The sequence below is a fragment of the Brienomyrus brachyistius genome, chromosome 23, assembly GCF_023856365.1.
Source record: "Brienomyrus brachyistius isolate T26 chromosome 23, BBRACH_0.4, whole genome shotgun sequence".
In the NCBI taxonomy this organism is placed as follows: domain Eukaryota; kingdom Metazoa; phylum Chordata; class Actinopteri; order Osteoglossiformes; family Mormyridae; genus Brienomyrus; species Brienomyrus brachyistius.
Window position 1 is genome coordinate 4,552,743 of NC_064555.1, and position 72,089 is coordinate 4,624,831.

The following is a 72,089-nucleotide window of genomic DNA, read 5'->3' on the forward strand; positions in this document are numbered from 1 at the left end:
ACCCTTTATAAATTCAGTATAGGGCATCTCCCTTACTGTTCTTGGACCAGATCAGTGATCGCGACCTGAAAGCTAGTGAAAAACAAGACCCAATGGGCCTGCAAGGTCTTTAAGCACTTGGCCATCTCATGGTACTGGAGGTTCTTTTGGCATGTGACTATCAGCAAAGGAAGGTTGGCACCCTCCAGACAGTGCCTGCAATCCTCCAGGGCAAGACTTCGGTTGCCCATTTCATAAGGACCTTCTCTGGGGTTCATCCCAAGCGATATGAAGGAATCAGGGTGATGCGTCGCAGGCTGGCCGAACGCTGTCACCGAACAACCCCTACTCTGACCCCTGAGGCATACACCTCCAGAATGAAAGGTTGGTTAATTTACTGGTGAACCAGGATTGGGGGCAGAGGTGAATTTCTCCTTTAATGTACTAGAGAATTCTTGGGCTTTCTCAGACCAGACAGCGCAGTGTCAGACACCACAAAACGTTCAGTGAGTTGAGCAGCCACCGTGCTGAACCAGCACTAAAAGTTAGCAAAGTTGAGTAGGTGTGGCTGTTCTGTAATGGTTTGAACCTTCTTAGGCTCCATCTGCACCACTGAAGGGGATAAAACATACCAAAAGATTTATACATTTGTAACATGGAATTCACACTATATCACAAATAGTCCATTGTCAAATATATATGGAGGCTGGAAGTATATTAAGATGTTGCCTAGATAAACCGTGACAAAGTGGTGTAAAATTTCCATAAAAACACCCAAATGGCAGAACCAGGTATTCATAGTGCCCCATAGTGGTATGGAACTCTGTCTTCCACTCATGCTCCTTCAATATTCAAAACAAGTTGTAAAAAACTTGGAGGTTAAGCTCATAGGAGTTTTACTTACACAAAAATGAACTGAGGGCAGAAATAAAAATTATTAGTTCAGGGAGATAACCAATCAGATTTTAGAAGAGGTGGGTCAAAGCAACTAGAGGAGGCGGGACCAACCAATGAGATGTCGTTGTCCTGCCTTCTTTAGTCACTTGAAGCCACCTCCTCTACAATCTGATTGGTTATCTCTCAGAACCAATCATTGTTCCTTCGGCCCTCAGAACATTTTTGTGTAAGTAAAACTCCTACAGTATGAGCGGAGGTTAAGCTTGGTGTGGCACAAACCAAAATAAGAGGTAGGGTTTTTTTCAGCTCAATAGCAGTAAGGCCTTGGTAACCAACACAAGGCTGCAAGCTACCATAATTCGAACCATGAAGAAGAAGCCTACTTCTGGCAAAATGTCTCAGTCTCCAGTTTAGTATAAGGGTAGGGTTACTGTCCTTTATTCACTAAAAACTACTATAAGGCCGACTTTAAGGCCCAAATGGGGAATCAGGATCAAGTTCTTCCCCCACAACCATGACCCTCTTAGGGTAGTGCTTCTCAAGGTGATCCTACAGCAGGTGGTCAGGCAGGAGGTGCTCCAGGCCATCAACTGACCTATAGACCATAAAATATGGGGTTCATGTAATTGTGGCCAGAGCAGACCTAATATTACAGGATGCTGAAGAGTCTTCAATACCATGAACTATAGCTGCCCTAGATATATTACATTGACTTGTAACCATACAGGGTCAGTAATGTAAATGACCTATCCAGGACCAATGGGTCATGGAGAAAGGTGCCACCATTCAGCTGCCTGATTGTCTATGGAATTGCCTGCCAATGCTGGTATGAAATCATCTGATTGTCCCGAAAGACTGCGACTGGCAACAGAATTGGCACCCTGGGAAGGATAGAGAGTATAGTCAAGGCAATGTGGTCAGATTAAAGACAATAGATGCAGTATGTTCTCCCACTGATGGGCGACTTCCTAATTGGCTAGACTAGGCTATGATGTTCGTTAGGTTATGTATACTGTATTAAAATGCATTTTCGCCTTATAATATTTTCATCTTAGGATAGGTTATCGGGAACATAACCCCATCATGACCTGGGGAGTGTTTGTATATAGTGCCAGGGTTGGGGAAAAAAAGATAATCATTCATAACACTGGCCCACAGGTAAAATTCCTGAACTTCTCGATGTCCTGTCTGTGACTAGTGCCATACAAGCCAGAGGGTGGGGCAAGGGTGGGGTGAATGTGGAGCTAGGGTGGAGCAAGGGTGGTGCGGGGAAGGTTAGACAAATGGCTTCCGCTGGACAGGAGAGAGAAAGGAGCTCCGCCCATTTTTAATTTCTTTTTTTTTTTTTGTTTTTTTTGTCGCTAGCAGCAGATGCTAACGCCTTGTGAGAGGATCCAGCAGCACCTGTTGGATGGGCACCATCTGCCAGCCAGAGTGTTTTAAAGTCCCTCTTTGGGCCTTCCCTGGCGGACAGGACGCTCTGCTGTTTACCCCGAGGGTAGCAAACAGAGAGAGGCGTGACAAGGGGAGCATAATGGAGAGGCTGAGGACACAGAGAGACGTTCATCCCGGGGAGATGCGAGAGTGCTGATTGGCTGGTTCTACAGGAACAGTCACATCAGACCGTCAGAAGAAGCACTCAACATACAGCAGACAACAAAGCTGCTCTTCAGCAGAGAGCTTGTCAAGGGTCTCCATTAACACATCAATATACATCTTAACACGCAGTGTTGCTGGCTCTACAGCCAGACTTTATATATGCCTGTGTATTTTATGTTATGGCTAAATGCATTAGTCTAGATTAAGGATTCTTTACTGACTACGTGCAATAATTGCTTTACAAGGCGATACAGACGGCAAAAAATACAAGGCAGTGCATAAATAGATAGCATGCCGTCAGTAACAATGCTACAAAGCACATGTGTGATGGATAAGATTTACGAAAAATGAAGAAAAACGTTGGAAATACGAATGGGTTTGGGGAAAAGGCTTTGGTTCTGAATAGTAGGGATATGGCCCTGCCAATTTTGAAGGAGTATTGCATGGGTTTAGGAGGGTCGGGGGTACAGGGCTGATTTGGTCCCTCCCAGTGTTGAAACCAAACCTACACCTTTGTGTGAAACGTCCTACCACACTGCCGGGGTGGTGGAGAGTTTGCGGCTGAGGTGGCTGGGGTCCTGGATTATAGACTGAACCTTGTTGCATTTTGAGATGCCTGCACATTTGAAGAACAGAACTGAGTCAATCGAATGCACAGGTTATTACCACCGGGATCAATAAATTACAGTCGCCCCTCAGTATCTGAATGGACAAGTGCCAGGACCCCCCACGAATACCAGAATCCACGGATGCAGAATCCTCTATATTAAATGGTGTAGTATTTGCATATATCCTGCGCACACCCTCCCGTATATTGATACCTAATACAATGTAAACAATATGTAAATAGTTGTTAAACTGCATCGTTTAGGGAATAATAACAAGAAAACAAGAAGGTTTGTAAATGTTCAGTACAAACACAAGCATCGTAGAACAAGTAGAATATATCATTATAAACTGAGAAAATATGAATTCCTTCGCTCTCTCTCTTCATTCTCACTTCATTTGTGTGGATTCAGCATAGTGATCAACATGGCAGCAAATTCAAGTTTTGCTTTTTGTAACTTTCTGTATTTTTTTTTTCCAAACATTTTCAATCCGCAGTGGGCTGAACCCACGGATACGGAACCTGCGATAGAGAGGCTCAACTGTCTATTTATCTATTACAAGAACTTGCTATAATAAAACTATGAATTGCAATGAAATTTAATATAGTACATGTAACGTGAAACAGTGAAAATGCAAAAAGATGCATCTTGTTTGTGTTCTGCTTTATAACCGCAAGAAAAGCCTGTGATTTATATTCCCGCGTTGCGGCAAACTCAATAAACGGCATTAGGTCTCGGTGACCTTTACTGTAGGAATTCATTCTTCACCCAAAAGGTCACATATCTGTCCTTCTAAGGCGAGAAGCATGTTTGCATTTCAAAGTGATTCATTCCTGACACATTTTTGACAATCAATTTTTTGAGCCCCGAAGCTGAAAAACAAATCGATCGATAATATTTTAACTGATGTAGCTGAAGCTGGAACCAGGCCTAATATCAGGAAAACTCGACAGGTTCCATGTACACAGAAGAAACACGACTCATTAGCAGTGTTATGGTTGGTAGATGAGACCCGCCACGTCCTTGCAGAGGTTCAAACTCTACTCAACGATGCTGAATACAGACAGAGGATGGAAGTCGATAAAACAAGGTGCGGAAATGGCATTTCTGCTAGTAATGTGCTAGAAGCTGAGCTCCAAAAGCCATTATGGGAACAGACAAAGCACCAAGGTGTAACGGCACACTGCGCAGCGACATATGGCTGAAGAGCAGGACATTAACCATCCTGGAGATACACCTCCCCTGTGCCTTCATGGCAATGTGCCTCAGTAAATAACCCATTTAACCAAGGGGGGGGGGGACGAGCTACCCAGTCACGTTCTGAGCGGCTGTAAGTCTAGCACAGCACCAGGCACCGTTATCATGGAAAACACATGCAAAGACTCACACATGAATTTCTATGTATATCCAGAGCCGGCGAACAGAGACATGAATAAAACATGACGGGGTTCAGTGTTGTTGTCGAAATCGTGAAACAGATGATTTGTTTTCCGCTGCTTGTTCTCTCGTCGGCGCATGCCAGCTAAACAAGGTCACGGGGTTTTTCACGGCTCTCTGTTTTTTTTTTTCCCGCTCTTTCCTTCCCGTGTGGAAATGTCTCCACACCTCCGGCACTAATAATATCCCGCACGTGTAAATGTATCCATATTCATGAAGGCACTGATGCCAAATTAATGGTGGCCGGGAGGCAGCTCTCTATGCAGAGCCGACAGGCTTCTTCCTCCGGTTATGAGGAGGTGGTCCAGGTCCTTGAGACTGAGCATCGAGCTGCCAACCGGGCCGGAGAGGCGATGCAGTGCAGTCGAGCAGCACCAACAGATGGCTGCTCCAAACGTCGTATATGAAATTAATATCACGGCTGAAATGGAAGTCACAAAGCGGAATGCATTAGTCAGATTAAAAAGACTGATTAATGGTATCTAAAAGTGAAATAAAAACTCAGCACACAAAATTATGCTTCAAAATTTTTATTTACATAGCTAGATCAATATCTGAAGTGCTTCAATAATTTTTTAATGAAAATAAAAGTACCAGGAAGGGCACGTCGGCAGTGGCACTGAAGCATATCACTGACACCTCATGTCCGCCGGACTGAGTGTCTGATTCTTGCCTCTTAATTCTGTGAATGGAGTTTGTATGCAGTTGCCATGTTCTCCCTGTGATCGAATGAGTTTCTTCTGGGTGCTCTGCTTTCCTCATACAGTGCAAAAGCAAGCAGGTATATGGTTTGGTGACATGAAGTTATCTTTAACATGTGTGTGTGTCTTGCAACGAACTGCCATCGCATACTAGGGTGTCCCCAGTCTTGTGTTCTGTGTTATCTGAGACTGGCTTCATATTCACTATGACCCTGTACTTGATCAGTAGTTGTGAGTAAATGGAAAGATAGATGATGGATGATTACAGGGGTTGGACAATGAAACTGAAACACCTGGTTTTAGATGGCAGTAATTCATTTGAATGGTGTAGAACCTCCTTTTACGGCCAGTACAGCATCAGCTCATCTTGGGAATGACAGATACAACTCCTACACAGTGGTCAGAGGGATTTTGAGTGCTTCCTCTTGCTGAACAGTGGCTAGGTCACTATGTGATGCTGGTGGAGGAAAACGTTTCCTGACTCGCTCCTCCAGAACACCCCAAAGTGGCTCGATAATATTCAGATCTGGTGACTGTGCAGGCCATGGGAGATGTTCAACTTCACTTTCATGTTCATCAAACCACTCTGTCACCAGTCTTGCTGTGTGTATTGGTGCATCATCATCCTGATACACGGCACCACCTTCAGGGTGCAATGTTTGAACCATTGAGTGAACATGGTCCTCCAGATTGGTTCAGCAGTCATCCATCATAAACAAGCCTCTTAGGGGCTTCTCTGCACCGTAACTCTCCTGGATGTGGGAAAGAAAGTGAAGGTAGATTCTTCAGTGAACAATACATATCCACAGCTAACACCATTGAAACTGATGTTTGCCATTGACCAAAGGTTTGGCTATAGAAGCCTGACCATGAATATTGACCCTGTGGAGCTCCTTACAAACACTTTTATGTAGGATCACAATAGTCGAGGTGCGCAATTAATTCTGCAGTGAGTTGGGCAGCTGTGGTTTTATGTTTTTTGGATACAATCCGGGTTTGTACCCAGACTTCCCTGTCAGACAGCTTCCTCTTGGGTCCTCAGTTACTCGTGTCGGATGTGGTCCATCCTTTGTGGTGGTTTGCACACATTAGCCTGGATACTGTGGCTCTCGATGCACCACAAAGACTTGCTGTGCTGGTCACAGATGTGCCAGAGAGACACGCACCAACAATTTGTCCTCTTTTGAACTCAGATGTCTCCCATTATGTTGTGTGGATTGCAGTATTTTATATACAGCTGTGCTATTGCTCTGCTAATCCAACATTCACCCTCTTCTCTTACTGATGGAATGTGTGATCAGTGAAGGTTGGTCACCTGGCCGTGCATAAATAGGTGTGAATCCTCAAACACTATTGGCCAGTGTTTCAGTTTAATTGTCCAACCCCTGTATATCTTTCTGTGACCTATCCCAAACTTCCATAGGACTGATTTAATAGAGGAACTCTGGTGGGAGATTCCTACAATCCCAGCAGACACAGCACCAGTGGGGGACTCAGTATCTCAGTTAGTTTTGCTGTGAGTTGACAAGACAACTCAACTTACCACTGAAGCCAATCCTGAAATGCCCTTGAGATGGTGCTCAATGAAGCATCAGTTAACCCATGACTACACAGCCTCAAAGAGCACAGTAAGCTACTCTAACCAAAGGAAGCTTTTCCTGCAACTGGCAACACATCTCCCACCAACTTCTGTTCCGAGAATTGGAAAGCCTCACTTATGCTGTATTGCAGTGTTAAATAAAAATGTTGCATAAAGGCAGTGCTCTTCAAAGGCCCTTTGTGTCTCCTTGTCTGTAAAGGTTTGGCTGAAGGCTCCTTCTGCAGAGTCCAGATCCTTTCCTGGATCCCATCAGTGTCATCATTAGCCTGAGCTCCCATAAGGCCTACTGTGCAACCTCACCTAGTCAAGGGGCCAGGGGGGTGAAACAACAGAATACCGGCAATTTGGGGGGCATGATGCCAACCTTGTGGTATCTGACATTCCGAAATCCACGGGGGGGGGGCAATAGGACCAAAGAAACCCCAAGTCAGAAGGACTAACATAAACCAATGGCTACCACTTCAATCATCATTAGCCATGTATTTATCCAGGTTATTAAAAATTACTAATGCTACCAGTCTAATATTATATGTGCAGCACGTCTGATTTGTAATGCACTAAAAAGAGATGGGCATGTGTGCTTTAAAAAATAAATCAAATTAGTTTTTTTTTTTTTTTAATAGATGGATTTTTCGGTGATGAACTTGTTTTCCTCACATCGAGCCACTCAGATTGGCTCACTGCATTGGGTAAATATGAAATGAGGGGACGTTGTGTGTGACAGCGGGGGGGTGAGGGGGGGGGAGTGGAAGCAGGGAACGTGTTTATCAGTCTGGCTCGCCGATCCACCCTGCACAGACAGAACACAGCACGTCCCAAGCCATTTACTGTACAAGTAAAAACACAGACAATGTCAAAATGAGAGACTAATATCAGAGATGGGTCTTCCTGGGGTATTGAGGACCCCCTTTTGTGTCTGTTCGCCATTCGGTTTTGTTGTGTTGAATTTCTGATTTTTCATTCAGAGACTATAACACGTGCTGTTCATTCGTAACCCTTTGAAATGGCAGAGGAACCCAGATCCCCACGGAACCATGCCGCATTTCACTCGTTAGGGTTTTTTCAATTACATGTACTCCTGTTTGGTATCCATATGGCCGCGGTCGCTGTAGTGATTCCTCCGTGACTCTCTTCTTCTGGACTCCAGCTTCCTCCAGGCCGAGGTGTGCAGCCGGCGTGGCATGTCGCAGCGTGGCGTGTACTCAGAGTATTACTTACTGGTTATTGTGGTGCTCATACTGTGCTCCATATGCCAGTGTGTTCATGAACAGCACGCAAACACCTTCTGTTGAAACATCTGCAGCAGGCATTTTTGGGCTGTCTTCCAAAACAAAAAAGACCTCCCTTACCCCTTCCTTTTTTTCTATTCTTTTCTTTCTTCTATCTCTCTCTCTCTTCCTGCTCTCTCCCTCTTTTCATTTATCTTTCCTTCACTCCCTCACTGCTTCCCATTATCTCCGTCACTCTTCCACTCCCTCTCTTTTGCTCTCCTTCTCTCCCCATCATATTCCCTCCTTCACCCCCCGTCTGTCTGTCTGTATTATGGTGTCCGTCACCTGTCCTCCACCCCTGAGCTGCTGTAGGACCTCAGTCTTGGAGGTCCACCTGACAGCAGCCACACACCATGACTTATCTACTCCGGATGGCTATTCCAAGCTTCCACAAGCTGAGTTCATCTGGATGAAGCATTGCTATGAAGTTTCATCATTCCCAACGCGACGCCCCGCCTCCCTGCAGCAGACCATAAGCTGGGGTGGATTCTTCCTCAGCACTGCCTCTCGTTAACAGCTCATTGAAAGACACTGTGCTTTCAGTCCCAGTTTTATAGTGCTGTCTAATGTCTTCTGGATTTCTGCCTTAGTTTCTGGCAAATGTATCTTTCTGCAGAGCACAGGAAAAAAAAAATGTTCATTCAACAGACCTCCAGCAGTGAGAACAATTATGTTTTTGTTTCTATGTAGAACCTAAAGGAAACCGTGATTTGGTTACCGTCAAATAAAATACCGAACTCAATCATTCGCATCAGATCTGGTGTCTGCAGGGAAAAGCAAAAATGGAGGCAGGAGTCTCCATAACATCGTCTTCAGTTTCTGCACCCAGCTGCTGGTACCACCTGCTGCCCAACTTTCCAAACTGCCCTTCTGGGGTTTTCTTTATTGTATTTACGTTTATTTTTATTTAGCAGATGTCCGAAGCGATATGCAAGTGAGACAAATGGCACATTACAAACATACGTCCTGTCAGAGAGTCGCCTAGGCATTGAGTGCAACTAGACTGAGCTTCCAGTGAATGTCCAGGTACAACTGTAAGTAGTACTGGAGCCAGAAAATAAGTTTTCTACAAAACGGTTATTTACTTGTCTTTTATATAGCAGACAGCTTTATCCAAAATGAGCACACATGTTTGAGAAAGAAGGTCCAACAGTGAGATCACTCTGCTGGCCCAAGGTTTTGAACCAGTAACCTTCTGACTCGTAATGTTGCTATTGTACTTTTTACAAGTTTCCTTTTCGTTGATCCTTAGTTCTTTTTCTGACTATACCTGTATTCTGAACGGGTATAACAGCATGGCTGAATTTCTACATTCATATATTCACAATTCTTTTTCCTTTGAGTTCCTCTTTCACTTTGCTGCTTGTCCCCATTTCATTCCCCACATGCTTGGACAGTGTCCCTTACATGATGTATCTACTTACTTAGACACTTTTATCCAAAGGGACATACAATTGAGAAAACAGGGTCAGCCAGTACCGGGAGCAACTGGGGGTTAAAGACTGTGAAATCCTGCTGGCCGCAGGAAGAACCGGCATTTGAACCCACGACTTTCCGATCAAGGGCATAGGCTCCGAGTCCTCTGGGCCAGACACCATCCCCTTCTCTTTTCCAGTGTGACCTGCATGATTCTGTGAACACAAGCACTTAGCGGTTCTGAGTTCAGGGGCTCGGTGCTCAGCAAAAATAGACAGGAAAGCTGGAGTGGAGACCTGCACTTTCTCGGAGAATCACGTCATGCATTCCTCCTGTTACACTCATTTTCCAGCGTTTTACGTTGCCCCCGAACACGGCTTATAAAAGACATCCAATGTCAGCCAATTATTTTTTACTTTGAAGGTCATAAATCAACTCTGACTAATAAAATGAAGACAGCCAAGTATAATTTCATGTGTGATTCCAACTGGATTAAAACAAAACCAGATGGGCAGGGATATGAGCCGCTAAACATTTCTGGATTCTCACAATAAACGTTTGTCCTGCCTTTCTTTCCCTACACAAATTAACGCATCGTTCATTTTCACAGGGACTTACCTGACAGTTCCCGAAGTAGCTCATGAATAATGCATGTTTAGCTACGGAGGTATCGTCCAATCGTGTTTTTGCGTTAATGACGGATTCACACCAGCTTCTCCTTTGTACTTCGTAGCCTCAATCTAAGCAAACAGACTGGGGAAAAATAAAGCTTTTTTGGGCAATGCCTGACAATGTTAATGAAGTAGCTTTTTGGAATCAGCAGTTAATATTTTGCTGTCCATCCTTGAGAGTTTTGTGTTTATTTCGATTTGTATTTTCAGGCTTCTGTCCCATCATAACGATTTGTCAGGCCTGAAAAATAAAGAACATAAGAAATTTATAAACGAGAGGAGGTTATTCAGCCCATCAAGCTCATTTGGAGAGAACTTAACTAATAGCTCAGAGCTGTTAAAATCTTATCTAGCTCTGATTTAAAGGAACCCAGGGTTGTAGCTTGTGGTACACTAGCAGGAAGACTATTCCATAACTACACACTGTGTAAAGAAGTGTTTTCTCAAATTCAGTTTAAAATGTTCTCCTGCTAATTTCCACCTATGGCCACGAGTTCTAGTATTTAAACCAATATTAAAATAGCCATTTGGCTGAACAGCATTCAGACCTGTTAGAATCTTACATAGCTAGATCATGTCCCCCCTTAATCTCCTTTGCTCCTTTGCTAAATAGATTCAGCTCAGCTAACCTCTCCTCATAAGACATTCCTCTAAGACCAGGAATCATTCTCGTCGCCCTACGCTGCCCCACCCTTTCCAAGGCAGCAATGTCCTTCTTAAGGTATGGTGACCAAACCTGCACACAATATTCTAGGTCTTACCAAGCAATTATATAATAGTAGCATCACCTCCCTTGACTTAAACTCCACACACCAAGAGATGTAACCCAACATCCTATTCGCCTTTTTTTATTGCTTCCCCACACTGGCGAGAGTGGGACATGGAAGCATCAGCACACACACCGAGGTGTCACAAACCAGGACAGGTTTGGCGTTAGGATGAGGCATGGTGCAGGCAGGAACAAACATGGACGACCCACTTGCGGCTCAAAGGGACAAATGGGGTTTATTAACGAAACTAAAAAAACACAAGAAAACACTTACAAAAACAAAGGACCACGAGGGGTCAAAAGTAAATGGGAATAAACAAAGACTAATTACAGAAACAGAGCATGTAAGCATACAGACTTCAGAAATATCCAACAGAACTTACTGTAACGAACCACTAGTGAACTAAACAGAGGCGGGACTTAAATACAGAAGGGTAACAAGGGATAGGTGAGATTAATGAACAAGGTTGGGAAAACAGGTGAAACTAATTAACTCAAAAGAACTGAACAGGAAAACTAAGAACTAACCAAGGAAACAGGAAACACAGAGTCTAACACTGGTGAGTGACAAACAAGTAAAAACACAAGCAGGGACACAAGGAACAAAACCAAAACCAAACACAAATCAGAAGACATAGGAACTAGAAACACTCATACAATGAAACACTAGGGAACAAAATACGAAAAAGGGGAAACACAAAGACTGACAGGAGAGACAGGATGGCCAGCGATGTCTGCTGGTTAAACAGGGAAGGGACACAAACGACTGAGACAACAGAAGCCGACCCTGACACCGAGGTCTTTCTCATAATCAGCTACCTTTATTTCAGTGGATCCCATAAAATGTCTATATTTTATATTTCTGCTCCCTGCATGGATTACCTTACACTTATCTATGTTAAATTTCATCTGCCAGGTATCAGCTCAGTCGCTAATTAAATCAAGATCCCTTTGTAGCCTCTGTGCTGCTAGATCAGTATCTGCCACACCACCCACCTTGGTGTCATCTGCAAATTTAACCAGTTTACTGTATATATTGGTGTCAGTATCATTAATGTAAATTAGGAACAATAATGGTCCAAAAATTTCACCTTGCGGTACCCCACTATGAATGCAGGCCCACTGTGACATTGTGCCTCTAATAACTACTTGCTGCTTCCTGTCTAAAGGATGGATGAATGTTCCTTCACCCTCCCTGCTGTTCTGATCAGCAGCTGAAACATGTAGCAACGACTAAACAGGAGATTTGCTTGTAAGAAATAAAGATTAAAAAGATTGTTTTGCGATCAGTATTCAGGTTGTGAAGATGATTTGCCAAGCAAAATGTTATTCTTGCGGACTGGTTCACCACCATAGTGGATGGTACTGATTGGACCAGAACTTCACTGTATTAAACCAGGGCAGCATGTATATGACAGCATATTTGTCAGCTCTGAAGTGAGTTCCTCATAAAGACAGCCCATAAACTTCAACACGGTCATTTTAGGGTGATGTCAGCAATGACCCTGCCTTCCCATAGTGCACCATGGTCCTGCTTCGAGCCTCAGTGCCCCCAGAGTTGAGCGTCATGGTGTGCGCCAGGTCGGAGCATAACCCCGTCAGGACCAGACGTCATCCTGCAAGACAGGTCATTCGTCTTGCAGGTTTCATAGAGGGGAGACAAAAGAGCCTTTTGCAGAAATGGGGAAAATAAGAGGGGAAAGCTGTGTTTTATCAGAAGTGTGTTTAACATAAACCAGACATCTTAGGCTAACAAATTAGGATGTGCAGGGCTGGGCTTTTGTGCTTCCTGTCATGGCGTGCTGATGAAGTCCAGCTCTGCCTCTCGGTCCTTGTGTGGCCTGAGATAGGAGAGGAATTTGGAGGGGGGGGGGGGTGTTCCAGAGGCATGGAGGGGGGCTACAGCAGACAACGTGGGGCCAGTTCTCTGCGGACAATCTGATGCCTCCATACATGCTTTTGTGCAAAGCCCTCAGCTGAGCGCGTGTTCAGCCGACCCTGCCAAGTGATTTTTTTTTCCCCAGACAACCCCCTGCTGAGTGAGGCGTGTTTTATTTACACACACACCCCCAGTGTGGAGCGTTGTATTCACATCCCCCCCCCCAGTAAGGAGTGTTTTATTTACACACACACCCCCAATGTGGAGCGTTGTACTCACATCCACCACCCCCACTAAGGAGTGTTTTTTTTCACACACACCCCCACTAAGGAGTGTTCTATTTACACTGCCCTCACCCCCCAACACGTTAGCATCTCTTCCCTATCTCTGCTCTATCACAATATCGTCCCACTGCTAAACCCCTTTAGCAGCTAAGACCTGGCATCACCCAACCCCCCCTGCCGGACCCTGATGCTGCAGATCGCGAAGATCAGCGGCTCCTCATGGTGTCTGGGGTCTGCTCACCCACGTCAAAGACCCTTTGTGTTTACTTCCATGTTTCAGCTTCACCAGTGTCTGTTCCTATACTGGTTAACCAAACACACTGATCCCGCTATTTGTTTTTCATTACCATAAAAACAGCATATACTGGTGCTGTTTATCCCCAAATATAATTACAATTTGTTTCTGTTTCAGTGTTCCTTTGTGCCATGCATATGGCAAATTATAAAATCTTAAATCCATTGCCGTTCTGTGAACACAATTAACAGACTGAATGTTTAAACTCAAAAACAGAATTTGCTACCATAAACAGCTTGGAGACTTCTACTAAATGCAGTACTAACAGTGTCTGACAGTGACAAATTGCTTTTCCTTTTTGAATCTTTTTTCTGTGTACTCCTGTGAGAAAAAGGGAACATTAATGAATCCCTCATTGCTCTGACTTCAGTTCGAGTCGGTGTGCTGAAATTTTAAGCATAGGTTCACATATTTATCATCTCGGGGCAACAGCTCTGGTGAAACTGTGATGTGTGATGAACCGTGCAGCGCGAGATGTTAATCTTTTCATCACAAACCGGTACTGCTAGTATTTTACATTAAACATCCATGCATCGATGCAGCCATTCGTCCATATTGCTTCCTGTTCATGCAGTGTGGGGTCAAAGAGACCCTGACGCAAAGAGGCAGAAAAGGCAAAGTAGGGAATGACAGCATCAGTGCATTTAACTACATGCTTTGAGCTGCAGGAGGTAAATGCAGGAAAATTACACAAATATGGGAAGAACCTGCAAAATGCACACAAAGAACAGGAGACAGGCCTGGAAGTGTGAGATAAGAATGACATCCCTGGGGTCACCATGACACCAGCTACATTAAACATATAACTGGCATTTTGAATACACTGAAGTGTAATTTCCTGCGTATATAGAGACAGTCAGCCCCTCCAAAGATGGTGTGTAGCTTGATGGATTAAGCTACTGTGTCTGTGATCAGAAGGTTGCTGGTTCGAGGCCCAGGCTCAGCAGATTGATCTCACTGTTGTGTCCTTGAGGGAAGCCCTTAACCCCCCAGTTGCTCCAAGAATTGTTTGATCCTGCTTCCATTTATCCATGCACTGGTAAATACACACGCTGAATAAAAAATTTATAATGCTACATTATTCTGGAAAAGGCTGCTAGCAGAGCAGATCAGTGGCACTCGTTCAGAAGATAGTGGAGGACTTCTGTCGGTATCCTGGTCCCCGTCCTAATACCCAGCTGCAGATTAGCTTGGTCTTTATGCATCACTCTCCTTTGTTTTCGCTTTAAAAGCTCGTTTAAATACTCACCTCTTCAGAGACGCTCATAAAAACTTTTGGCAAACTTCTGGTCTGATACCTTTTAATTACATTCTTTATAAATTCGTATCCTTTTTTAAAAAATCATGATTAAAACTGTTTTTAAAAATGTTTAATTACGACTGGTGATTGTTTACTGTGGGATGTTTGCCATCTTGAAGGTGATTTAAGAATCATAACTTAATTGATAAATGAAGTTTTCCTTTGAACTCCCAGCAGAGGACTGGCAGACTCCCAACCTGGAGACTGGGACACGTAGATTATGTGTCACCCTGCCACAAAGCGCGGTCTGAGAGTCTCACAAAGTGGCATTGAAACTCTGTCCCGCTGCCCCTTCAGGATATGCACAGCATTTCATTTCCCACAGCCCTCAGTCTATCAATTAATAAAGAAAGCATTTTTTTTTGCACTTTTGCAAAAGCAACACTTTTGCTACTAGATCAATATTTCAGTGTCAGACTTTCTGTATGCTGGATTGTATTCATTCTGTGACTCATACCTAAAAGCAAAATATTAAACCAAATGTACAGAGCTACCAATACAAAAAAAATCCCTTTTGCTTCTAAGAAAAATGGACTGTCACCTCTATGCCTTTTGTGTTCTGCTCTGTAATGTTGCCGTCAATACTGCACCTAGTCTACGTCTGACCATGTGACCATGTGAACACCTGACCATGTGACTATGTGACCATGTGAACACCTGACCATGTGACCATCTGACCATGTGACCAGTCCCCTGTCACACCCACACACGTCTGTCCATCTCTTGATAATTCCCCTTGGAGACAGGATCTGGATGGACACCACATGGGAACTGACACACGTCGTTGAGGGACAGGCTGGGCGAAAGACCACGGACCACAGACCAGGTTCACGACTGTGGTTAGAGGGAAGACAGAGCCACAGGGTGGTTGCCATGACAGCAGCTGCTCTGGGGTACAAGGAGAGAGTGCTTTTCTCTTCTGAAAGTATTGAAGAACAAGATTTTTACAGGCAGGAGCCATTTATTCAAAGTACATCAACAGAGAGACAATGAAAATGGAGACCCTGTGACTGATTAGGACATTTTGGAAGGAAAGCCGTCCTCTGGACCTGCCAACTATCCTCTTATAGGAGATTAACTTCCCACACGTTTTACGGCCCGATACCTGATACTTCTCCAGTTGAAGGTTCCTGCTACCAAATGATGCTCTGGTGGGTCTGCAGGACATTTCTGTGTCCTGGGAGACATACAGACACCCCCCAGTAGACACCCATCATCAGCACCATCCTTCCATCCATGCAGAACACACACACCCACACACACACAACTATCGTCGAGCCAACCAGACCACAGGCAGAGAAGCACACCATTAAACACAGCAAAGTTTCAGGCCTCAGCGCTTCTGCTGTGCTCATAGACACATTTCCGCAGGAGAAAAGCCCATTGTCCATTCATACTCTCCATCAGCCACGTTTGAATGTTTACTTCAACCCTCAACACCTTCTGGGGCATCATCTTAATCGTTATTCTGGGTAAGGAATGTATACCAATTCATCTTCATGAATCTCCTTAAATGTGTGGGGTAGATGTGTGGTATATGTATGGTATTTTGTTTGCTTTGTGTGTGTTAAACATCGCAACAATAAGAATCATTGAATTTGTTTAGATTGTTTGTTTAAAACAACCCATGTGGGTTTTCTTTACAAACAAATCTACACCTGACATCACTGACATCACTGACCAGTCTGCTCCTGACGTCGCTGTTTCTCCAGATGTTTGCCTAATTGAACAGATCCACTCAAAGGAGCAAGAAGTCACGTACATAACTGCACATAGTTTGGTCGCAGTCATAAATCACAGTTAAACATCAAGTGCACAACACATGGAAAGGACTGAGTTTTGACCTTATAGCGAAACAGAGCCAGAAGACGATGACTTATTCGTGCCTTGAAATGCCACAAGCTCCTCTGTGCGCCTGAAAACCGACACAGCGATGTGTTCTCACTAAACGAGTATGTCTGTACTTGTGGCCCATTACAGTATTCTTTGTGCTGAGTATGTTAGAATTATACCGTGATACCAGTTGTGCACACGGCTTTTTGAGAATATGCTTGAACATCTGTGAACCCGCTTTGAGTCATAATGTTTTGGTCCTCGGAGATGAAGAAAAGACTGTGAGCATATTGGAGAGGAATTAAGGCCAGATCTGAAACGCTGTATTGTTAAGCTCTCAGCAGAAGTTGCCTGTCGCCGTCATTGTCTGCAGATTCTATGACCTGGCAGGGGAGTCGGCTTCATGTGCGAGTTACATAAAACATACCAGGGATTAAACATGTCACACTCTTTTACAGGCTCTTTAAGATCTGTTTTCCCACACCGGTTTTTATTCAAGCACTGCAGAGAATTAGATTTCTTTACAAACTCTGGAAACATTTCGCTTTATGTGTGGCAACACACACAAGCTCCTTTAAAATGGGCGAGCAGATGACAGCCCCCCTGCCGCCCCAGGGCTGTGCTCGTTCCACAGACTCCAGCCAGATGTCCCCGGGCTGAGGAGCAGGTGGGTGGAAGTTCTGCACCAGCCGAGTCTGGCAGCGCTTCAGACCTGCTGGGGATAACCTTTAATTCAATGCGTCCAGGGCATCAGGCAAAGACACCATCTGGCTGGGCCAGGACACGAGCGCTGCACATGTGTGCCTGCGCTGAGATGGCACGACGGAGAGCTCTTACTCTTTATTAAAAATTATCATAGTAGTATTATCATAATTTGAAATAATATTCAAGTGTAAAGTTAAAATAAATGCCCACTGTGGCACACTAGTGCAGTGCAGAAGGTTGGGGGTTCGAATCCCACCTTGCGTGTTCTCCCTGTGTCGGGTGTTCCGTATGGGGACCTTGCGTGTTCTCCCTGTGTCGGGTGCTCCGTATGGGGACCTTGCGTGTTCTCCCTGTGTCGGGATGCTCCGTATGGGGACCTTGTGTGTTCTCCCTGTGTCGGGTTCTCCGTATGGGGACCTTGCGTGTTCTCCCTGTGTCGGGTGCTCCGTATGGGGACCTTGCGTGTTCTCCCTGTGTCGGGATGCTCCGTATGGGGACCTTGCGTGTTCTCCCTGTGTCGGGTTCTCCGTATGGGGACCTTGCGTGTTCTCCCTGTGTCGGGTGCTCCGTATGGGGACCTTGCGTGTTCTCCCTGTGTCGGGTTCTCCGTATGGGGACCTTGCGTGTTCTCCCTGTGTCGGGTGCTCCGTATGGGGACCTTGCGTGTTCTCCCTGTGTCGGGTTCTCCGTATGGGGACCTTGCGTGTTCTCCCAGTGTCGGGTGCTCCGTATGGGGGCATTATAATGCATTATGAATGTGCTCATAAAATACAATAAACGTTACCGTTCTTTTTTTTTTAAAAAAAAAACAAGCCCTTCATTGGGAAGTGTTCATTATAAAGCTGTTGTGTTATTTTAGTCACATGTGAACGTCCTTTAAGTTTTAATCACGCACACAGTGAGGAAATGGGTGAGGATCTGTGACTCTCTCTGCTCACCTGAAGACGCCAATTCCTCCGCTTTGAGGCTCCAGCCCCCCCTCCACGGCACACTGCCTCAGGCCCCGACACCTTTGCCCAGCGCTCATTCTCCACATCGTTTGCAGTGTGACTCGCATAGTCTTTGCAGATATGATTTGATTTCCCAGACCAGGTTAAAATTCGTGTAAAAACAGGAAGCCAGGTTTATCTGTATGAGTATCTGCAGAAGGACAGCAGTCGGGCAGGTGTTCCTGCTGCCCGCTGACAGACGCTGAGCTGGAGGCCGCCAGTGCAGGCCGGACAATCAGAGCTCCTGATGTTTCTCTCCAGAGGGGAGCTCACACTGTGCCGCAACACGGCAACATGCAGCGTTTCAATTCCAGGGACGGTCTGAGCTGAGCTCGAGAAATGTCTCATTCAATAAGGGAATGCTGAAATAAATGAAGGAGTCTACACTGCACGGCCATACTGCTAATTTATTGTGCTTATTAGAGTTATCATGTAATAATGACAAGCATATGAGAGACTGCGTCTCGTTGGTTGATTGGCTGGACTGTGTTAGCGTCTCTCGTTGGTTGATTGGCTGACTGGTATTAGATGGCGTTTCTCATTGGCTGTGTTAGGTAATTTCAGCACTGGGGCAGATGAGCAGTGAGGGGGTGGGAATTGATTTCGCTCCTGCTCACAGCCAATCGGTTATAGTCATTCCCATTTCCCTTTAAACATGTTTACCAAGCACACATTTGTGCCTTGATTGACTTTTGCCACAGAGGCTCGACAGGACAGAATGACCCCAGTCGCAGAGACACGCGTATGCAGGCCTGTGCACCTCGTCCAAAGACCGTGTCTAAATATAAAGAACGGAGAACTACAGTGACAGCAAAAAGCTTTCATGCGCTACATCTTAGCCGAAAAATACCGAAACTCTGCTCTCATTTTCAGACCTTGTGCGGCCCGAAGTAGTTTTACGGCAAGAACGCCAGAGGTTTAAATTTGGCACCATCCAGCTTGGAAATGGGACTGTGTGCTTGTTTTGAAACATTTCGAGTTAGTGTTGTTTAAATCATTAAACGTTAAATCACACCACTGTCGATGTCTCGCATGTCCCAGAGTCCCTGGAAAATGAAACGACAGCAGGAACTGCCTTGCGGAGAAAGTGGGATGGATATAAAGCTGTAAGATGGGAAGTCAGCTGCTCATTGGAGGAATTCTCATATGCCGAGGCTCCTGATTGGCGGGAAATGATTAAAAAACGACGTGTCAGAAGTCAACTGAAGTCAAGGCTTAAAACATCAGGAGTAAAACATTCTAAAAGCTTGCAGAATTGCTTTAATTTTCCCCACTGGAAAGAGATGCCTCTTAAATGTCTTGTGTGAATGCTCGGCGATCTGGCATTATCGGAAGGCGCAATTGACGCTTTCAGCATAACAGTGCTAATGGAGACGAAAAGGCCGTCGGTTTCGCACGCAAATTCGTGGCGCATTCTCAGCAAAAGCAGCTTTGAGACTCTAAGTGGGTAAACATGCATTCAGCTCTCATTTTTTTTTTTTTTCCACCCGGGGCAAGACAACTCTCCTGTTAACATTAAGTAACAAAAAAAAAAAATTTAGTTTGATAAAAGCAAATTCAGTAAGTATTTCAAGCTATCTTTGTACTCTCGGATGGGGAAGGATGAAAGGACAATGTCAGATGGCTTTTTGCCGTTTAAGACTTGAAGATGCACCATAGGCTGTATCTGTGGTGACAGTCTGCTGGTCCGTGGACAACCGTACATTATGCAGCTTTGTAAATAATACCTGAATATGAAATACACTCTATTGGCACAGAGCCGTGTGCTGGCCTGCTAAATCTGCGAGGCCTGGATTTGGGGTAATTCAGCTGTTTGGGGTTTCTTTGCAGCCTCTTGCAGGTTACAGAAACCAATGGCAATCATTTTGAGGTCAACATCAGTGTGAAGTATGAGAGTTCCTGTTCATTTGCGCATATGCATTCGACAGCAGAGGGCATAGCTACCCCAAGGGACATTTATATTCAAAGATTTAGAATTTCAAAAAGTTTTCTAAATCACCACTACATGAAACACTCTGGGAAAGATTACTTAAGTTCTTTTAGAGCCACCCCCAAAGCAAATTCTTTGTATGTTTAACTTACCTTCCCAGAGTTACGCGGTATGCTTGTTACGGGAACAGAACAGATGTTTGTTTTATGTCACGTTATGGTCAAGGCGCTGCACGGCACAGATGGAAAGGTGACAATCCACAGGCAGGTCTGAGACAAACAGCAGAACACGCTAGGGAAAGGCACAAATTATAGGAACCATGAGCGTTCAAAAACTAATGAGGAAAAATAAGAATCAAATAACAAAACTATAAAATAACAATAACAGGGAGTAGAGCAACAGCAAGCAGGACTATGTAACAGAGAACTCCTACCACATAAGAACACAAACAAGGACAGACTAGAGAACAGACTAGGCACAGGCACTTAAATACACACAGGCAAAAAGAACAAACAAGGAACAAGTGTAACTCAATCAATTAACCAATCAGAGGCACGGGGCAACAAACAAGCGACAGGTGAAACGAATGAACACTAACATGCACAGGAACTAAGGAACTAAACCGACACCGGAACTACGCCACATAATCATTAACTGGGAATACAAAACTAAGATAATAAACATGGAACAGAAATACAAAACGAAACAGAACAAGAATACAATCAGGACAGTGTTTCTAGGGAGACATAGAAAACACACAGGGGAGCAGGAACCAATTAATTACAAATAAACAGATGAGGCTGGTCAGACCAGCCTCAAACCCATGAGTAAGAGTGATGTAGTTTTAGCCACATGCCATGTTATTTAAGGTTGGGGGTTTTGATTGGGTTAGGTTAATAGATAGTACTCTTTCCTCTGTCTCCCCTCCCCTTAAATTAAAATGATTATACAGGATTTTTCCACTATGTAAATTGTTCCAGTTCTGTCTTTAGCCCTATAATTCCTGCCATGTCATGAATGTTGCAATGTGGGTCCAGGAGGAACCTTATTTAATTATGCTATGCATCATAAATGGCTGGGATGCCAATTAAGGTTTACTTGACTTGACTTGACTTGGAACTTGGCCAATAAAGATCTTTCTGATTCAGATGAACGTAGCCAAGTCAGGTAGTAATGAAATTCTGTCAATCTGTGCTTGCTGCTACCCAGAGGACAGAATAGCATCTGCATGTACCTGAACTCCTAAAAACATTTCCAGGTTTGTGTGGCAATGCTTGGCGTTTTGCTTTGCAGCTGAAATAAATGCTGACTCCATCCATAACCTCACATTTCACAAATTCATTATAAATATCAAATTACCCAAAAATATCGAGGCTATCGATCCTCAAACGAATCTGAAGTGAGACCAGAAGTGCATCCAAGCACTGAAGCACCAGTGAAATACTGATGTCCATCTGAGTCAGGGACACATCACAAGAAAACAAAACTCTGATGGATTTATTTCACTACCAGCAGCAACATGGAGTCAATCAGACCACAGATGGTAAGGTGTGAGATAAGGAACGTACAGCAGATGGGGAACTTCTCCCAGATCGGAGCCTTGGGGGGGGGGGGGAATGGGGGGGGGGCAGGTATGCAGAGAATGCTGTGTGGTCCAACTGAAGAGGTCTGTGATCCATCTCATCACCTGTCAGACTCCTAAAAACACATTCACAGGAGAGCAAAGGTTATTAGCAAGGCCTAGAATAACAAACCCGACCAGGGCTCTGCTTGGGGAAGCTAATCAAAATGTCGCTAAGCAGGACAAGCCCAATGGCGACAAGGCCAATTATGAACAGCCCAACCATATGAAAGCTATTCATCACAAACAAGACTAATTGTTATCTCCCCTGTACTAACAAAAATTAAAACTGACTCTGGGTTTATCTATTGCACTTTACATACATATCTTGAGGGTAATGCATGCTGCTCTCATATGCTGTACATGCTCATGCAGCTCCGTCAGATTCAATTTCCCATGATGCAATTATGCTAGCTCGCAACGCTCAGTACACACCAATGACCATATCTTGGCTAACCATGTTAAACTCAGCCATAACAGTGCAGACCATAACAGCCCCAACCATTTCAGGGCCAACCACGATAAACCGTATAAGATTTATCATTCGTATGTAAACTAATGAAGAGGAAGTACTGGTGACAAAACGGCTATTCATAGCAATCAGCCAGCAGCTGTGTGTCTTTTCTCCCTCAGCGGATTTCCAGCGTTTGTGTCTGACCTAAACAAACGGTGAGGGAGAAGATGAAGCCTCAATCGGTTTATGAATGACAGGTTTGTTATGAGAAAATAAGGCCACAGGTGTGCTGGAGAAAGGTTAAGGTTAAAGACTGACACTGTGTCTGTGCATTAAACTGGGGAGATGCTAGAGCCTGACACAATGTCTGTGCATTAAACTGGGGAGATGCTAGAGCCTGGTGGAGTGTCTGTGCATTAAACTGGGGAGATGCTAGAGACTGACACAGTGTCTGTGCATTAATCTGGGGAGATGCTAGAGACTGACACAGGGTCTGTGCATTAAACTGGGGAGATGCAAGAGACTGACACAGGATCTGTGCGTTAAATTGGGGAGATGCAAGAGACTGACACAGGATCTGTGCATTAAACTGGGGAGGGGCTAGAGCCTAATGGAGTATCTGTGCATTAAATTGGGGAGGTGCTAGAGACTGACACATGGTCTGTGCATTAAACTGGGGAGGGGCTAGAGACTGACACAGTGTCTGTGCATTAAACTGGAGAGAGAATAATGGGATAATGTGTGGGGGAGGGCACTTTTTCTGAGCTCATTCATAATGCAGAACCGGGGGCTTGATCCTGATGCTCCCGTCTGCAGGTGGTGTCGGTTCACGGGAGCAAGGACGTCCTCAGAGCCACATGATGCTGGATAATGAGCAGCACCGGGCTGCTTCTTTGTGGTGCGTAGCGGTGTAGGGCAGCCCCCCAGACAGCTGAAATGCCCAGCTGCCTCGTGGGGAAGGGAGGCTGTGGGGGCAGGCTTTATGATGAGCTCGGACACCTGTGCAAGCCGCTCGCTTCCTCAGACAATAAATGTTTACTCAGGTAGTTGGGTCAGACAGACAACAGAGAGGAACACAGTCGGGTTATATTGTTTGCCGTACTGTAGATCTGCTCAGATGAGGATTCTTTGACTATTAGATATCTGACAGTCTGGCACTTGGGGTTCATTTCTGCCCTTTTCTCATCCACATGGAGTTTATGCACCAGAACACATTTCATTAGTGTGTGAAGGTGTGCAAAAAAAACTCGAATCATGTTGTATTTCCTGTGCTGCTTTGGGATTAAAGGAAAATACATTCTGCATATTGTGTGCATGTGCGAGGGTGGGGGGGGGGGGGATGCATACAGACAGCAGTTAATAAAAACTGGGTGTTAAATTCCTTTAGCTTAAGACAGCAGCAGACGAAAGCATAGCTGTAGAAGTGATGCTGCCACATTCATCAGAAATTCCTCAGAAATTCTTCAAGTCAGAATCCTGATACGATGATTGAAATTCTGCTTTCGCTTCGGCCGGATTCCACAGGAAGGGGAATAAAGGTTGCTGAGATAAAAGGCAGGCGTCTCCCTTTTATGTGCGGCTCTGTGTTACTCTGCGTCACCTTCAGACCCCAGGAGTCCAGCACAATGCAGCAGGAGGGGGTGAAGGAAAGTCTGTGAAAAGGGGCTCAGATCCAGGCCACTCTCCGCCCTTGGGGAATGTTCCAGAGTCACTGTGGAGGCTCCGACACTCGGACACAGACGCCGTCTTTGGTGCCCTTATTGCTGAGCCGCTCCGGCTCTCCACCACCTCAGCGTGACCCTGCTGCTGCTGAACATCCTTCCAGGTGCAATACAGTCTCTCTCTGTTCGTCCAGCAGCTCCGTGTGCAGGTAAGTAAGATGAGTTGGCAGGACATTTTCACAGCTAGTTTGATTGTTTATATACAATCACAGCTTTGCAGTAGATTTACCGGGTGATGGTCTGTTTCACTGGGTCTGTTTCTCGAGGATGGATATTAAATCCGTTTGGCATCATCTGGCTTCACATCTAATCAGAAGAAAGCTCACGGCACACCTTCACAGTCTCACACGAGGACCTTCGGCAGAACAGCAATCCTTACAAATATCAGAGGGCACCAGGAGGAGATCAAGTCAATGTTCTGTGAGGAGTAAGCAGGCCTGCACTGTCCACGTGTTCCTCAGTGACCTCACCTCTGACACCACCTTCTTCTTCAAATTGTTCCCAAAGGTTTTTCACCTTACTCAGGAATATTGGGTTCCTCTCCTCCACTCCTTCCTTCCTTCCTTCCTTCCTTCCTTTCTTTCTTTCCCTGTTCCCTGTTCCGTGCACCATTTTCTATAAATGGTGCAGTAATGGATTGCCACATACTCCTGTCAAACGCCTTGCGGAGACTATGCTGTGAAAAATGCTACATAAAATTGAATAGAAAGGTCCCGATTGGCTGTCAGTGATACCTAAAGGTTCGCTCTCCATTGCTTTGTTCTGCATTGCGATCTGCTCTGCATGTGTGCGGCCTCCTGGCTCAGATCCAGCTCTGCTGTTCAGTAACCTGCACAGGTGTTCTTATTGCAGGTGCAGAAGCAAGCAGGGGAGGTGGGAGTGGAATCAGAACCCACCTGCTCAGCCCCTGCTGCTCCTGACCCCCTTCTCTCTCTCTCTCTCTCTCTCTCTCACACACACACACACACACACACACACACACACAAACTGGGAGGCTGGTCCTCATAGAGTCAAAAAATGGGTATTCATCACGTTGTGAGGACATTTGATCCCCAAAAATAAGGTATACCTGGACCCCCCCCCCCCCCACCCCACACACACACACACGCACACTATTAAAGTAATTCACTAAACCGCATCTTATGTATTTTGTCCACAGAGCAGAACAAAAATATTATAATTCTTTCCATTAAATGGTATCTGTTTGTTTTTAATTTAAGATCAGTTAATAATCCTGAGTTTCATCCATTACTGTTAATAAACACAAGGGATTACCGGAAGAATCCAAGCCTAGATTCTTATCTGATAAGGGCAGAATTACCAGACAGTTCATGAAGCGTGAAGCTGGGAATCCATCTAACACATCCAAATCATAAATCAAATTCAGTTTCTTCAAGCCGAACGTTTAATATTCAAGACCATCACAGACAGAGAAAGGAGGAAACAAGAAATATCCGAGAATCTGACATTTCTTAAATGGGAACAGCTTCCACTCTCGCTTATCAGGCTTAAACACCACAAACTGTTTTTTTTTTCACATTACCTTGAAAATATACAAGACCTTCAGATCTCCATGTTCTTACATTCCCTTTATAGCGTGACATGTGCAACATCCATAATTTGGTAGCGGCCAGTGTCCAGGAAGGGCACAGATCCAGTGCAGCCCACTGGAGAAGCTCTGACCATCAAAGGTGCTCAGCAAATGCAGTGAAACCAGGTCTTTTCATTGACTTAAGAAAAACCTACTAAAAGGGGGAGCATCATCAATTCATTTTGGGATATCTTTTAGACTATTGATTATACGAGTATACAGCTGTATATACTGTATATATATTATAAAATAGGGGTTCCCAACATCATCAAATACGACCCCCTGCCCACCGCTGCCCCAGCTGTCTTAGCAGTCTGTGTAATTTTTACATGACGTAAACGGGTCCAAGGCTGGAGAGGTTACTAAGTGTGCATCTAATAGACCTGCGCTATGGAAATCATCAGGAGGATGACCAAGACTCACGAGAGAGAGAGAGAGAGAGAGAGAGAGAGAGAGAGAGAAGATTCAGCAGAGAGCAAACTGATTTATTACAGGAACTGCATAGAATCTGAGGGTCAACTGCACACACCAGCCTAAAACCAGGACCTAAGATCAGGTCCAAAGCTGCCTCTCATACGTAGGCAGGACGTTAGATCAGGTGTGAAGCTGCTTCTCTTATGCAGGTGGAACCTTAGATCAGACAGGGAAAAGGTACCATCTGAATGAAGTTTTAAAGTATAATGATCTTGGTGGGACCTAGACAGTTGCACGCTGTTTCAGAGATTAACACGGCAACGGCACATCAGTAAGCTGGATAATACCTCTCCTCTGCCAGTGACGCTCCCGCTGCCTGACACCACCTGTTGTCACTAATGAGTGTAGCGAGGTGTGAATGTCCCCCAGCTGCAACGGGGATATCGGGCATCATAACAGATTTACTCACGTCCTGCTGGACAGCACCGGGCCCTGGCCCTATGGCCCCAGTGCCAAACCCCTGGAGGAGCCCCAAATCCACGGAACCTAGACGAGATACGAGACGTGAAGCGCGATGGCGAACGAAAGCTGTGCACCTCCGTCGTCGGACGGCCATGCTAGCTGTGATGTGGTTAGAGGTGTTCAAAGGTGCGCTTGTCAATACCGACACTCACAGCGTGCTAAATGCTAATTTTAAAAAGTAACAATCTCTGAACATCCTCACATTATCGAACTTCTCCCCTGTAAGGGTACGTGTTCATGGACTGTGTGAGCTCAGTCACAGGAGGTGAAAAGTCAGGCGGCAGAGAATTACTCACTGGTTACTAAACAGAAAATGGAAAACAATTTTTTTCATCACAAAATGCTCTTTCATTGCTGATACTTGTTTATATATATATATATATATATATATATATATATATATATATATATATATATATATATATATATATATATACACACACACACACACATACACACAAATTAAGAAGGCGTCCTGAACTTTATTATACCTTCTGATTGGGAAAACGGGCTATTTTCAATTCTGGACACACTCTCAATCACAAACAGAATCACATCTGTAATCGCTGTGAATTGCAGGAAGCCAGCTACACGATGGCAGACTGTTTACACCCCTGAAGCTCGATCCATCTCCTAACTAGTTATCCTGTTCAGGGGGGCATGGAGCCTACGCAAGGCAGCACAGGGAACGAGCCTGGGGGGCACTCAGTTCACCATGGGGCACATATTCACACACACAAACACACACTGCAGGCAATTTCGGGACACCGGCTAGTATAATTGCATGGCTTTGGGACACGCAGAGAGGGAAGATGCAAACTCTATACACACAGTGCAAGCAGGATTTGAACCCCCAACCCCACAGGTAGGAGCTAACAGCTACCATGCTGATAGTCTTTGTAAAAAGACCTGCCATCAAAATGTGTGGTTTCATACCTGAGGTTCCACCTAGAGACCAAATTAGAAGACCAGGCCATCACTGCGCAAGTTCAGTTTCTGTTCCTCATTTACATTTTGAATTTATTTAGTAAACGCTTTTATCCAAAGTGACATGAATTCAGAAGGCATGGTTATGATGTCCATGGAGAAACTGGGAGTTCAGGGCCTTGCTCAAGCACCCAAAGGCAAATTCACTCAGTCAATGCTGAGACTCAAACCTGTGACCTTCCGATAACGAGCACAGCATCCTTCAGTTTACCACGAGCAAAGAGTTTCGTTTTGATTTTATTTTGAGAGCATTTATAAAACAATAAGAAACATCATTTCAAACCGTGCACAAACAGACGATGCTGGATGGGACCTGCATGAACAGCCACAGTCCAACCAGGTCTCTGAGGGCAAAGTTCACATGATCCATCATCAGTTTGCCAGCATTCGGGTGAAGGACCATTCAGTATGTAAGGCTGGGGAATCGGGAGAGACGGCGGGGTTGAAGGGTGGATTCTGTGACGTGCAAGGGGGGCCAGTCGCGGCTCAGTCCACATCTACGTCCAGGTCAATCTCGGTGCTCAGATTGAGGTAGAAGAAAGCGTAAATGCTGAGGAGGAACACAACAACAGCCACGACGACCAGGATGATGTCCTGCAACATAGAACAAAAAAAAAAAACAATGTGGATGAGTGTCCATCGTCATGGAGATGGAGCTTTCGCCCCTCAATCCTGTTTACAGTGCACGTCACTGAAAAACCAGAGCAATTACAGTGCGTGCAAATACGATATACCCAGTCACTGAACACAGCGAGTGCATGAAGGCGGCTACCCAGCGGTAAAACCAGTGGGTGTGAACATCAAACAGAAAAGAAAATCCCTCCCCAGCCTATAGCAGGGAGATAAGCCTCGCAAACACAAGCTAATGATCGGGGCAGATCAGTGAGCGCGGCAGGCACCGCTCTAACACAGCGCGACGGCTATGACTATCAGCACGGCGCACAGACCTGATGACAGCGTCATTAACAAACCCACCCCTGATGTGACACGTCCACATCCCAAACATGCTCCTTCCGTACGATATCACAGGCACTGCAGATGACGACTTATTAAACAAAAATCCAAAAAACGAAATCACTTCCGCATCACAAATCAAGAAGCCAGCTGGAATCTGGCTTTAGGTGGGGAGGGGGGGGGTCGTCACTCCTTAGAGCTGACTGGAGATGTCCCATGCTTGAGATGACTGCGGTCACCAACAGACTGTCTCTCCATCCTGGATCACGACCAAATTCGGTGCAGGGAAGCAGGTGCGAGTCCACCAGCATGGACGGCTCAACCCCAGCTGAGAGCTGCACTGCATCACCACTCCCTGTTCTAAAATTCCCCCTAATTTCTGGATTTAGCAACAGTGATTCGGCTGCCAGTGTGTTAAAGGGAGAGCTTGCATCAGCTTTTAAAACTGCCTCACGTCTAAAAGTGTGAAATGCAATGATGTCGTCTTTCGCCCAGGGGGCCATTCCGGAATGACGGGAATTCCGGAGTCTCCTACCCGCATCCCCGTGGCATTCCGCTTCGCCTCCGCTTTCAGTCTCGTTGCGCGTAGAGCTGATTTAGACTTCTTGTAATCTTGTTTTCCTGAAAGACCCAAAGCAGAACAACCTTGCAGGCTGGACAATGCCGTTCATTCCTCCAGAAAGTAGATTGTGGGGATAAAAACCCCTGGGTGTCTCCCTCCAAACCACTATCTGACCCAAAAGTTGGCTGCTTTTTCATAGACCAGTGTTTCCTAGTCTGGCCCTCAGGGACACACAGACAGTCCATGTTTCTGCTACCGGGAGCTGGAAGGGAGCAAAAATGTGGACTGTATGGTAGGGAGCAAAAACATAGAACGACTGTGTGGTCCCCGAGGAGCGAGTTGGGAAACACTGCTATAAATCACACATAATCTCATCCTCCGTCCTTGATGCATCCCAGTTAGTCATCTATTTAACGACCGAGGCCTGACGTGTCTGTCACACATGAAGTAACTCGTGTCATGTCTAATAGGCCGTCTAGTTTAGCGCAAACACCTGCAGAGGTAGCTTGTAAGCAGAAACACTTACTCTGCTCCAAATCACAGGGGAAGGACTAGGTGTATGTCTCACTTTCCAACTTTTCAAGATTGTGCTGAGGTGCAAATGCAAACAGACACAGAGCCAGCCATCTGCTCTGAATTAATACTTAATTCTCACAAAAACAAACCCATTAATCAGCATATATGAATGAATTGTTAATAAAGTTTTCTATTCTGTCAGTTTGATGTTTCATTTATAGGTAGCATCATTTTCGAGCCACTGTTGTTTTCCTGTGTATCTGTAAGTCTGTCACCTTCACTTACATGACGTAAGTTTCTGAAAAACGTGGGTGTTTCGGGTCATTCTTCTCATGACAGAGGAAGCCAGGCATCCATGCTGGTCAACTAAAGGAAAAAGACATTTTCTAACTGGACTGCAGAGAAGAGACTCACCGATCTGTTTACGGTACTGATCAACAGGTAAGGTGGTAGCAGAAGCATCTTTCTTCCCCATCTTTGTTCGTTCTGTGCAAAACGAAAGCATTAAAGTATAAGTGTTATACAGTCATGCCAAAGAAATGGGGACTATGATTTCTGTTAAATGTTTCCATAGGTGTAATTGTCTTAGACTATAAATAGCTCTCTGTGGACTTTTCTTCCGCTTTATGGGATGGTATGTAATCAGTATTTGTGCTTATACGATTAAATTTTACACTACAACTGAGTTTTTAAAAAGCTTCACTGCGGACGTCTATTCATGTTTAACACAACAGTCACGTTTATTCTATGTACAACCTACACAGCTTTTACTATGATTACTATGGCAACCGTGCAAAAAGAAAGTGCAAATGAAAAAAGAAGAAAATACTATAAGGCTTTCCTTGGATACTAGAATACCTGAAATTAAGAAAAGTGATCATGCTTAAAGCTAAAAATGAACTAACTAAACCAAGCCAGAAGGGTACAATTCGCTGTCACGTGATGTGCAGTCTGAATATCCACAATAAAATGGTCTAAGCGCGTGCCATTAATCCCAAAAGAACCGAGAAGGTCAAATATAACTATGAAAAAACAAATGTGATCAAGACAAGCATCCTCAAATTAGGGCAATTTGTTCCAGGCACAGTCATGTCTGCTTTGCGCACATTTTTAAATTGAGTTTGTGTTTACAGTTGCCTTTACCACCATGCACAGTGTGCTTGATATGATGTCTGAAATGACTTAATGAGCATGTTTTCCGCATGCTGTCCTCGTGTAATCTGTAGGCTCAAAGTCCGAAGTCCTGTCTGAGGTAAGAACGCAGGAGCGAGACCCACAGCGGGCGTCGGGGTTCATACAGCGGCACAATGTATCTGGTTGAATCACTTCGTGCATAAGCGACAACCGCGCAGATTTTAAAGACTGCATACATAACCATTACTGCCTTTAAACATTAAAAACACAAATAATCCTGCGACACGTACTCCGCGGTCGGCGATCACCCAACTTCAGGTCCGAACAGCTCCACACCCCCCAAAATGCCAACGCATCACGGCCGTGTTCAGCTTCCGGGTAGATGACTGTAGATCCTGTGACTGACGAGCTAAGCGAACCAATCATCGCCGGATATATATCCCATAGCAGCCAATGGCAGAGGAGTAGGAAGCTGGGATAAACACCTATGCACCCCAATTGTTTGTTCCTCGTTTTTCCATTAATGTAGGCGCTCATTATCACTTGTGCTTTTCTGTACATAGAAATGATTTCACAAGTTCATGTTGAAACAGCAATGTATGTGTATAGCTCGCAGTTACACTCCCCCTTACTTGAGCGCAGTTGGCGATCTGGTCGAGTGCGTGATCCGGTTCCTCGCTTTCCCGACCTATTCCTCGCCCACCATCCCAGACACAGCCCGTCTCTGCACTACCGGGCTCCTTATTGTCGGGTAGCGGCGATAAACAAGCTCATTTCCCCCTACATTCTCGGCCAGCTGTGGCAGTCGATAACTATGACTGTTTGCAGTTCAATCACTGTCCTTGACATCGACATTTATGTCTGTTTAAATGTTATATCTTACAATGTCTAAGGCTATATATAATTTTCTCACAGGAGCTTTATTTATCTGAAGTACTGAAGATGCATTATGGCACGATATTGCTGGCAGAGGATTTCTGAAGGTGCGCTGTCGTTGTGCTTTCCTTCACATTGCTTCCTACACAGTGCTTCACATTGTGTGTCACATTACAGACTCCTCTCCAAACGTTCTGTCTTTTGCGTTTTATCGCCATTATTAATGCAATTGCACAGGCCATTCAATTAACCCTCCTCTGTCTCCTGTCACAATCGCAGAACAATTACCTTATGTGGGAGAAAAAAAACCCATAGCTAGCATCTTATAAAATTTTGCGTATTTCTCTACTCGTTCGCGTCAAAGATGTTGAAGACCGACAGACATAGCCCATCTGTCACATCATTATTTATTTATGATTTCTTCATGGCTGTCATTTTATCTTGCACTGTAACTTTGAGTCACAACCCCAGTGTTAGTGAAACCACCTCCTTATTTTGTTCATAACCTGTATATTGCAACCCTTATATATTCAGTAGACTAATTATGCCCTTAAAATTTAAATCTCCTGACACCTTTTGCACTCTGTTTATCTTCTTAAATGCATAAAAAGTTAATCCCATGAATAATTTAACTGTTATGCAGTAGTTATGGACTGATAATGGCCTAAAGCCAGGTCGGACATGAGTATTATTGAGTATTTCAGAGTATGCCTGGACCCTCTGCTGGGATATGAGGACATGCATGGGTTGCATCCTTAATGAAATCTTCTTAGGTGCAGGGCAGTCAATCATCGAATGTATTTCCTTGGAACCTGGGAGGACAGTATTCAGCATTGAAAAGCACAGATATAAGGGGAGACCATGTGCAGTTGCCCATATCTTCATCAGGTGATTGACTCCGTCGACCATTTGAACATAGCAGTTGCAGATGTTCTCAGTCAGTCAAGTAAGGACCTATTTAACATTAGCTTTTGATGTACAGTCCTAACCCTAACCTCACCACCTTCAAAAACTTCAGTCCAAATTTAATTTCAGTTTTATAGTCAAGGAGATGTACACTTTAGCATAAGTCTTTATCGTTTTCGCTAAATGCTGAACATTAGAGCATAATCTTCACTCAGTGCCAAACAGTTGTGTAGCTGTCAGTAGATTTGTCATTATTATAGAGACACTTATTGGGATCCTTTGATTAAACTCTCTGACCAGCTTCCAGAAGCGCCACAACAATTGTAGAGATCTAAAATTGAATGTGCTAATGTCATTGTGCAGGTCATTCATTTCCGTTACAGACGCTTTTATGGGCCAGGGGGCACCATGTGAGTGTGATGTCACTGCTCTGCTTTTCCACAGAGATAAACATCTCATCAACATTTGCGCAAGCAGCAACAAAAGACTCTTCCAGAGTGCAGTTAACTTATTTTTTTCTCCACACTGAATAGCAGTAATTTACATTTCTTTTGTTTACTGTGTTGAATTTTGCTTCTGTAATTGCATACAGTCTTATTGCTGCCTGGGGCATCCTGTGGATTATATTGTGCCTTTGCCACTGCTTGTAACTTATTGAAGTTTAAAATGATTTTCTTGCCTCCCAGGGCAGCTGATTTGTGTGCTGCACAGCAGTAACTAATAGATGTAATCTGCTTATAATATGCTCATATAATGCGTTATTTACTCTGCGGAAGACATCAGTATTGAGCACTTTAACACTCCTTCTGGTGTTAGGGCTTGTTCCCAGTGACATTCGCACTGTTAAAATCACGACAGATAAACTGCAGTGTGAGAGGGAAACAGACACACCTGGGCGCATGCCGCAATTATGCTGCATCATCCGAACAGATGACGTGTCTTCCTTTCACAGTAGGTTGTTCTGAAGCTTTTCACTGCGGATAAGAGTGTCGACTAAACACTGGAAGGGTGGGGGCTTTGATTTCACACATGTGCTGGTGTGTCTGCTGTTTGTGCCCCGAATGCACCTCCAGACTAGTGGGCCTCAGAGGAAAGCCGTGATATCCATGGTCTTAAATTAGATGATAGGTTCCACCAGCATTAATGTTGTATTAAAGCTTTATTGAAACAAGCTGATAACATTTGAAATGGTCATTTATTTCCCCCAAGGTTGTAATTGCCCTGTGAAAAATTGCACTGTCAAGGCCGTAATTTTCTTCCGGACATGCGAGCGCTTTGTTTAAGCCAGTGTGCCGAGTCCCAGGGGCGGTGAGCCTCCGCCTGCAGCCGGCACTTTTATACTGGCCGCAAAGGCTTTTGCTTAGGAGTCATGGGATGGTCTGGGAAAGGCCTGTCTGAAATGCAGACAGACACGCTGTTAGAGAAATATGTACTTTTTTTTATTGTCATTTTGCTAGATGCCATTTCTTAGAAATAACACCCTGCAGCAGCTTGATCTTAATTTAGCAATAACACGTCTTAAGAACTGTCGCTTGAATATTTCCACCCCATACATGGTGATAAACAATGTTGAATGTCATTTGCATATCCTGTTTGTGTACCTCAATAAAAGATACTGCGAGGGGAGTTCCTCCTTCGAAGTTGGCTGTGTCAGGCTGAGAGGCTGACACCTCAAGGTCGAGACCGGACTTCCCTTGCAGCAAGTAAAAAGCCATCACAGCTGTCTGTGTTGTTCTGTGTTCAGAGACTGGTTGGTTTCCAGCGTATCTTCAGAAGATAACCCTAACATACTCTTATTCTGAATTAGTTACCTATAAACTGGAATCGACTGATGAGAAGAACCCTACATCCTGTGTCCCCATGCCTTTTTTTCTTTTCCGGTCATATTCCGTCGAGCCAGACTTCTGTATGACATCATCCGTAAGGCAGAACTGGTGGCATAAACAGTACATACTGTACTGACCTATCTGAAAATGAAAATAAGCTAAGATAATCTTTAAAAAAATAAACCGGAGCATGCTGCGATTTATGTATAATGTTGATAAGTTCTCTAAACTCTTTGCCATCACTGTGCTGTGCTGTTAAGCGCTATCAGTTCTCCACAACATTTAGCATAGGTAAGTTCTGTGGGTTCTGTAAACATTCTTCCATTATCCTGTTCCAGTGGTAGATTCCAGCAGTATTCTTAGCATTTTCTCATTAGCATGTAGCAGTGGTACATTCCAGTAGTATACTGCCAATAGCATGTAGCAGTGGTACATTCCAGTAGTATACTGTCATTAGCATGTAGCAGTGGTACAGTCCAGCAGTACTCGTAGCATTCTGTCATTAGCATGTAGCAGTGGTACGTTCCAGCAGTACTCGTAGCATTCTGTCATTAGCATGTAGCAGTGGTACGTTCCAGCAGTACTCGTAGCATTCTGTCATTAGCATGTAGCAGTGGTACGTTCCAGCAGTACTCGTAGCATTCTGTCATTAGCATGTAGCAGTGGTACGTTCCAGCAGTACTCGTAGAATTCTCTCATTAGCATGTAGCAGCAGTAAGCTCTATCAGTTCTCTTAACATTCTGCAGAGTTGCCACCTCATGCTTTCAGACTTTCACGCTCATACAAGAAATATTAAAGCAAATCTATATTTATGAAAATTAGCTACCTGAAAAGCATCGGAGTGGTTTGCACACCACGCAGACTATTTACATGGTAATAAAACTGTGTCATGTATGTAAATGCGCGTGCATGTGTGTGCAGACCTGTCTCAGTTTGAAAATCACCAGCTGATCAAAGTTGACAACCCCGACTCTGTTTTTAGCACGTGGCAGTGGTAAGGTCTGTCAGTTGTCGTAGTCCTTTGTCATTAGCATGTAGCGACGATAAGCTCTATCTTAGCACTCTGTCATTAGCATGTAGTGCCTGCAAGCTACATCATGGCCCGCTGAGGGAGAACATTGTGCTGGTGACAGGAACCCAGCTTGAGAAGCAATCAGGACTGAGATGTTCAGCTCCCTCCCTCCCGGCTGCATGCGGCAGCCCTTAATTGCAGCCATACAACAATGCAAGCGCATAAAATATCCCCCAGGGTTCTCTTAGCTAAATGATACGGACTGCTAGCAGATCGCTGCTATGTAGACGTGCCAACAGAGTCTGCTGCAATTTGAGGCAGGCAGTTTACTGACAAATAGGGAGCTACATTTGTGTGGAAACCAGTAGCGGGTTTGAATACTAACCAAAGGGTAATCATCTATTGCCCACTGAACCTGCTTCTTCATTGGAAACGCCATATAATATCACACCAGGTGTAGTTAATACTACATTTTAAGTACCCGTAGGTTCTAATCATTAATAGATATGGCACATTTTTTTTGTAAGTTTAATGAATCCTAATTAGTTAAGAGGTTGGATTTTAAAAAAAGGATACGTGGTTGGTTATAAAAGAAATACAATCGGAATAGGCAGCAGGTTCCCAGATCAACGCTGGGACTCCCTCCCTGGGATAGCTGGTGCCAGCACTTGGCTGCATTTCAGCACTGCTGTTATTTCTCATTTCCGATTTTTTTATTTATTTATTTATTTTTTGTGATGCTTAAATTTTGCTTTACGTAAAACGAATTACCGTTCATATGAACTTGGTTTATGAAACAGTCGCGGAAGCTAACACCAGTGGCTAAGCACTAATCATGGCCAGGTGCGGCTGTGTGTCGCGTATTTACACAACATGCATAATTTCCCATGTTTCTTTGGGATTCTTTTCTAATCACATAGATTACCGAATCTCCGTGGGATTGGCGTTTCAGTCTGATAACACCTTACCTACATTGGAGGAAACAGATTTGTGTTGCTTGAGAACACAAGGCAAACACCCCACACCTTAACAATGACGATTCCTGAAGTGTACGCCCGGCTTTTGTTCGTGTCTGCAGAAGACAGCAGATCCAGCCGCTGCCTTAGATTGCTTTTGCCGCTGTTTTGCACCAAAGCGTGGTGTTTACACTCCCTCCTGTCAGGAGGGGAAATGAGGCCTCAGCACATTACAGTGGGTATAAAAAGTGTACCCACCCCTGTTAAAATTCCAGGTTTTGTGATGTAAAAACATGAAACCACAATAAATCATTTCAAAATTTTCCCACCTTTAATGTGACCTAAAACCAATTCAATTGAACAATTCAATTCAATTAAAAAACCAACAAATCTGTTAGGGGGAAAATATAATTATAATAATAACGATAATAAAAACCCACAATAAGACGCTTGCATAAGTGTGCACACCCTATCCACTGTGGGCTGCATCGTCCAGCAGCAGGAACGACTCAAACGCTGTAACTCAAGCATAAACAAGGCGGGTTAATCCTACAGGCAACTCAGGCAGTAGCCTAGGATACCATCTTCTCAGGGGGCCAGGTAAGCTTTATCAGGGATGGAGGCCATTCTGGATGATTGTGGGCTGCCTGTAACATTATTTACCCCTCAGTCTGTGTGTTGAGCAAGCAGGCAGTTTGCACAGGAGAAAATGAGACTGGGTAATGACAGTACCTTCTTGAGGAATCTGGGCATTACAGCGAGCCAGTAAAGAAGTTTGAATTATTTTTTGTGTGTCACTTGGAGCAAATTAAATTATCCTTTTATTGGCTCAAAGTATAGGTGCATTGCAATACGTCTTTTCACATATTCCACTTTTCTCTTGTTTGAGATATACGCATACAGTGTAGCTTGGAATCTGATCAGAGGGTTAGACCATTTATCTAGCACCCCTGGAGCACTTTGGGGGGTGGGGGGGAGGCCTTACGCAAGGGCCCAGCAGAAACGTAATTATTCTACCAAGGCTCAAATCAGCGACCATCTGATCAAAGGCACAGAGTGTTAGCCCACAGAGCCATACAGCACCTGACAAAATGTTGCCATCCATAGTTGCCCCCCCCCCTTTAGAGTCCCCATAAGCAGGTGGATTCTCTACAGCCTCAACTCAACACGACGTTAGACACACCCGTAAGAGGTCGTTAATCTCCAAGTGACTGAGAGACTGCATTTATAGAGATCTGACACTCACTTCAGATGGATAAAACACTCGTGAGCCGTTATTAAGTGTCCATTCACGTCTCCGGAATAATATATGAGTATTAAGTTAATAATAAATGTGCAGATCAGCACAGAGGAACAGGGAATGGTGCCAAGACGATCAGTACCAACTCCGACACAGACATCCATACACACACTCACAATGAATACAAACACTTATACTGTACACACATGCACAATCAATACGAACACACACACATGCACAATCAATACGAACACAGAAGCATGCACAATCAATACAAACACTCACACACACACACAAAATCAATACAAATACTTGCACACACCTATATGTATTCAATACAAAAATTGACGCTCATCTATGTATAATGGATGACAATACAAACATTCACACCCACACACCTTTATACTTAATCAATACAAACACTGCCACGGAAAGCATGATGATTAATATAAGAGATTCATGTTGTGGATGTTTTTAATAAAAACAAAAGATTTCAATGGCAAGAAAATGACTTTGAATTATCTTATTTGTACAATTTATTACTCCGGTGTCACAGAGTTCCGACTAGCTGCATGTGTGAGCCAACAGTTCCAAAATAACCGATCTTGCAGTGGTCAGAAGCCACCTGCCTTAGTCCGCTAATGTCACGCTTCAGCGGCCTGCCTGCTGGTACACGACGTCTCTGACCCACCGGCCGTCTGCGTCACGGCCGGCAGGCTCCTTACCTCCCAGGAATCTGAATAAGTCTGAGCCGTCGAATGCCGAGGCCCTGAAGACTGACGTGTTTCGTCAGGAACATATGCAGGAGTGTCTGAGTCCCTCCTGTGATGCTGCGCGAGACTCGCCACTCATGCAGACAAGCAACCGCAGGCAGAGAGGCGTGTTCATTCAGCCTGAAAGGCCGGCGGGAGCGTGGCGAGGTCTGCATCTGCCAATTAAAGGGATAAGGAATGCTGCTAAAATCACTTTCGGTTTAAATATTCCCTCTCCGTCGAATGTTTACCTGTGACTCAAGCTAACAGTGACTGAGGAAGTGACTCACTGCGCTTATTTTCGTCCTGCACGTATGATGTAGGGCATAAACTGCAGTGCAGATCTGTACATCCGTTGTGTATGATGCTAAAATGATCCAGCATGCAGAAGGAGGTCTGGACTTTTAAGATGACTAACGCTGACAAAGAACCGTTTTTAGTTTACTTCAGTTTTTTAGTTTACAGAGATTTTTTATTTTTTTTGCATTTTTTGATATTGAAAGTTGAGGCCAAAGCTGATTTACACTTTGATTAAATAGTTCTCTTTGTCAACCCAGCCAGACATCATGCATAGAAGGTGCTTGGCAGCAGAGTGCAAATTGGTCTTTGCTGGAAGGACTGGTTCAATCAACCTTCAACCATATAATTAGTAATTAGATTGGGATTAAAGGCAACTCTGAGAGGAAGAGCATGGCCAATTCAAATCAGCATATGAAATGTGATTAAATTAATGAAAAATTGAAATATTAATGTTATGATTTCAACTCAGTCCCAAGTCATGGACATCAGTCAAAGTTATTTGAATTCCCTTAATTAGAGACTGGACAGATATGAGGATTCTGATGACATTGGGCTCTCAGGCTTGCATCAGTTTCGCATTCTCTGCACCAAAGGCTTCTGTCTTGTTTAATTCAACTTCATCCATCTCCCATGTCCACAAACGGCTCAGAGTTTCAATGCGTTCGTCAGGCCCTGTCATGTTTCTGAGGGTCGGCTTAGTTCCTGATGACGTTTGTTTGTACGTAGACCAGTATTCCGCGGTTCTTACTGCAGGAGAGCGTGCCTGTTTCCTGTTACCGAAACAGCCCAGGTCCATGCATTAATGTTTCTATTATCCTGACTGCATGGATGGTAATGGTGGTTTTGTAGATCTGCTGAAGGAAAAAATGTAAACGTAGATATGTATGCAGGTTTGAAAGGAGTGTTTGAAAGAAGTTTTAAAGGTGTGGGGTAGAGAAAGCCTGGACTTTTCTGCAATTGGATGTTGGAAAGAATCATGTAGAGCTTCAAAGGAGCTCCATACTCCGGAATAACTTAGCGTGGCATCACTGTTACCATCGCTGGCTGTTTAATTTTTTACAGCGAGTCTCTGTCATCCGTCTGTCTCCCACATACCTCTCTGACATATTCTTGTTCCTGCCTCGACTTCTGTGCGTGCATGAAAAATTAAACAGACAAGTTTGTCATAAAGAGGTTCTAAAATATTCAGGACTCGTCATAAGGACTGATGATGCTTTAATGTAGTTTCTGAGAAGTCAGACAGTGACATGGGGCTCATGGACTTTGCCGGAAATCGCATTTGTCCAGTCTGAATCTTACAGCTCTTTGATGGGGGGGGGGGGGGTTATCTTTCAGGATGAGAGTGTCACCCAGGTGGTCAAAGAATGGTTTGATGAACCTGATTATCTCAGTCATCAGATCAAGGCCCCTCAGCACCTAGGAGCCAGGGGTGGCCTGATGGTTAGAGAAGCGTGCTTGTGATTGAAATGTTGCTGGTTTAAATCCCCAACCAGCAAGGTGGCTTTGAGGTCCCCTGTAAGCTATTGTCCCCAAGCACTGTTCTATAGGCACTGGTTTAGCTACTCACTGCTATGTCACTTGTTAAATGCAGAGGAGACATTTCGTTGCTGTGGTGCGTCAACTATTAATTTGACTTATTGTGGCAGCAGCACTACTGCCATCAACAATCGGCGGAGATACAGGGTTTCTGATGTCAGTGTTGGGCGCCAACTTCACAAAGAAGCTCTGAGAACTTCTATGTTTGTTTTTATATGAGGTCAGATGTGTAAGATCCTTCGACTGCGTCTTGTACTACTTTGCTTTTTTTTTTCTCTAAAGCAAGAATCTCAGTCGGCACAACAGCGATATTTTATTAATAAGGATGTTTGCAGGAAGCGGGAAAAACTTCAATCCCTTCAGGGACATGAATGTTCATCTCATTAAAATGTATGTGGAGGGGAGCTTCTCTGGAAAAGACGCAGTAATTAAATATAGAAACAGCACGATAAGAAATGAAAGCAAACACAAACATGAAGGTAGTAGAGGGCTTTGGCACTGCATTATGCTGTTTGGGGGAGGGGATTTTCCTCACTGACGGTAATATGTCAACTGCTGCTTTTCCTGCCGTTCCTTTTCTGCTTTTTCTTCAACTAATAACTATTTTTTTACCCGACGTTGTCATGGTAAGGGTAGATAAGGCAGTGAGCAATATACACATACATTAAATCAGTTATTTTGGGGTTTTCTAAAATCGCATACTTGTTTACTATGTAGTATGTAGCATATTAAGCGAGCAGTATGTCCAAATCCTCAGTATGGATAAGTCAGTAGGCATTCAGATGACATTCTACATTCTGCAAAATGCGCAACCACTGCTGCGCTATCCCACAAGGCCACCGGAGCCGCAACCAGGGATGAAGAATGTCACTCGCTCAGAAATTTCTGTCACGATAATGGAAGAAATGCCATCTCTGTATACATTTAAATAGAAAACAATTCCCAGTCACATAATATGACACAAATATGTATTTTATTCAATAGGCTATACTTTTGTGGGGGTCAAGATACATCGTTAGTACACATCTGGACCAGGTAATAATGCAAGATAGTGACCTCAATGTGTCTTAGTATCTGCATACTATTCTCTTGTAAGCACAGAGACATAATCAGTTACTGTCTAAATATGCAGCCTGTTTGGATGCAGCCTTATTGTTTCAAGTAAAGTTAGGCTTTATTGTCATCCCAGCCAAACATAACACATAGTGAGATGAAATAACGAAAAGTGAGCAAGCTATGATAGGGCAGGTGCCGCTTCCTGTTCCTGACCAGTCATTCCCAACCCCCTATATCTGTTTTTTCCTTTGCTCTCATACGTGTGTCATACCTCATGTGCATGTCAGCTGATCAACAGATTTAACGGCTGATTTTTGTAACATATCTGTGTAATCCCATGACTTACACGCAGGCTGTTTTACTGCCGATTGCGTTTGCACAACGCGAGAATGTGTTAATCTCTGCCTGTCTGATACTGAGGAAACTTCTCATTTACTCCGCAAAAAAACAAGATGAAAAATGCAAAACTGTGTTTAATTATGCAACTCTGTTCTCCGACAGGGCAGGCCATGTCAAAATGAAATCATTTTTTCTGCAGACTTGTTCCTGTTTTCCGTCAGATCATTGGACAGCGTTTCACTCCAGTTTATTTTTCTGATTTTCATGTCACTGCATTTGAAAACCAGTTGAATGTGAGGAAACCTCTGCTAATTACTTCTGGCATTCATCAGCCATCAAGTTGGGGTAATTACTAAATAAATAAAATCTCAGAGGGGCTCTTTCAGTAATGCCTCTAGTTCTTTGGGGCTTAAATATTTTTCCCAACTTTCTCATCAACATTCTACAAAGTTACCGACTTTGTAAAATCAGGTTGCATTATTAAATAGGCATTACAGGGAATGCCCAGCTAACTAAGTGTTAGTTATAAGAAGCATCATATTTTAAGGTTAATGTGCAGTGTAAAAAAACTGCAATCCTCGGTAGCTTTTTTCCAATTTCCATAAAGTCCCTGTAAAAGTTTCAGGGCCCCACCCTCGAAAAAATTTAAAAAGAAAGTGAAAGTACCTGTGGTGTGAGATACACTTGATGCCTCATGCAAAGGCTCTGAAATATTGAAACAAACCCTATAAAGATCAAGAGGAGCCTAAACGCAGGAGATGAAAAAGGGATGTGAGAGACGCAGCAGGTATGCTGTCGGAGCGTGGCTCGGGGAGACGGATGCCGCGCCACTGACAGGGCTGCTTTGATCTGCCAGCGAGCACCCAGAACATTCTATCCCATACCACAGAGCACCAGGAAGGGGCTTTAGACAGCAGCTTAGACACTCTGACACTGGAGACATTAAAGGTGGGCGTATTCTAATGAAAAGCTCAGCGGCTGGAAAGAAGCAGGTCTCCATTAAATTGCTTTTCTTTTGTGCGGCCGGTATACGTGCTCCGGGTCGGAGGCCTGCACATCAAACCCAGGTACTTCCCTCTTTCAAAGCAAAAGCTAAACATATTTCATTATTTATCTGCCCTGCAGATACTCCTTCAGTTTTCCAAGGCCGTGCTTCTTATAAAAGAATATAATAGACAGCGTATGGTGTAGAGGAGCCTCACCGGCAACCTGCCTCAGTAAACAAGCTCCACAGTGACCCCCCCACCCCTAGGTGAAGCTGGTTGTTGGCCGAGTTAAAGGTAGTTTCAGCATCAACTTCAGTACACATTCCATTCTTGCCTGAGAGGCGCTAATGTGAGTTTAAAAAAGCTTTTTTCCCATTTGGCTGCCCAGGAGGGTTTGATAAATTTTTCTGAGGGTGGGTGCTCAGTCGATATAGATAATTATCACAATACAATTCAAGTCATTATTTGGTTAACCTTCATTTTTACTTAAAACTTGCCTCAAATTGTCCTTAAACATATTCGGAACACTGGAAAATGCTGACAGTACAGTTTATCGCTGAGGTTTTTTTCAAGCTGCCACCTGTCACTTAGCGAAAAATAAAGTGCTGTGTCCCGTTTTTAACCAATGCAGGACACGATTTGTCCCGTATTTATTCAGACTGAAAGTTGAAACCCTAATGGCTGGTGTCTGTGATTATGAACACTCGCATTCTCTACGTTCTATTGGATGGCAGTGCTCCGGGTGGGGAAACTGGTTCACAGTATTTCCAGTTTTAATTTTTGGCAGAGTTTACAGTACACAACACCAGTCTGTTGAATTTTGGACTTCAGATTGCCAGAGTGCCACCACACCACCGACAACTTTTTACTTATTGACAATGTCTTTTTTTTAAATATCCTTGTAAAAAGACGTCGTGACTGCTGAGCTGTCCCTTTATTCTCTGACACTGAAGTTTGCTCTGAGCATTTGCTTATCTCCTCTATGGAGAAGCGGTCCGTGCTGTTAATGCAACCTACCTTGCTGTGTCTTTGTTGGCAGCAGGTTGTCCTTTAAAATACCACCATATGATTGGTTGGAACTGTGCTTGTTTCTGTGATGTGAGAGGCTGATGTGTGCTATCAAGCAATGCACCTAATCATCCATCCATCCATTTTACAAACCGCTTATCCTACTGGGTCTCGGGGGGTCCGGAGCCTATCCCAGAAGCAATGGGCACGAGGCAGGGAACAACCCAGGATGGGGGGCCAGCCCATCACAGGGCACACTCACACACCATTCACTCACACATGCACACCTATAGGCAATTTAACAAGTCCAATTAGCCTCAGCATGTTTTTGGACTGTGGGGGGAAGCCGGAGTACCCGGAGGAAACCCCACGACGACATGGGGAGAACATGCAAACTCCACACACATGTGACCCAGGCGGAGACTCGAACCCGGATCCCAGAGGTGTGAGGCAGCAGTGCTAACCACTGCACCACCATGCCGCCCCTGCACCTAATCAACAGCTTCTTATTTTCTTGTAATTTAAATGATCTAAGTCGATATATTGTTTATATCCCCCAGTTCTATCCCCTTCATAAATTTCACCAACCGGGGAATTTTCCCAGGCAACAGATGGGTTTGCATCTGTGAGGCGACCCATTACTGACTGGACCGCATTTCCCTGCCGAAGTTCGGCGGCCCTCTTGAGCTCGCTCATGGTTGACAAACACCCAGGCCTGGGATCTTTTGACAGTCATGTGGTGGCATCCGGAAGATGCGGCTCTCTGGATGGTGAGGATCTCCAAGAGAAAAACCCACGTTACAATCAAAAACTAAGCTAAGGTGTTCTTTTTTTAAAATCAAAACACTTACTGTTATTACTGCAGTATGTAATTTGAAGAATTACTGTCTTAATGAAATGTGACACTTCATCTAAAATTCCCCGTATTCCTAAAACGTGCCTCTTTTTATGACTCAAGCTACTTTCCTCGCATCTCATCAATCTCAGTTATGCAAATGAATCCTTAATACAGTTAAGAGAAGTCGTACCAGAAAGCCACACTCTTGTTTACCTTAATTACGAATGCTTCCAGTGGTGTTACCGAAGACGGAGCTGCCGAACTTCCGAAATTTTGCAGTCAAGAAGGTAATGTTCCAGACAGAAGTTTCTATTAAATGAACATATGAATTTAGCCTTTGCTGGAAGCCATAAAGAAGATGTTTCAGGGGAATGCAGGCGTATCCACAAGAACTAAATGAGTTGACAAGCTGTACATGATGAAACTTTTCATACTTAGCTTAAAAAGGCACAATCCATGTAAGACAAGATGGCAAAGGATATTTTATTTAAGAAAGTGGCTGATTTTAGGTCATGTGGGACATGGCATATCTATGGGCATTTAACAGGTATGATCTTAGATACCAAAGATTACTGACCTCTGACCTATAAGACCGTAGACATAACAGATTCCTCACAGGTATGATCTGAAACTCTACTGATGTATGACAGTAGACTTTATCCTTTTTGGCCGGTTTCACCGACCTCCCTCCCTGACCTTGAAGAGTCTCTGGCCCGTGTTCCGTCACACCCTGGCGGCCAGGACCACACGCACCGTGTCATTGCTGGACAGCTTCCACGGAGCCCAGGTACAGCCGTGTCTGTGACAGGTCGGTGCTCTGCGGTGGGCTGTCATCGTATGCCTTGCTGCCACAGTGAGGGTTTGGCGGGGGGGGGCGGGGGGGGGGGGGGGTTGGGGGGACAGATGAAGCGATTACCTGAGTATGCATTCTGTGCATTCTCTCCTGGCAACTTTAACCAATAGCATTTTCACGCAAAAAAAAAAGAATTTCTGTCCTTTTTCTGTTATATATAGAACTATTCTTGCGGCAGTGTGTTGGCTGTCATTTTTGGCATGTGACTACAGCACAGAGTCATGTTCCTAAGGGGCAAATGGCAAACCTGCTGTATTTTTCCTAAATTAGGATAATTTGCATGGACATGGAGTGGATACGCTGGGAGTCGAACCCAGGACCCCACCCTTCCAAGGCACACACCCTCCCCCTGATTTCCGACCCCAACTGCATGCCCAACTCCTTTATAAAATATACTACAAGACCCCCAGCTCATAGCAATGAAACAAGCAGGTACTGCAGTTATGCAGACATGTTTTAGGTTGGAATGGTATTTGCCCATGGCGTGTGTTACACTAGCAGCTTGTTATACATGAATCGGTGATGCAGTCAGCAGCTCTAAGGCAGTGAAGGGGTTTGTTTTGAGTGAGGGAGGAGATGGGCGCTACGTGATAGCAGAGCTCATTCGGACACATCTTGATGGGCGAATGACTGAGGGGTGAGGAAACTATGCACTGCAGTGTTGCCAGACAGCTAGACATATGCACCCAGCTGTGGAAATCGCTGGCCACACCTTTGTAGGCCTCATTAAAATCCCTGGGCCCTTTTCCATCCCTCAGATCTGTATAAACTAAGCAGCAACGCCAGTCATTGTTCAGATGATGTATTTATGGGTTTGTATCTGTTGTTATCACTCCTTTGAACAAACCCAGCTTCAGTGTTTTGCAGCATTTTATTCTCTGTCACCTGATCTTGACTGGCGTCCATTTAAGCTGCACCCAACCCCCCCACCATGAGTACTCACCACCCGCTGTGACATAGTGCACAATAACTTTCTAAATACACTGGATAATCAGACGTTACATTTTTAAAAGACTTCTCCATAAAGGAAATTATGATTATGACTGCTTTTCATGCACGGAATAAATTGATGCATTTACTTGTGATAATCATACATCTCGAAATGTCTGCAGAAATGTCCTGTACTGGGTCAGGTACGTGTATAAAGCCGCTTTGAATCTAACAAACCTTTTTGTAATTTTCTACCGTAGCGCATAATGGAATAAATGTGAATTAGACCAGAAAAAAAAGGATAAAAGTGTCTGCCAAGAAATAAAAAATGTAAATCTTTAAGGCGCAGTTGTCTGCCTTCTGTAAAATGGCCGTGTATCTTATGGTCAGGGAATTACAGCAGAATGTGAATTCTGTAGCGCCAAAAACACACATGAACAGACTAACATATGTCTGTGCCTTCCCTCCCGCCCACCACCAGTTTACATTCTTTGGATGTCTAGTTAAAATGGACTAGTACCGAGGATGGGAGATCACAAGTTAATGTGACATGTGAGAACATGAGCGATCATGAGGAGATATAACACAGCAGAACAAGAGAGATCATGAGGAGATATAACACAGCAGAACAAGAGAGATCATGAGGAAATATAATACAAGAGAACAAGAGAGATCATGAGGAGATACAACAGAAAAGAGCAATCATGAGGAGATATAACACAGCAGAACAAGAGAGATCATGAGGAGATATAACACAAGAGAACAAGAGAGATCATGAGGAGATATAACACAGCAGAACAAGAGAGATCATGAGGAGATATAACACAAGAGAACAAGAGAGATCATGAGGAGATATAACACAAGAGAACAAGAGAGATCATGAGGACATACAACAGAAAAGAGCAATCATGAGGAGATATAACTCAACAGAACAAGAGAGATCATAAGGAAATATAATACAAGAGAACAAGAGAGATCATGAGGAGATACAACAAAACAAGAGACATCATGAGGAGATATAACTCAACAGAATTAGAATGGCCATGAGGAGATAGAACAAGTGCGATCATGAGGAGATACAACAGAACAAGTGCGATCATGAGGAGATATAACACAATGAACAAGAGAGATCTTGAGGAGATAGAAGAGAACATAGGAGGTCATGAGAAAATGTACTAAAAACACAGACAAAATCAGCTGCTGCTCTTATTCCAAGTTCTAAAGTCTCATAAATGCCTCTGGCAGGAAGCCAGCAAGCTGGGACAATAATGACTTGCTCTAAGCTGTAGCTAATCCACTCACATTACGGAATCACACTGGGATTGTCCATTCTTTACAGCCCTCGCCTTCCCATCTGTCAGTGTTACCATATGCCAGCCGGAGAGAAGTTTACAGCCTCATGCTGGTCCCATTCCATGAGGCACTTCCACAGCTCTGCTCCAGCACTGCTAGCTCCAAGCTACTGTGCAAGCAGCCCTATTACTGAGCTCTTAGGTGCCTAAGGAAGCTCTTCAAAGCCCCACATCAGACCTGCCTGGCTGAAGGTCACCTCTAAGCCAGAGAACCAAGATTACCTATGGATCAAAATCACCACCACTATACAATTATACCATTATACAAACTAGGCTGCATGGCCGGTTTTATAAACACAAAAAAATATATAACATGACTACATTTGTGTGGTATTGACACTGAGAGGCACCAAGACTTAGGCCTCTCGCCAGAGTGAGTTTGCTTCTTCCTACATCCACACAGGCTTATTCTGGATACTCTTGTTTCTTCTTCCAGTCCGAAATCAAGCGGCTGGATGCATCTTCTCGAAATTGCAGAGAATGTGTCGACTCTAGATGGATGTGCCACCCAGGCTGTCGCCTGCCTCGTGCCCCGGACATCCTGTCATAGGTTCCATGCTGCACTGTACCACTGTGTTTCCCAATCCAGTTGTTGGGGACTCATATACAGTACAGAGGGAGCAAAAATGTGGACCATTCTGTGAGTCCCAGAGGACTGGGTTGGGAAACACTACTGAACCATACTGAGTAAGCGGTTATGAATGACAGATGAACAGTCGTCATCTTCATCCTCTTCTAGGGGTGTCACCTTCAATGTGGAGAAATAAGAGATGTCCACCCCCACCCCCCTCCAGGGTGATACTATAATTTAGGGGGAAATGGATGCATACAATTTGAAGTGCTTTATTGAGACAAAGACAAAATCACAAAGACACAACGGGTTACACAAATGATTAGATTCCGCATTTACAAATGGAAACATAAACGTAACATTGTGTCCATCAGGAAAAAAGGAAACAATTAGTGAATCTTCAATATAGGACAAATCACGTCTTTTGCCAGTCCAATACAGGACAGAGCATTTTATGTTCCAGAATGGGACGATCCCATATTATGAGGGACAGCTGGCAACCTTATGCTCTTCACATGGATTTGGCTGGTGAGTGTGATGGTGCAAATGGGTCACTGATATGTCTAATATAAAATCACTAGTCAGAGGTGACAACTGTACGGATTAGAGGGATTAGTGGTCTTCACCCAGATGCCTGTACAGACCACAGCAGTCAGCCACTGGGTCCAGTTCAGGTCGCCTCCACAGAAATCCCACTCATTTACTCTCTCTCTCTCTCTCTCCTTCCCTCACTCTCTCTTTCTCCCTCGCTCTCCTTCTCTCCCTGTCTCTCTCTTTCCTTCTCTCTCCATATGCCCATAATCCCCAGACTGCGACACTCACAGCTGCTTCTTAATCACCTTCTTACTGTCCTTTCAGACCAGTTGAGTGGAGCAGCAGGAAACAGGTGAGGGGGGCCACGTCGCCCCCATGTTGCTGTGACTCTGACCACACAGACCCCCCCCGCAGCTGGCTGGCAGCGTGACCTGATTGCCACTGGAGGGCAGCATTAAGGGCTTGTCCACTCCTGGGGAATCGGAATCAGGCCGGTAACAACAAGCCTTTATTTTTTGATCAATACATAATGCATATATGTTATTTTATAGTTTTTATGTCTTTCTAATTATTCTAAACTGTAATGAACAGTATAAATAAACATTGCTATGGGTAGGTGTGTTCAAACTTTTGACTGCTGCTGTAAATTTAAGTGTAAATTTCATGCATATATTGTCTTGAAATTGTCTTGCATGTTGTACGCTACACTGGGCCACCAATCTCCTTTTTAATATACTTGCTGAATAAAGATCCGTCTGCTTCTGATTCCGATTCAGAGTCCAGCTTTGTGAACCCCGAGGGTCTCTCTCTGAAATGGAAAGTGTCTTGGCGAGGCTTTATGGAGAGCACTAGGCTCGGGGAGGACCATGGAGCTTGAGTTTGTCGTGGAGAGTGACCAGTAGCCAGCTCAACACCGATAAGCTTGTCACTGAACATCTATCACCTTCACCAACATCAGTATTCTGTGGTTTTGCAATTAAAAAAAAAAAAAAAAAAAACCCCAACTGTTTATAGAATGCATGTGAATATTTATACATCATTATGCAGAATGCAGTTCGTGTACATAAACACAAACCTCCGGATGACTGTTTTTTTTCCACTTGTACAACTGGTATGTTCATCCGAAATTTGGGATCTCTGTCAAATGATCATAATATTCTCATGAAAACGTTACATGAGTAATCGATCTTAAAAAAACACTAAAGCAAACATATATATATCTCCGCCTGGGTCACATGTGTGTGGAGTTTGCATGTTCTCCCCATGTCGTCGTGGGGTTTCCTCCGGGTGCTCCGGTTTCCCCCCACAGTCCAAAGACATGCTGAGGCTAATTGGAGTTATTAATTGCCCGTAGGTGTGTATGTGTGCGTGAATGGTGTGTGAGTGTGCCCTGCGATGGGCTGGCCCCCCATCCTGGGTTGTTACCTGCCTCGTGCCCATTGCTTCCGGGATAGGCTCCGGACCCCCAAGCGACCCAGTAGGATAAGCGGTTTGGAAAATGGATGGATGGATGGATGGAAAGCTATATTTAGTTAATCATGTCAAAATTGGCAAGAATTCAGAAGGGCTTATCTGGTCCATGTCTCCTAAGGAATAACGGCATGGAAGGATCTGCTGGGACCCGCTGCTGTTGGCCTGTCAGGAGTGGAGGGAGTGCTTGAACCAGAGAGCCAGTGGTGGGTTTGAGTGACAGTGGAAGACACGTCCAGGCAGACCTCCAGCAGCTACACTGGCTGGGTCTCCTCAGTCTTTCTGTGGAACACAGACTGGCAGGAGGAGCTGGTCTAGGAGCCGGTCTTCACGCATGAGCTAATTAGCCTAGCCACGCAGCCACGTCCCAGGAAAACAGCTTCAGCAGCCGGACCCCCCCAGATAAATAATGCAGGTAGCCGTGGGCTGCCTCCAGAAGCCCCCCCCCCCCCCCACACACCTCTAAGAGACTGACATGCTTCATCCCCGCTGGGAGATTCGAGGAGAAATGAATGATTCATGAATGACTCATGATGTCTGAACGCGTGTTGCGCTGGCTGTGCCGTATGTAGCCGCGTGCTACCTCGCCGTGGTCACGCATCCTGCTCAAAACTCTGTAAAGCAGAGTCCTGCATGTGTTTATGTGGTTGCCTCGGCTGCAACAGCTGTGCTGGACCTGCAGCCACCAATAATAAAGGCTATGATGACGGCAGGGAGTTGCCCTGTCATGACAGTGTCATCGAGGGGCTTCGTCACACTGCATGCTGCCATAGCGTTCACTTTGCAGTGGGCACCAGGCTGCTACAGTTTCTCTGCAGCTTTAAGCTCCTCTTACAGTGATGCTGGCCATGACCCCCCCAGGCAGCCAACTCTCAGGCAGGCATTCAACACAGATGGGGGTCAACCTGAAATGAAGCCGTACCCCAATGGGTAGGATCAATGTGTGGAGCTCATCTCCTAAAGTCAACACGCTGCCCAAATTCATGGGTCGACAGCAGAACATCAGAACAGGTGCCAAGAGATTACAGGAGACCATCCAAAAAAATCAGAAGCCAAGAAGCCAGCAAAAGGCAGAGAAAGAAGACTTTGTCCGCATCCGAAGCATGAGATACAAGCCTCTGCATGCAAGCTTGTCTCCTGAGGATTTAAATCATCACAGGTAATAGGGAACAGGTATACATATTCAAGGATCCAGGCTATTTAATATGGTTTTTGTCAATTGTCAAATTGCTACATTTCATGAAACATATTTAACATTCTCACAACTATAAGAGCATTTCTCAAAACAAGTCATTCACGTGGCACAATAGTAAGGTAAAGCTATAGGAGGCCTTAACTCGTCCAAAACAATTAACTGATGTCTCAAGAGCAAATGATTCCCCCAATGAATTAGTCAGTGTCACTAAAAAGAAAAGTACAACCTACATTGTTTTAACAGTGAGAGTCAAAACGCTTAGCTGCGTTGCCAAAACTAGCTTAATGGCTAGGGAAGCGCACTTGTGATTGAAAGATTGCAGGTTTGAATCCCTGACCAGCAAGGCACCACTGAGGTACCCTGAGTAAAGTACTGCTCCCCAGGTGTTGAATTAGCTGCCCCCTGCTATGTCACATATGGGTTAAATGCAGAGGAAGCATTTCATTGTGGCGTGTCAACAATGACCACTACATTCTAAAACGTCAGTGTATGTATGTTCCAAAGCTCACAGTTATTTTGTTTCCCCCTTTTTCACTGTCAGTGAAAAAATCAAAGACAACAATTTCAGCATTGTAAGGCTTCACATATTGTATGTACACATACAGTATGTTTGGTTCACCGGAAAACACTCATGTGCGTTTTTCAGATCTCGAGACAGAGTACAATAACAAACAGAAGTGACATTGCACTGTATAACACAAAAACAAAAAAATGGCAGTGCAATCATGTACGGTGGAAACTAAAAATAGAACAATGTCATATCACTACAATTTCTGGAATACTTTGAATCATTTTGAAAGCTTGGTGAACTGTTTTGAATTTGGTGGCCTATGCAATGATCATATATATAGTTTTGGGTGTATAAATGATTACAGTGTTTTTGAATTCCCATTTCCTTAAATCTTGCATCTTTTTCCTCAAAACTGCAAACACAAAACCACGAAACCGCTGACTCTTCTTGCAAAACCAAACAATTGCCTCAAAACAGTTTTACCAATGCTCAAAAGCAAACAATGTCTTCAGATCATACACAAAGCAGTCAAAAGAAAAATGCTACTGAGCAGTCATTCAACACTACATCAAAAAATTCAGGGCATATAACTCCAGGAGAAATGTTAATTGTTTACCATTCGGCAAATGCATTTCACATCTCAAAAAAAAAAAAACTGATCACCTGGATCAGGTGTGTTCAGTCAATCAGAAGCTGAAAGACAGCTGGGACTTGTGTGTGGGGCAGGGATAGCAGGAAAACAAGCAGGGTAGTGGGGCCCGAGGACCAGCTTTGAGAACCACTGCCTTAGGCCAATGTGTCTTGAAAAGCGCTATACAACTGTAACATGCATTCATTCATTGAACAAAACTATGACACGGGTAGGAAGCTCAATCAACTGATGATCCTGTTGCTCAAGTTCAAACAAGACATCTTGAGGACCACAAAGAAATGTAAGAAGATGCTGGGTGTTATATGGCCCCAGTATGACCTGATGGTACTGAACCCCTAGTGTAGATGGTATAGAACCCTGTGGTCTGAGACTTCAACAATGGCCCCTGTAATGACCATGCCTTTGTGAGACTGAATCCTGCTTCATCCACAAAAATGTATTCATGGGGTCCGTCCATTGCATCTAATTCAAACATTCTCTATATGTAGAAATAGACACAGTTATTTTAAGCGTTACAGAAAGACAGACCTATGCTGTATACATGCACTCTTGATTGATTGATACATTTTACATACTGTGATGTCATTGAGTTTGACAGTAGTGTTTGTACAGTGATATTACACTGTAAAAATCTGGACTACTGTAAATGTGTCTGACTGCATACACAGTGGAAGCAGCTCTTTGACCCTTTCTGAGTTGCGCTCAATGGACATTCTGTACAACGGCTTCATGCGAGCTTGAATTTCATCAGAAATTACTCCTCTTTGTCTTGCTCTTCTTCATCCTCCTCCTTGCCCCCCTCCTCTTCCTCCTTGTAACCCACATCTTACTCAGCAAGTCTGATAGTTTCTGTCCATTGTCGATATGAACCAACATCAACCCCGTGCACTCTGAGCTGTATTTTGCTGTGTCGTCATTTTAAACAAGTGTGATCAATTTTGAGTCATTGTTTTTACTTTATGACAGCTGTGCTTTATTCGAGTTTACCTTTTGCTATTTGAGGTTCCCGCTATGCATCACAAGTGCAGTGTAGTGCAAAATGTGTTTTATCGCATGACAATGTGCTTAGAGTTCTGCAATAAGGGTCAATGGGATCTGAAAATCGTGTTTCACTCGATGAAAATTGTTTATGGTATTTGTCAAAAGAGTGAATGATTCAATAAATGAGTTCAGGCCACTGAGCTTTTGGTTTAGAGAATGGGGTTTAGTGTTTTAGCGATTCAGAAAAACTGTAAAATGGGAAACTACATAATTCATTTTGACAAAAAATAAAAAGATACAACTCGTTGTTTTGCAAATGTTAATTGGCATTTGAGGCACGTGCAGCAGCAATGAAGAAAAACCGCGGCACTTAGGTGAGGTTCATCGCTCGTCATTCGCTGCTGGCGCATGTGAGGTTTAAGAAGCTGCGACAGCCTTCTGTAGGCGGTGTGGGATCTCGGAGCTCCACAGGTGCCGTGCATTAACCCTGAAAGACGAGTATGTTCCACCCAAAAATGAGAGGCCAAGAGGGCCGCGCTGAAGGAACCTGACCAAAAAAAGGTTTCAGATCCTTTCATCAGCTTCAAATCAATCCCCCGTCATGTTTCCTGCACATTTTAAAGGTCCTGTCTGAGCTCTGTGCTCACGGTGGCATGGCCGAGTGTGATGATATCAGAGATCTTCCCTAAGAACTTTGAACGTGGGCCACGATAGCAGCCGGAGAGGAATGTCCTGACGAATGAAATAAAAGTGCTTCCAATCACAGGCACAGAGACCTAACTCACCCAGCCAGACACTGCGCCGACACTACATTTATTCTCAGCCAAAAGGCCGAGAAGCGCTGTGCGCCCAGCTGGCCTGGATGCCGCCGTCCCTGGTGCTGAGTCAGCCTCAGGGCGAGGATCCACAGGATACACGTCTCTGGCAAGGCAGCCAAGCTCCGCTTTCTTCCCAGTCTACTTCCCTATTGGGCTTTGGGAGCAGCGCACTTCCAAATTCCCACAAATATTTTTCATGCTGCGTACAATTTGTACATAAGCATGGAACCGACATAAATATTCATGGGGTTTATTCCGCATCATCTTCTTCTAATCAAATGCTTCCAGCAGGGTCCATGAGTTTCATTGTGAATCCTGTAATTAAAACTACAGCATGCGTGCAGCAGTGAAAATAATCTGCAGCGTGAGTCATATAGTGCTATAATGCATGATAGTGCGTGATCGCATGTGATAGTCTGTGATAGTGTATGATAATGTGTGACAGCGCGTGATAGTGAGTGGTAGTGCGTGATATCGTGCGTGATAGTGCATGAAAATGTGTCAGATCACGTGATAGTCTGTGATAGCGTATGATAATGTGTGACAGCGCGTGATAGTGAGTGGTAGTGCGTGATATCGTGCGATAGTGCGTGATAGTGCATGAAAATGTGTCAAATCACGTGATAGTGTGTAACAGTGCATCAAATTATGTGAGAGCACGTGATAGTGTGTGATAGGGCATGATATTGTGTGAGAGCACGTGATAGTGTGTGATAGAGCACGATATTGTGTGACAGTTTGTGACTTCGTGTAAGATTTTCAGATGGTCAAAACAGGAACAGGAACAGGCACATGCGAGTCTGTGTGTTTAGCTGTATGTGTGAGCGTGTTGTGTTGAAGCGCTTGTGTGACTGAGAACAGGGGTTGGTGTGTGTGTGTGTGTGCATGCTTAGGATTATGTTTATATTACATTGTGGGAGCCACATGTCCCCCACAGCGTGATAAAAACCTGTTATTTCGATGCTGTTAGGACACTGCTATAAAAGAAGGCGCTTGAATGTATTGAGTGTTTTTACATCTGAAACACACAGGCATGTGTGTCTAGAAGCTGCAGCATTATGCTTCCATCGATTTCATGAAAAAAAAAATTGTTGCTAATTAGAATGCAAATATATGCGCACGACTCCTTGAGAAATCCAATCAGGCTGTCACCTCACCAGGGGGTGTGATTATGAAGTCTTTATGAAGTCTCCATGTGAAAGGAGATCTATCCACAGATGAGCAGACTTTCACGTGACCAACTGGACAACTGCAATCGTATTAAAACATTTTTTAACATCTGATGATAATGATCTGTGGATCATTTTGGAGGTGAACTTATTACGATTGTGTGGTATGGTGAAAAACCGTGTATCTGCCTATATCGGCACCAGTAAAAGTGTGTGGCTATTCAAACATACTGGATGCCAGTACTGACTTCAAAGATTAAAAAAAAAAAAGTAAGTAGGTATTGCGCAATTCTGCATAATTTTCTATATGTCAGCTTCCATTGCATTTATAAAATGCTCCTATTCAGTATTAAATCCTCCTAGTCCTGACCACATAATTATTAGCTCTTGTTAATCGTCTTTTAACATTTAATGTTAGTTAAATACTTAACCTTCAACTATAAGCATCAAATTCATAAGAGCACTACCACCATGAAGACAATACAGGATATTAACACTGCAAATTCAATAATACATACTACTACATACTATTGTATTACCACTGCAACTGCTGCATGTATAATACTATACCACAATAAATATAGTATTATGCATGATTATTTCAGTATTACACTGTCAGTATAAATGCAGTACTGCACATTAACACTTGACATGGTAAATGAGCATTGACATACTGATGGCGAGAGTCACAGAGCCACACGGCATTGTCTCTCACAAGAAATCCGGAATACTTCACTTCCCTGTCACAGCCTTACCCATCACCCACAATGCCATCAGGTTGTCACAATGGAAAGAGATACTGTAGATTCGGGGTTTTGTTAGCAAGAAAGGTCTAAGCCACAGGATATGGAGAGCATGAAGCCAAACTGTGGCCGTTGAGGCAGCCCTATGCATGGGCGTCTGCTTCAGTGAAACCCCCCGAACTCTGAACGGCGGAGACTCCGGCTTTGTGTCTGCAGCGAAGAGTCAGGCTGCGGCAAGGTACAAAGCGCCGGTGTTGTGTGTCCTGAATCCCTGCGGGCTTAAAGAAGAAAGCCTTTTATCCGGCGTCCAATTAATCTAATACTGCTTTTAATTTTGAGAAAAGAAAAAGGTAAAAGCAAATTTCATACGTGTGTTTCACGCCCTTGGCCTCACTGTCAGACCGCCGTGTCCAGGGGAGACGATGTGTGTGAATATGCAAGCAGGGGAAATCAATAGCAAGGCCTCCACAAAATGAAATTATCAACAGAATGCAGGACTGTACATTAATTTATCAAAACAAAACGAACATGCTTTCATTTGTTGCATCAGAATCCATTTTAAATCTGGGCTTTGTTTTTAGCCCTGATATATCTGAGCTGTAATGCCCGATTGTTGCTATAAAAGTCATGCTAGATCTCCCCCTAGTGGAAGCTTGTTCACCACATGGTGTGATTGGGGTCTGTGGGCACGCTGTTACCAAGCAGCACTTCAAAACATCGGGTAGAGCTGCATGGAGCGTGTGCATTAGCGTTTTGCTCCAAACTAGAGAATCCATGTCGGTCCTGCTAATGGCTGACTCACTGAAACCAGCACAGATATGATGTTCACAGCAATGGTGTAAAGTGCTATTGGCCTTAGTCTTCTCCTTGAGCTCCTTTAATGAGGTTTTATAAAGGGGTCCAAATATGTGTCGTATAATACTTTGTATGTTATCCTCAGCCTTATTAAACTTTCCGGGACTTGAAGTAGCCCATGAAGCCCAAGCCCACCCAGCCTAATGAGAACACCTCAGTCCGACTTCCACCACTGGGGACGCTCCACTGAATGGATCCAGCCCCCAATCCTCACCCAGCAAGATGTTTTTCTCTCTGCCCTCTTTCCACGCTGCTTTCAGATTTCTGACTGAACGGAGATGAAAGAGGATTTCTTAGTGCGCAATCACCTACAGCACAAAGCTGCCAGCATTCAGAGTCCTGCCAGCATTCAGTCTGAAAGGTAGCCTTGCAGAGCGAGCAATGGGAACAAAAAGGTCTCCTCGAGAAACATCTCATGGACCCCACGATAAAGTTCCTCAAGTGAACAGGCTGTCTCAGATGCCAAATTTTGCCGTAGATTGCTAATGCTACAATTTGTCAGTTGGGGTGGCTGCTGATGATAGCGCAGGCACATTGTGTAGCGTAAGAGCAGACCCCTTTTCTGATGTTCTGATCCATATTGCAGGTCCTCCATCACTATGCTATCTGCAGACATGCATGGAGAACGGCAGCCAACAGCAAGAGCCCAAGTGGGCTTTGTAATGGCGGCTTTGTAATGCCTTTGTTGGATGCCTGACGTCTCCTATTTCATGTCATTAGTCTTTTACAAGGGCTGCTTTCATTATGAAACCATATGTTTGGTAATCAGGAAAGCTGTGGGTACCATCCTTATATGACGTGGGTCGGCTGAATTATTAAACAAGGAAGCGACGCCTGGTCCTGTTATGGCAGCGAGCCCAGTCCTGCTCCTCTTCCTCCTCCCTGCAGCCCTCCAAAGCGACACACGGCAACTTCAAACGCCTCGCACGTGCATTTAATGTAATGAACAATGCTTTAATTGAGAGATCCTAATTACCCAATTTAAAGATAATTAATATGATGCTAATTAGCATATGCAGATTGGATGTCGTATAATTGAGCATCTCTGTTTCGAATTAGCGAGCTTTAGGAGGAATCAACATGCGAAAGGTACAAAGGCACCATTGCGTTTGATGTCCCTTCATCACTCCTAATCATTCCCGTAAAAAGTCGGCATTCTTACGGATGTGTCCTGTGGGGCCATGATTCAAAAACATTTTTCGGTTTCCTGACATTTTTAGACGCAAGAAATCATTTCATTTACCAGGGTCTGACCACTAGATAATAATTAATAAAGGCAAATAAAAATCCTGTTTTCATGCAAGCCCACATACACGTAACTCTCTTTGTCATGTGTGATATAACAGTTGGGTTCTTGGAATTATATAATAATGTACTGTAACTGTTGAAATATATTAAATAATGCAGTTTCTGTTGGCTAATAGCAGTAATCATTGTGCTAAAAAAGGGGTCAGACATTATTTTCAATGTCCTACTGTCCTCACATCATCTAAAGCTCCGGAGGATTTATGCCATGGTCCAGATGCGGGATGCCGGCGTTCCAGAGCTCTCCCAGAGACAACGGCCAACCCTCAATGCGGGGAGCTGGGGGAGGCACGATCAAGCAGCTACTGGACTCCTGGAGACTCGGTGACTGCCCTCCCACATGCTGACAGGGTGCACCCCCCCCCCACCACCGTCCTATTTTCTCCCATAATATCTCAGTTGACGGTGCCGGTGTTGGGAGTGATTTGTGCCAATCACAGCCCATGCCTCGCCACCAGCCCCTGTTCATGAGGATTTCCCTTCTCCTCGTTCCTCCTCTAGCCCCCTGCTGACAGCTGTGGCCTGGTTCTGGCAGTAGCCATATGGCCAGCCCAGCCCCGTGCCTTGACCTCAGCAGTTGCTGAGCCCACGCGGCACACTGCCCATCTCTGCAGGCACGCCGGCCCATCCTCCCTCTCTCTCCTCCAGCCCGCTGTCTCGGAGCAAAACACACCGCATCTCTGAGAGATCACGACCAGCCTGAGGGATCGTGACTCTCTGAAGCCCCCCGAAAGAGAGGAACTCGCATGTTGAAAAGTTAAACGAGGATGACGCCCCGCTTACTGCCGAGCGGCGCTCTTCGGCGAGGGGCTATACAAACGGCCCTCTCTGCCAGGAATCATCAGCTCGTCCTTTGATAAGGAAGTTGGGATTCAACAAAAGAGACGGTAAGATGTCAAAGGAGCTGCAAGCCTCTGTCGCAGAGGTGACACCATTATTCATACAAGCGATAGTCAAACAATGGTCAGTAAGACAGATTTACATGATGGCAAATGCCCGAGTAGGAAGGCAATATAGGACCAACCCTGGATCCACCTAGAGTTAGAGAAGCAGAACAGGCAGCATTAAGAGAAATTCTGCCCATCTGCTCCAGGGCGTTATTTTGAAACACCTTTAGCCTCTGGCTCCTTCCGACGCTGTGTACTGCGGGGGATCCTCCCTGCTTGCTGCCGTGAAGCACTACAGCACCCCCTCCTGACACGCCAGCCCCCACCCCCAGGCGCGACACATCAGTACAGCATTTAAAAACCAGTAATGACACCCTACATGATTATGTACATGACATGCACACCCGCTTTTCATTTATATTTCTTAATTTATGTATTTATTCATGTCGGTTGTGGCCTTTATCTTATTATCCACATGTGGTGCCTGAAGTCTTAAACGGTACTAGTCAAGCGACATGGGGGACCTGCCCAGTGCTGGATGACAGGCGCCGAAAGCAACAGAAATCGCACAGCTAAAAGCTAACGTCAGGAGCTATGTGGCGCTGTCAGGGACCATCAGAGAGGATTATCCCACAGCCCGGCGCGCGAAGACGAAGAAGCCGGACAAAGACGCGGTCAAGAGAAAGGCTCGGTCCACAGGCCCGAAGAAGACGCAGAAACGAACAAAACAGACACGATCTCTGCTGCTCACCCGGCGCCGCCGCCTCTTAGTGAATGATAAAAGACACCGTATGGATTCTGGTCTCAAACAGCAAAGCGGCTCACAGCTTTTACCCAGAGGCTTCATTTAACAGTATTTATTTCATTGCTTATGTCAGCTTTATTTGACTAATCCAAGTGAACGTTGACAGATTTCCTTCTGGGAATCACCCACATCACCCAGCCCACGTTCCCACCGTGCCGAGAGAGAAGAGAAACACATAACATTACTTATTCCTTTTTAAAAATATTCTACAGATTTTTATTTGGTGTCTTATAATGCCAAAAATTGCAATATTAAGATCCCAGTTTGGAGACATTCGGTTTTGTTACTTATGGTTATGGTTAGGGCTGGGTAGGGCTTACTTGGGGTTGGAGTTTTCCCCATAGAAAAAAATGGAGTCCCCACAAAGGTATAATTACCAACGTGTGTGTGTGTGTGTGTGTGTGTGTGTGTGTGTGCGTGTGTGTGTGTGCGTGTGTGTGTGTGTGCGTGTGTGTGTGAACAGATATCCTGCAAAAATTTAGTAAACTTAGCTACGTTCTCTGCAAATTGTCAAATCAATCAAAACCTGGTGAAACACTGCTACAAAAATTTGGTTATGGGGAAAAACATCAGCGATTTTGGGGGGGGGGGAGGGGGGGGCGTCCGCGTTAAGCTCCCCCATCGTTAAGTTACTGCTGGGCGGGGGGGGGGGGGCTTCAGACAGTCACCATCAGGCAGCCCCTTGAAAACAAGCCTGGTGCCTCATACAAGTCTTACAGGATGCATGTGAAATCTCCACCTGTGATTATATATTACAACTGAAGTCAACACTGCAACACACTTTTCCTGTGCTCACACGAGAAGTGCTGAGCACCACTATTTACCTCCGTCAAGCCAGGAGGGTCGCAGCATCCTGCAGACGCTGTCGGCTGCAGTATCTGTGCTTCCTCGTGTTTTGCCGCGCAGCGGGGACCAGGCCGGGCTGCGCTACATGCGGAAAAACAAACAAACCGCATTTTCATTATTAATGCTATTGTTTCGCAGTCGACGCGGAGAAACTGGACTCAGCGCCTCACCTGAAAATGAACCAGATGACACTCAGTCAGGTTCTGTCTTTGTTATATCATTTAATTCGATTACCTTCCTGGAAGAAGAAATATTTTAGTGTAAAAAAAATGAAAACTGAGTAATCACTGAGGGAGCCGTACTGCTTACAAGGCCTTGGGTTTTTTCAGGATAACTGCTATCAGGTTACTAGTGTGATGCCATTACCCACGTTTCATTAAATGCCCAGAAAAATAGCTATAGTTCCACAAATTTTTCAATCTGATGTGATGCATTTAATTGGAGGCATTTAGAAGATTGCCTACAATGACATTCATTTAACGTTTATTTAACCTAGTTTCAGAAGACGGAAGAGGGATTGTAAAATCAATGATGGCTTCATAAAATATAACTTTGTGTTTGACCATTAAACATTTGCCAGTTTGGAGAATTCAAAGGAGTGTCTGTTCAGGGAGGTGTCCATCTGAACCAATCAGAGGTGTGTTCATTCAGGGATGTGTCCATCTGAACCAATCAGAGGTGTGTCCATTCAGGGATGTGTCCATCTGAACCAATCAGAGGTGTGTCCATTCAGGGATGTGTCCATCTGAACCAATCAGAACTGAAAACCCACTCCAAGGCTGCCGAACAGAAGAGTGATTCTGAAGAGAAGGACCCTACTAAACCTTCTGAAATTAATCATTCTTATCAAGTAAAAAAAACTTGCATGCCTCTTTTAGAAATATACCCTGGAAATATAAGAATTTCATGTTGAATGAACAGAGATTACCATGCTGGTTATATAACCACTATTCGACCCTTCTTTCAAGGTCATGTAACACATTTTAACCAGTTTTGCTCAATTTTATAAAACATTTAGCCAGTAAAACAAAAAATATCCTGGGTGAGATCAAAACACAGAACACTATTGCAGTATATTTTTGATTATTTAAATGATACGACTTTACTTAATTTACAGGATTAATTTACGTTGTTGCTAGCGTAATGGCCAAACGTGCTTCACCCTCAGAGTGGCTTAACCTGACCTTGCAGTGGGGAGGCACACCTGGGGGGGGCAGGGTGAGTAGGCCCCACCTGTGCTCCTGTAATGACACTGCTATTTGGGGCTCGGCGCCGCGTCCTCAGCAGCTGCTGTCTTTCCCGGTGACCTTTTGGCGAGCAGACTCTCCCCGCCTGACAGATGTGTCACCCCCATCATCTCAAAGAGGCTGAATAAATAACCTACTGGGGGTGGGGGGGGGGCATGGGCAACCCAGAGCCACGGCTGATCACGCACACACCCACGCGTCAAACCGAAACCGGGGCAGAGAATCACAAAGTGCATCCCCCCGCCCGTCCATTTACCACTCTCTAGCTCTTGTATTCTTGACTAAATAGCTTTGCCGTTGCTGGTGGGCTGATGTAGGGGGGTGAATGCGATGCCTTTGTCGCATGTTTGCCCTTGGAGCCATGCTATTAGGCTGCCGGGGGACTCAGGTGTTGCCTGGGCGGCCCTGAATGGATTCCCTCTCGCCGGGGCGGCTCGCAGCTGGGCAGAGTCGTGTCAGGACAGGGGCTAATTGGCTCGCAGAGTGAAGGGCTGCCTGCAATCACACCTGCTCTGATGGAGTTTGATGTCTCCTAAATAGTTTCCAAATGGAGAAGCAGGTGCAGCTTTCAGAAGTAAAGCATAGTCACAGAGTATGTGAGGCCAGAGGGGAGGGTGCTGTCCTGCTCCATCTCCACGGCGACAGGCTCTCACTGATCGCACCTATGGGGGGGAGGGGTTTGGATGGGGCCCGCTGAAACAAAGCGTAGTGTCCACACATGCTACACACACGTTATTCACGCACGCATGTTCCACACATGCTACACACACGTTTTGCATGCACGCATGTTCCACACATGCTACACACATATTATGCACACATGTTCCACACATGCTACACACACGTTATTCACGCACGCATGTTCCACACATGCTCCACACACGTTTTGCATGCACGCATGTTCCACACATGCTACACACATATTATGCACACATGTTCCACACATGCTACACACACGTTATGCATGCACGCATGTTCCACACATGATACACACATATTATGCACGTACGCATGTTCCACACATGTCACATACACAATACACACATTTTATGCACACATATACAGCAGGGATTCTGGGAGATATTCTCTACCCAATAATGATTCAATGCAGAAATATTCTTTTTTTTATAATTCGCTGACGGTGACTTAGATGAGAAGGTTCTGGATGGAGGTTTATTGTTTAAATATAAATCCTGCGTATTTACACATAGTATGTGCGACTGACTTGACTTTCTCTACCGGCCCCTGGAGGATGGGCTCCCCGTTTGAGTCTGGTCCCTCCCAAGGTTTCTTCCTTCTAGGGAGATTTTCCTTGTCACCGTCGGCTTGATCACTGGGCGCTTTGGGTTGGGAGAATGTAAAGTGCTTCGAGACAATGTAGGTTTGTGAAAATGCGCTATGCAGATAAAATTGAATTGAATTGAATATTCAATTGGTATCTTCAAACAGAAGCTTCAATGCAGCAACAAACGTATCGCAGAATGTCACAGTAGAATGAGACACAGAAGTCTGGGAGCAGCAGGTGTGCGCTGTGGGTTTGAGTCCTGTTGCCAGGAGAATAATGACAATGATAATCATTACTGTCCAATGAAAAACACATACGGTATCTCCAAAAATCCCCAAAATTTCAGGAGTGCAAAAAAAACACGAATTCTCAGAAACTACTTTACAAAATGAACCTTAAACAACATAATGAATCACCTTTAGCACCGCAAATGGAAAACTTTACACAGCCATAGTGAACGGTTTTCGTCAGCAAGACAAATATGTCAGCGTCAACAGGATACGCACGAATCTCACTTTACATTCACAATTAACACTGATGTTAGTTAGCTGGCTATTTCGCTATCAACATTAAGTTATTAAAATGAGTGATGTAAAGTAATCCAAACAATACTAACTAGGACAAACATAAAGATAACTTTACAAAACATCTTTTCATTGGTCAATTAGATGTGAAACGCTAACAAGAGTAAGAGGATAATGGGCGTATTCCTTCTATGATAAAAAGTCACAATCGAGCCAGAGAGTGGACATACACGGCTTTCATCAGACGCCGATGATATCTCCGCCGAGCGAGACCCTTAAGCTTGAAAACCGCTGCAGGAAAGTTTGATTCTGTCTGACATTGTGCTCAGACTCCAAGGTTTGCTCAGTGTCTGTGTGGCTCATGGGGGAGTAAGACAGGACGTGTCAAAAGTAAAGATCGAAAATAAAAGGAACAAGATCTGGGTGAGACTGAGATAGGGCCACCTACCAAGCTTCCAGGTATTTTACATCAACCGCCTTTTCATAACTATCTTTACGAGTTTCTGAAAAAGTAAATGTGCCTGCAAATGAAAACAGTGAGTGCTTTATCCCTGAGGATGGGTGGACATCAGTGTAAGTGTGAGTGATTAGTATGCAGCAACGCATTCTGGCTGATGGAAATAGATACAGCAAGTGAATTTTAACCTGAGCTTGTGGGAAGACAGTGACCAAAAGAGCATGACAGAGTGAACATCTCGGAGACCACCTACTACCATGTGTCAGCGCATTCAAGCAGTCCGGAAACTTCATATCCCTGAGACTGGCAAACCCTGCCCGGGGTACGAGGGCTCCAGCGTGTGCTGCTGTCATATAGAGGCTGCCTGCTCATTCATCAGGAGGGCGACAGATGGGACCTTCTGACAAGCGACTTGATTCGCTTCCAGCCAGGCGTGCGTCTCCTGCTCTGTGCTTCCCAGGGATTTCTGGCCCGGACATGGAAAGTTCTCCTTCCCCTCTATTTGATTTGAATTCAATGTATTGTTAATATAGCGCCTTTCAAACAACAGTCAGCCCAAGGCACTGCAAGTGTATGGAGGTCATTACAGCATCATGCAAAATGGTGCATGAAACAGAGGGAGAGGAGAGGAATCAAAAACCGGTAAGTAAGGCTGGCCAACACTCCCCCCCCCAGCCTCCAGGTATGCTAACATTAGAAAATACAAAGAAAATATGTCTTCTTTAGTGACAGTAAGGCATAGACTGTGGTCAAAGTCAGAGTCCATCAGTGAGCCAGTTGTCCAAGCTTCCCCTAAAACAACTTGCAAGCTGGCCGCGGCTGTGACGATAGGAGCATGGGGTCGCCCCCCGTTTTATGTAATTATCGCTGAGTAGCATCTGCTCGCGCTCTCGGCCGATACCTCAGTCTTCCTCAGAAAAGCGCTTTATAAAATGTGGCCCACTAACCCATTCAGTTGTGTAATTTATCAAGACAACGTGCAGATGCAGAGGGATGTGCAAGGCCCGCGGTACGGTGCCATTTACCACGTAAAATTGCACATAATGCATTTTGAATGGGCAATTCGGGGAGCGCATGCATATGTAAGAAATGGAGCGGCATGAAAAATGTATCTCGAGCCGAAAACTCAGCCACGGTGAGCCTGAAGGTGAGGTCGGCCTTGCAGCTTAAGGGGAGAGATGACAGCGTCCCGGAAAAGCAGAGAATGCAGGAATAATGTGGGAAACGGTAGCAGGAGACACTCCGGCTGTTTGTGCAAAGAAACAAACAAGCTGTGCTATTCCCATTCGAACAACAACGGAATGTTACCGCTGTACCTCTGTGAACAATTCAGCTGTTTGTTTAAGGCAGTATCTGAAAGCTAAAATCACACCGTGAATGGAAGTAATAAGTAGAACAGCTCAAAGTGGAAATATCTTATAGAAACTGTCTGCTGAGTCTATTTCTACAAAGAACTGAAAGTGATTCAAACCCTGACTTCACTGTGACCCTAGATCCTTGGGATAGACTGCGTAAATGGCCCGTCAGCTAGATTAAACTCATCATCTATCATTGGGTGACTTTATCCCGTTCTGTTCAATTACGTACTTTTATTGAATTTTCTAAAATATAGTAAATTTGACAGGAAACAGGGACCTGGAATGCCACAGAGCAGCAAACTAATGAGCACAGCTCAAACGGCTCCGTGTCTGTGGACAGAACAATATGCCTGATAAATGAGGGTGTCACTGAAAGGCCGGACGGGGCATGTCGTGACCCCGGGTTCAGAGAACCCACCCCCACAGAAGCCCCAACGGCGGAGCCTGATTGTGGAGGTACAGTCCAGCATGGAAGGGGCCTCTTTGTTGGGCTTGGTTCAAGAAAGGGGTTCCTGGTTCATTCGTCTGTGGAGAGAAAATGAACCTGCTAACTCAGCCCTACTACGAATATAAAGGCTGCCGCAACCCCATCTTCATACAGCTTTATAAATGTCATGGTCCTTGTTTTAGCGCTTGTCCTTAATTCTGCACATTGGTGCTCTGCTCTGCCTCTTTGCAGTGGATCAGCTTCGCACTGTTAATATAATAAGGAGAATGTATAGTTTACATCACAGGACAGATCGACGCTTTGCATGTTACACTTTTCTCTGCCGTATTCCTCTTTCCGCCATTTTTTTTTCATTTACCTTACATTTATTTCATATATTTATAATTTACTTAGCCATATCTTCTGTTTCACCCTTTTTTCTGATTGTTTTATAGTAATCCCATAAATTCCTACGCCTACTGTACTTTAATGTTTGTCTTGTTTTGTTTTGTCTAATACTGTTGGATGTTATATAGTACTGACTGGATAGTGTAAGTAAGGATTCCGACGTGCTTATGTATAAGAGACAAATAGAGGATCTTGAATCTGGTTGGGGTCCCGGAGAAGAAGCACATCCACCGAGAGTGTCGGTGATGTTACTGTCCGAGCTGGCAGCTCTCACTGCACCCTGCATTTGGCGCTACCTTAGCAGCCCAATGAATACAAATCTCGGGGCTTAACTTAGGAGTAGGAGCTTCTTACCTTGTTATCGCAGACTATGAAGTGGAACGAGTGTTTATATTTTATTTTGAATATATAAGGTCAGTCCTAACTTTGACCATTAGACTGTACGATGAATCAGTCTGTAGTGCGGGGGGGGGGGAGCACCCACTGTCTAAATGGACCAGAACCACTTAGGCAAATTCACAGAACGTTCGTTCATTCAGTGTACAACCCACTGTGCAATACAATTTATTTCTGTGCAGGAATTCCATGCAATACTGATCTACCGATCAGTTGCTGCAGAAAATGCGCATGAGATTGTCATCTATTAACCCTCCATGAAGCTCATCTAAATCTATTCAGTGTGACAACAGACATCTTCGTCGGTGCTGTGAGTGTAATAGTATTCTGCACATACTAGCTCAATTAACAGTGTGTCTAAGCTTGATTTCTAAAATGCAGGCAATCTTAATTCGTTATAAAGTGTCAGATCCTGGTCGCGTTTCCATTAAAGTACAGGCAAGCACAGAGATAGCAGTGACAGGCAGGTGAATGACCCGCCCATCACTGCTGGATCATGCGACCCTTGAGGAACTGAAGCCTGCTCACACCTTCAGGAGAGCTGACAGAAAGCAGGGATTGTTTTCAGGATGCAGCTCTTATCCTTTTCTAAGTGGAGACATTATCATTTGGAGCTGTGCAACCTGAAAGCATATTAATATGCGTTTACATCTGTCTCGTATTAATATTCATGCCCGAATCCACATCGCTACACAAAGCCAATTTTCTGGCCATCTGGGTTACGGCTGGTGGAGGTGATGATGAATACATTTTATTTGCGAGCTGAGGAAACATCATGAATCTCTCCCCTTTGTCTCTTTGAGTGTTTGCTTTTAGGCCTGAAGATTTTAATTGTGAAAAACATGGAGGTTGAAAGCCATTAGTGTCTCTGAGCTCATCTCCGCTTCACAATCTGTGTAGGGCTGTAGGAGATTGGGGCTGGGAATTAATTAAGAATCCGGTGGTGAAACACTCTGAATTGTAACGAGAAATGAGGGCAGCGATAGCAGGCAGAGTTTAGGCTGGAGTTTGTGATTATATTGAACAAGATTAATTGCGAGAAAATCAGAGGAATGACCATGACATCCAAAACGACCTTGCAGAGATCTTTCAGATAACCCCTTCAAAAGCTCTCAGCCCCGAAGCACAACAGACCTTCTAAAATCAATACTTTTCCAAAATATTTTGCATAAAAAAGAAGCACTCGGGGAAAGATGGTTTCAGCAATGACAGTTCCTGACATGCACACATATTAACTTCATTTTATGGGTATAAACCAGATTAAAACAAGCATTTTTTTTATTTAAAGCCCATTTGAAATTGAAGCTAACAAACTTCCTTCACTGAATCTGTTAAACAAAGCATATTATTTTGTATTAAGTTAAGTTTTCTTTCTGTTTGCGTTGTTTCTGAAATGCGATATATTAGACTGTAATGACGTGAAGATTTCCCTAGTGTTTTATGGTCTTATTGTTAAGCCTGTAACATGAAACATATCAGTGGTGTTTATCAGACCATGTAAATGAAGGTCATGATGCGTTTGATAGGGACCTCGGCTTCTAACACTTTAGATTTCGACTCCAGGATTACAGATCTGCAGGAGAGGCGGTGATTCAGAGTGTCTGCTTCGCGTTTCATTTACTGTAGCGGTTCCTCCATCCATCCCTGATGATTCAAGCAACCGCGAGTGAGAGTTGGGGACTTGGGGGACAACTGACCCCATGTCATCGTGCTGTGAGTGTCACCGTGTCACATCTCCCACAGCCTCATTTATGTGAAATATTTACTAAACACCTTCGCTAGGTGGACGTGAAGCTATGAGGCATTACCTGAAGGCTTAAGAGGGAGTTGGCGTGTGAGTCTTGTGTCTGTGACCAGAAGGTTGCTGGTTTGAATCCCAAGGCCAGCAGGCGAAGGTGTTTGTTGTTGTTGGACCCCTTAAGCAAGGCCTTTATGACTGCATGGTGGCTGACCCAGTGCTGTGATCCCACCCAAACATTCTTTTGCTTGTATGCATGTCTCATAGAGAGCAAGATGGGACTAGTGAAAAGATATCAAGATGATCAGAAATTTCTTCTCAGCTTTGAGTTTTGTTTTTCTTCCAGTTTATAATGCTATCACAATAGAGACCAGGGGGGAATTCCACAAAGCAGGATTTCTGAGTTAGCTGACTTAACTTAAGCTAGAAGTGATGCTTGTCCAATAGGAATGCTCCTTACCCAAACAATTATTGGACAATCGTGACTTCTAGCTTAAGTTAAGCCAGCTGAGAAATGATGTTTGTGGAACACTGCCCAGCAGAGACAAGGTAAGACTTTGGTAATCCCTGGGGGAAATTCTTGAAGTGACATGTGGCCAGCAGAGATAGCAACCAGATAACATTGGTGTTATTAGAACTATGCTTGAACCAACCAAGCTAACCAATCCAGGAAAAATTTGTAGTGACTGATGTGATTCAATAATGCAACCTTCTGATCTAGAGTCAGACACGCTGCCATTGCACCATGAGGTTCTCCTGTCACTGAAGGTGACCCATGAGGCATCAGAGTCCAGCAATCTCCCCATTACCAGCAAGTACTGAAAACCACACATGTGCCTAAGCCCTTCCTGTTTTCCTCACCATGTCATTTTCTCCCGAGGACCGAGCTGTTTGACCGTCCTTGGATCTCTGAGAGACTTGGCCATGTCTGGGTGATGCTCAACTTAGGATCCCCCCTCTGCTTTCCAAGAAAACCAATTCATTTCTCCCTCACCAAATCTGTGATGACCTACGCTGGATCTCTAGAAGGATCCTCGGGACTCACATGCTGTTCTTTGGGGTTCTAAGATGGTTCTCCTAATGCCCTTTGGCCTCACCTGTGTATGTTAAGTAAAGATTTACATTTACCTTAATTAAGCAAGTGAGGAAAACAGCACTTTTTACAAACATACAAGTGCAGCTAGGCTGAGCTTCCAGTGAATGTCCAGGTACAGGTGTGAGCAGCACTGGAGCTGGAGCTGCACTGCAACTTCCATAAAAGTAAGAACCTCATAAGACTATTCAATGACCAGAGTGCAAGAAATGTACAGATGTTTTACATGCAGGGTGGATTTGGTGGATTCTCACCACTTCCTCCTTTTCATGCTTAAACGCTGTTTTTGCCCCATCCTACAATGCTGTCAGGACTATCTTTACACTGTGGAATCAGCTCAGGCTGATGCAGTCCTGAGAGGTTTCAGTCTAATTAACAAAGGCAACCGGTCGGCACAGCTGCAAACGTCCACAGTCCCAGAGACAGCGAAAGGGCCGCAATAACACCGACCCTCACCAGGGGGCAGCGGCGAGAATGCTCAGGGCAGGAGTAAAATCTCCCTCCTTCCCTCCCCTGCATATGTGGTTGCCAATCTGTCGGACTGCAGTATTTCCCTCCCCCCCCCCTCTGACATAACCTGTCAGTGTGGTGCAGCAGTTCCAGAGCACAAAGCGCAGAGATCCGTACGGATGCAGCCCATTTCCTGTTAATTGGTGTTGTTATAATAACACCATCTGCTCTTAAAAAAGTCAGATGCCGTCTCCAGGAACGTGGATCTTCACGGCAGACGTTCACTCAGGCTCCGGGCAGAGATGAGCGCCAAGCAGGGAATGTGGCTCTGGATTGTTTACGACAATAAAACGTGATGAATAAGACAGAGATGAGCAGAGTTACTCTTAATAATTCAGTATCTGTTCCAAAGCAGCCGGCTGGACGGACGAGCTGCTCCCAGCTCCTCCTGTTTCCTCCGTTAGTCATGTTTTTATCGATGTCTGTGGGGTCAAACTTTGTGTAGCACTAGCCAGTTACTGTCAGCCAAAAGTACAGATGGACCGTCCATCACAGTGCCTCTTCCTGTTGCTGCGGAAATCTGTGCGAAGGGAGGCCGGCGACGTGGCGCTTGAGGCCCTCCAGCGAACGCCAGCTTCCTACGATACATTTCTACAGAGTTGCCGATGACCCGGTTCTCTCAGGTGTGCAGAACCTCCCTGTGGCACCAGCGGGTGCCCACGGGCCTCTTTTAGCCATGACCAGGAACTGACCCTAAATGCGCATCACTCGTAACTTTCAGGAACTTCAGTTTACCTGTTTATTTGCACTCTTTCTCTTTAATTGTCAAAAACCTGCCTTTAATCACTGTTCCATGTAGATATCTTCTTCTTTTCAAAGATATCAACATTCCCAGGTCTAATGTCCTCATATGTGTCAAGGATTTTATTTAACTTATGTCACACAAAGTGCTGTACTGTAGAAGGGAAAACAGTACTATTTACTGTTATTTACAGACAGAGCAGGAGGAAATATTTTTCCCCAAGCGCTAATCCCGCATCTTTTATGTGCTGCAATGAAGCATGTGATAGACAGAGCCTGCCACCCAGTGGAGCACATGTGTAACTACATCCATTATGGCGCTTGCACTCTGGAGGGCTATGGAGATGGAGGGTTATCCACCCAATCTACCTTAATGCTCCAAATAAAAATATAAAAAATATCATTTTGTACCCCAATTAATGGACATTTCACTGTACCCATCTGTAATTCTCTTGTTGAATGGCAAAGCAGGAATACGGGTTATTCGGTAATTGTAGTGCACCTTGTCAATCAAAACAAAACCTCATAATTACTTTAAACTGCACAAGGTCCCCTAGACCGAAACCAGTGTGTGGCGAAATTGATAATATGAAGTGAATCTGTTTTACATTTTACACTGTCCTGCTATCCCTTTGAGAACCAGCATTTCGCAAATTAAGGGCTTTATGCCTCAGAAGCATTATGCCGGAGAACGGCTTACAGAGAATCCATGTGCTTTGATTCTGCTGAAAATCCATGTTAAGCCAGAGTGCCGGAGAGGTGACACTAAATCAACCCACGGGGTAAATAAAAAACGGCCTGTTACACTTAGGATCCACTCACGTCCGTCACAGATGAATTCACCTTTCCAGTCAATTAACTCGCATGCTCTGAGGCAGAAGAACCCAACCATCCAAGGTCTTTGGTGGAACCGAAAAGACTGACCGCACTCTGCACACAGCACTGCTTCAGTGTCTCTCCCTGTGCCATGATTGCCGTGCATGATTAAGCATGATAATTAAGGCCTTCAGACATCTTCCACTCAGCTGCTACTGACACTCATGCCTTCCAAACAGGGGGGTGAATTACTCTGACTCCCCATTCATTTCTATCATCACAAACTCTGCTTCAAACAAACTAAATGAATACAGCTGTTAATGGACTGTGTTTACTGCGTC

General features: G+C 44.5%; 2 protein-coding genes across 6 annotated transcripts; both read right to left on the reverse strand.

Annotated features, from left to right (window-relative positions):
• Positions 1-17,016: 17,016 nt before the first annotated feature.
• LOC125719181 (uncharacterized protein DKFZp434B061-like) lies at positions 17,017-18,020 on the reverse strand. Of its 5 annotated transcripts, none has more exons than XR_007385029.1 (3): positions 17,662-17,988; positions 17,541-17,580; positions 17,017-17,500 (listed from the first exon to the last, which is right to left on the reverse strand). XR_007385029.1 is itself a non-coding variant. In XM_048993732.1 (3 exons), exons 1-3 carry the CDS (start codon positions 17,982-17,984, stop codon positions 17,061-17,063), a joined length of 594 nt encoding a protein of 197 aa, XP_048849689.1. In that variant the 5' UTR covers positions 17,985-17,988; the 3' UTR covers positions 17,017-17,060. The 5 variants fall into 5 exon arrangements, 4 of the variants coding, with proteins under 4 accessions (XP_048849689.1, XP_048849690.1, XP_048849688.1 ...); XM_048993732.1 differs by having other exon boundaries at positions 17,017-17,251; positions 17,501-17,701; positions 17,783-17,988; XM_048993733.1 differs by having other exon boundaries at positions 17,017-17,251; positions 17,501-17,661; positions 17,743-17,988.
• A 9,671-nt stretch (positions 18,021-27,691) lies between these two features.
• Positions 27,692-31,063, reverse strand: triqk (triple QxxK/R motif containing). The gene is made up of 4 exons (XM_048994370.1): positions 30,930-31,063; positions 29,920-29,991; positions 28,963-29,048; positions 27,692-28,067 (listed from the first exon to the last, which is right to left on the reverse strand). Exons 2-4 carry the CDS (start codon positions 29,978-29,980, stop codon positions 27,960-27,962), a joined length of 255 nt encoding a protein of 84 aa, XP_048850327.1. The 5' UTR covers positions 29,981-29,991; positions 30,930-31,063; the 3' UTR covers positions 27,692-27,959.
• Positions 31,064-72,089: the final 41,026 nt, after the last annotated feature.

Bases quoted from the DNA above. Each gene is read 5' to 3' on its own strand.
- LOC125719181 (XM_048993730.1), bottom strand. From the start codon at position 17,984: ATGCCCCCATACGGAGCACCCGACACTGGGAGAACACGCAAGGTCCCC. The intron at 17,252-17,500 runs GTGGGATTCGAA...TATCCCCAGCAG, and splicing joins ACACAGGGAGAACACGCAAG to GTCTGAAGCGCTGCCAGACT.
- triqk (XM_048994370.1), bottom strand. From the start codon at position 29,980: ATGGGGAAGAAAGATGCTTCTGCTACCACCTTACCTGTTGATCAGTAC. The intron at 29,049-29,919 runs GTGAGTCTCTTC...TGGGTCTTTCAG, and splicing joins TCAGTACCGTAAACAGATCG to GAAAACAAGATTACAAGAAG. The intron at 28,068-28,962 runs GTAGGAGACTCC...TCTATGTTGCAG, and splicing joins GGAATGCCACGGGGATGCGG to GACATCATCCTGGTCGTCGT.